Genomic DNA, 72,089 nt, shown 5'->3' on the forward strand with positions numbered 1-72,089 from the left:
AGATGCATAACAGTTAAATCTACAAGAAATAAAGAATAATGTATAAAGCACCCCTAAACTAACCCCTCCAATAGGATCTCCCAAGATCGAGGGCTCCAGAGGATCTCTAAGATTGACAAGACGAAATCACCAATTCCCTCTAAGCATGCCTTCCTTAATGATGATGTACGTCGAATCCTCGACTCACAGGAATCTGTCAAATAGTGAAGAATCTGCATCCCCACCCGCCTGGATCTCCAAAATCACGCACCTCCCTTATTCAGTTAAAGAAACCTTCCTTTCTCATCACATAAACCCTAGGGTATATAGATCGGGTCCATTAGTCGACGGCCCCCACCACGTAGCGCAGTGATGCCTGGGTGGTGAGTTAGGCTGTTGCTTGGGGCCTCAAGTTGTGCCTCACAAGGGCTCCTCCGGCATCAGTACAAGTGGGATCAAGTCAGTGATGGATCCACAATGGCTGCAGTGAGTCATTGTGGCTTTCTGAAGTTGCTTCTAGTTGATTTCACACGCCACGATTAGACAACGTGCAAAGAGCAGAGTAAACCACGGTTGCCAGTGAGATGTCACCAAGGCTGCTGTGAGCCGCTGCGAAGTCTCGATCTCAACAACTTAGTCCATTTCACTTTGAAACATCTCTCGACTTTGCTTCGGGCCCTTAAACATGTATTTCAAAAAGCACCGTGGCCATGGAAATTTTGTACTCATTTGTAAGCAAGACATGTCAAATCTCATGCTAAATGCAGAAAGATAAATAATAAGGAAAAATATGTTCTTTCTAAGATCTTATCAAATATCTACACTTAAGCTGCTCGCTTGTACTCAAGAAAATAAAAACATTATAAATGAAAGGCAGGATATGTGCCTCACCTCGCATAACAAGAGATAGAGTTTCAGATACATGGAATAATCAAATATCAATTAACATGGACATGCTTCTACAAAAAGAGTCTACTTTCTATGGTGAAAAATACTTTCCCAAGTGTCGATCTCTTTTGGTCCACTATTTTAGTTCATGTTGCAAAAACTTTTAGTGTTTTATTCAAATTTTTAACTATATACTTTTTATTCATTAAACTTATATATATATATATATATATATATATTATTTTATTATTTTATTATTATTTTTAATAATCACAAACAAGTAGCTTACACTTCCTAAGAGGCAACCCTCTCTCGAGACCGGCATATTTTTGTATCCGACCTGTCAGAGTGAATATGCACTCACAAAGGAGATAGATCTTTATTCCGTGGGACACATTTTAACTAAAGTGAAAAGAAATAACCTACTACTAGCAATACCCTTAATATAAAACATCACTTTCTAGATATAAGGTGCAAGGTATACTTAAGAGGGACACAATCTAGAGCAAAACTCAGAAAGTAGCCAAACTTGAGAAGTATAGAAAGAAAAATGCTAATGTAACATATATCATGTCCCTAGACTAACGAAATCTCAAACCAATAAGTGTAATGCCTTCAAAGGTCTACGCTAGCATGTATAAAACACAAGCACCAATATTTTTGAAAAAAATTCTCCCCAAATATAATACAAATTTTTACACAAATATAAAAACAATCGATACTCCTCCCTATACTTAAAAATGTACATTGTCCTCAATATATACATGCATGCACAAGTGTAGTAAAATAAAAGTATAAAAGAAAATGAAAGAGTGTATGGACACTAGCACTTCCTGTTTCTTATTGGGCCGACTGAGGGCAATGAAGTTACTCTTTGATCCAAACTCCGATTTGTCCGGGCAAAAACAACACTCGATCACCTCAAACCCTAATGGAAAAATAAATACAAATAATTAAATGCAATAATAAAAAATAAAAACTGTCAGAAAATAAAGTCCACTATGATCAAAATATAAGTACAAAAGCAGTAAGGTAGATGTTCTTTGCTGAAATGAAAAGCAATGTACAACTAAAATGAAAAATACAAAAGTGATAAAAGACACAGGAACTCGAGCTTTGTGTATGAGTGGTGGAGAACTAGTGGTGTCGTTGAAGTAGGCGCTAGAGTGGATAAGGAGTCCCGGGCGCCATGGATGCCCTCAGGGATCTACTCGGAGAAGTCCTCAATCCCTCACATGACCCTCCCTCAAGATGGGTCGCGCTTCTCAATAGCTCAGTGGAATGGATGAAGTCATTGTCATCGCCGAGGGAGGACGAGGAACAACGCACCGGGTGTCTCGGAACCGGAGTTGGGATCCCGAGGAACTATCGTGGTAATAATCTATTGAGAGATTCCTCATCGTCGAAGACTCCTGAGCTAGACCTCATGGGACCATCCGATATCGCATCTTGTGGGTGTGTCTCACCGCTCACATTATGTGTATCTGCTTGAAAGCGTGCAGTGACTTCGAGAGGCTACATGCCTCCTACACATCTCATGCTTGAATAGAGGTCAATCAACCCTAGACCCCATGCAAGCCTGGTAATGTAACTACCAAGGAAAATGGTTGCGTGGGAAAGTGTGAGACTAATTATGTAGCTAGCATGCTAGAGTGTGGCCGATTTGAATTAGCTTCCTTTACTACCACATGCTCCACAAAAGTAGATAGATCTCTGAGGTTCACGACCCTCATTCCTGCCTCGCCCACGGCCAGGTCCGTGATAAGGTGCGTGTGTGGAGATAGAGGAACTACCGGGCATCTTAGGGTAGAGTCCTTTAAGATCCAAACAGAGTACAAGGTCTCACGGCCTCGAAGGGCTATTGCTCACACCTAATCAAGTGCTCAGTGCGTCGTTGCATCAATATACAGCTGTGAGTATGACTCTACATGAGCATAATCTCACGCTCATCACCCCATCCTCACATCATGTAGGATATCATATGTAATACCTCGAACCCGTGGATAACTCAAGTAGGAAAATATACTCGTGGCTATTACTATGTTGGTAGTAAGATTTTCTACAGATTAACTTTGCATGAGAAACCCCAAGAAAAGAATAAGGACCTAAGTGAAAAGTTTTTAAAAAGATTTTGGGTTAAAAGAATAAAATGAAAAGGATGGACATGAAATGTTTATGGAAACCGAGGACCCGAAAGGTAGGATGGAAGTGATCTTTTAAATAAGTTGTTTTATAATCCAGTGACCACCTGGATAATTTGAAAGTGACCTTTGAGAATACTATTTCATAATTCAAGGATCATTTGGGAGTTTTTCAGCGACTGTATGCGTAAGAAATTATGTTTTGAGGGACTAAAAATTGAATTTCGGCTGAAAAACTTAAGTTGGAGAAAACTCTAGATTTTGATGGTTCATCTTCTTCTCCCTTCATCCGCTACTGAAGAACCCGAGAAGAATGAGAGATAGAAATTGGAGGTTTTAAGGAGAGGGACTCGAGATCGTTGGATGTGAGTCCGTGGGAGATGGCTTGGCTTAGTAAGAGCTCTTCCTGTATTGTTTTTCGCATGTATATGTATGCATGTATATATATGTATTTATGGTTGATTTGATGAAAAATGTTGATGAATTTGAAGAAATATTAATGAGAATGATGAGGGTGTTGTTTTTGAGATGAAATTTGTGTCAAAAAACCCTCTGTATCCATGATAAATCAAGGATGAGATTGACGGAATTATCGTAGCACCACTCGTAGCAACGAGATTAGGGTTTGGTTTGGATTAATTAGTTGATGATTATGATGATTAAGGTGTTAATGATGATGGTTGGACTTGAAATTGGTTGGGTTTAGCCAAATTGATTTTGGTTGAGTTGAATCAATTGATTGAGTTGAGTTTGATTTGGTTTAACCAAGTTCATTTAATTGAATTGGAATTGGGTTTGATGAGGAAATTGAAGTGTTGGGTTTAATTGAATTGATCCGTCCTGGGTTTGATCAAATCATAGCTGAGTGTAGTTGGACTTGAATGGCTTTTGGTTGAATTAAATCGTTGTGAAGTTGATTTGGGTTCTGGTTTCGATGTCATCTACGGGTTTCTGGGGCCGAACCAAGTTGGTTCAACGAATTTGTATAAGAATTAAGTTGGTTCAAGGCTGGTTGGTTTAATTAAACCTGGTTCAGATGAATTTTGAGTTTGGTTCAGGTGAATTTGATCTTGGTTCAGCTGGAATTGAGAGTCTGGTTCAGGTTGGTTCATAATAGTCTAGCCCAAATTGAGTTGAGCTTTAATTGTAATTGGAGACCAATTTGGTTATACTAGGTCGAGGTTTGAACCGATTGGAGTGAGTGGGCCAATTGAGAGTCGGGTTATTGATTTCTTGTATTTTTCTATTGGGATAAATTATATTTTTAGTTGTCGTATTTATTTATTTTTATTATGTTATCATGCTAGGTGTTGATTAGGGCTTGGGGAGGAGTTCCGGGTCTAGCAAGGAACTCAAGGACACCAGGGTGGAGTTGGTAGTGGCTATTATTTTTAAATAATTGATTAATTATTATTATTTTGAAATAATTGTTTAATAGCTAGTATTTTGAAAATAAATGTTTAAGTATTTCATTTTATCATGTTTTGATTCCATATATAGTTGAAATATCATAGTATTTGTTTGCCATTGATGTTCATGATAACAGTATTGATACATTCGTTTTGTATAATTATAATGATGTTGTGAATAGTAAAAATACATGTATATGTGATTTAATTATTCGGTTCATGTATTTATTTTTGATGGGTATATATGTCTTTGATTTGGGTGATTTTGCTGAAACCATGTGAGCATATAAGATGTTTTATCGGCATTGTAGTAGAATTGGTTTTCGTTCTGGTATAGGAATGGTATCGTGAATCACGGGCTTTACTGGCATTATCGTTGTTATACTCTTTGGCGTTGAGCTTTTGTGGAAAATAATGTGTTATTTCCATGTGATGCTGAATACTTGTCTGGAAAAGGATCACGTTATGAGTTTATACATGAGTATTATGCTCGTATTTACTTGATGGTTTTTGATGGTGATCGTGCTGGGCGAATCTGCGATGAGTGTGGTCCCCACGGGCCGCCTAGAGGTGGCGTGGTGGACCCGGGTATTGATTACTCGAGGGCCGGTTCGAGTGGGAGTGTAGAGCCACGATCGATATTCATCGGATGGCCGGGTCGCGGCCAGGTGAGCCGATGGGTCAGCGTTAAGGGACATGAGTTCCTTGACGGCTCTGAACCTAGCCTGACCCACTGGCGAGGTTTAGAGAGTTTTCTGAGACCATGTTATCTTTCGGGTGAGTGTTGGGTATTAGCGTAATTTTGAGATTTAGTGTTATTTTTTTGTAGTTGTGATGAGGCGAGTCTCCCATCAAAAATTGTGTTCTCGAGAAAATCAAATTGATGTTGATTTATGTTGAATTTATGTTTCAAGAGTTCTTTAAAGATGTATTTTGCTAGAATTCTAGTATTTTGGAAAAATTGGAAAATTATTTGAGCAGTTGGTATTTATATATTTTATATATACTGTATTTAAGTATTTCGAAATTATTAAGCCACTCTGAGCCAGTGAGATGTCTAGATATGCGTAGCAGGGACCCTTGATCTTTCGATTGAGTATAGCCACTAGTCGGGGGTTGAGTCCAGGATCGCGCGTGGGTCCCCTTCCTTTCTTTCTATTTATTGGTGTCAGTGATCTTATGAGCGGTCGTACTATGCAAATTCGAGTGATAGTATTCGTGGTATTTATGTATTCGAACCTCGTAGTTGGTGTAAAAGTTGTAAATTGTGATTATGAGAGTCGATTTTTGTTTAAAACAGTATGGGTTTCGCTTAAAAGGGAATTTTACTGATGGGTGCTACATTTACCTCGGTAGAAGGGGTGGGTGTGACATCTTTTAGTATCGATATGAGGTTGAGATATCCAGGTTTGGTAGAGATCACGGGTTGTGATCCGAGCCTAAAGCTTAAGTGCAGTGTCTGAACTTAGAGGTTTAGTAGTGATTAGAGCAGCAGTTAAGGGCCCGATAGAAGTATTTAGAGTCTCCAATCGGGGTTAAAACCTAAGTTGCAGTATGTGGGATTGAGGGATCGATGGTAGGTTTTGACATTTGAGACAAAGGTCGAGCAGATGTCATCTGTGACTCGGGATCATGGCTGAGATATTTGCTCGGAATTGTTTTTATCAAAATGAGTTGACTTGAAGATGCACAAAGAAGTGTGTTTTGGCATGTTGTTTGTCGACGATGATACATAGTGATTCTGGGATGTGATTATTTACTATTGAAAGCGTGTACTGTAGAGAAAGCAGTCTTGGAACAAGTAAGGAATTCGATGATATCGATGGATAAATGCTAAGAAATTTCGAGGACGAAATTTTTAAGGGAAGGATTGTAATACCCGAACTCGTGGGATAGATCATAGAAAATATACCTCGGTATTACTATAGTGGTGAGTAAGATTTTTCTATGATTAATCTTGTTGAGAAACCCCAAGTGAAAAGAATAAGGACCTAAGTGTAAAAGTTTTTAAAAGATTTTTGGGTTAAAGAGAATAAATGAAAAGGATGGACATGAAATGTTTATGGAAACCGAGGAGTACGAAAGGTAGGATGGAAGGGATCTTTTTAAAATGTTGTTTTATAATCCAGGACCAGTGGATAATTTGAAAGGACCTTTTGAGAATACTATTTCATAATTCGAGGATCATTTGGGAGTTTTCAGGGACTGTTGTGTAAGAAATTATGTTTTGAGGGACTAAAATTGAATTTCGGTGAAAACTTAAGTTGGAGAAAACTCTAGATTTTTGATGGTTCATCTTCTTCTCCCTTCATGCCTACGGTAACCCGAGAAGAAAATGAAGAAATGGGAAGAAATTGGAGGTTTTAAGGAGAGGGACTTGGAGATCGTTGGAGTGAGCTCACTGGGAGGGATGGTAAGCAGTGAAGAGGCTTCCTTTGTATTGTTTTTGGTATATGTATGCATGTATATATATGTATTTATGGTTGGATTTGATGAAAATGTTGATGAATTTGAAGAAATATTAATGAGAATGATGAGGGTGTTGTTTTGAGATGAAATTTGTGTCAAAAAAAACCTTGTATCCATGATAAATCAAGGATGAGATTGCCGGAATTACTGTAGCAATTACTGTAGCAACGAGATTAGGGTTTGGTTTGATTAATTAAGTTGATGATTATGATGATTAAGGTGTTAATGATGATGGTTGGATTGAAATTGGTTGGGTTTAGCCAAATTGATTTGGTTGAGTTGAATTGAATTGATTGAGTTGAGTTTGATTTGGTTTAACCAAAGTTCGTATTAATTGAATTGGAATTGGGTTTTGGATGAGAATTGAAGTGGTTGGGTTTTGAATTGAATTGATGCAGTCGCGGGTTTGATCAAATCAAGTTGAGTGTAGTTGGACTTGAATGGTTTGGTTGAATTAAATTGGTTGAAGTTGATTTGGGTTTGGTTTGGATGTTGGGCTACGGGTTTTGGGCCGAACCAAGTTGGTTCAACAGAATTTGTATAAGAATTAAGTTGGTTCAAGGCTGGTTGGTTTAATTAAACTTCTGGTTCGGTGAATTTGAGTTTGGTTCAGTGAATTTGATCTTGGTTAGTGGAATTGAGGGTCAGTTCGAGGTTGGTTCATAATAGTCTAGCCCAAATTGAGTTGGCTTTAATTGTAATTGGAGACCAATTTGGTTATCAATGGTCAGGGTTTGAACCGATTGGAGTGAGTGGGCCAATTAAGTCGGGTTATTGATTTCTTGTATTTTCTATTGGGATAAATTATATTTTTAGTTGTCGTATTTATTTATTTTTATTATGTTATCATGCTAGGTGTTGATTAGGCTTGGGAGGAGTTCCAGGTCTAGCAAGGAACTCAAGGACACCAGGTGAGTTGGTAGTGGCTATTATTTTAAATAATTGATTAATTATTATTATTTTGAAATAATTGTTTAATGGCTAGTATTTTGGAAATAAATGTTTAAGTATTTCATTTTATCATGTTTGATTCCATATATAGTTGAAATATACGTATATTTGTTTGCCATTGATGTTCATGATAACCGTATTGATACATCTCGTTTTGTATAATTATCACGTGTTGTGAATAGTAAAAAAATACATGTATATGTGATTTAATTATTCGGTTCATGTATTTATTTTTGATGGGTATATATGCTTTGATTTGGAGTGATTTGCGAAACCATGTGAGCATATTAAAGATGTTTTATCGGCATTATTAGTAGAATTGGTTTCATTCATGGTATAGGAATGGTATCGTGAATCCGAGGCTTTCTTGGCATTATCGTTGTTATACTTTTAGCGTTGGGCTTTGTGGAAAAATAATGGTTATTTCAGTGATGTGAATACTTGTCACGGAAAAAGGATCACGTGTTATGATTTACTCTGAGATGGTATTATTCTTTGTGTACTTGATGGTTTTGATGGTGACGGGCTGAGGCCCGACTCTGCGATGAGTGGGTCCCCAGAGCCCGACCTTTTAGAGGTGGCGTGGTGGACTCGGGTGATGATTACTACGAGGGGCCGGTTCGGGGTGGGAGTGTGAGAGCCACTGTTGGATATTCGTCGGTGGCCGGGGTCATGCGCCAGGGTGAGCAGATGGGTCAGCGTTGAGGGAGCATGAGTTCCTTGACGGCTCTGAACCTAGCTTGGCAGCTGGCGAGGGGTTTAGAGGGTTTTCTAGACACCATGTTATCTTTGGGTGAGTGTTGGGTATTCTTTGTATTTTTGAATTTGAGATTTATGTTATTTTTGAGTGTGATGAGGCGGTCTCTCATAAAAATTGTGTTTCTGAGAAAATCAAATTGATGTTGATTTATGTTGAATTTATGTTTCAAGAGTTAACTTTAAAAGATGTATTTTGCTAGAATTCTAGTATTTTGGAAAAAATTGGAAAATTATTTGAAGCAGGGTTGGTATTTATATATTTTATATATCTATGTATTTAAGTATTTGAAATTATTAAGCCACTACTAGACCATGAATGTCTTTGTAGGCTGAGGAGGCGAGGACCCTTGATTGCACGATTGAGTATAGCGCTAGTCGGGGGTTGAGTCGAGGATGCGGTGGGTCCTTCCTTTCTTTCTATTTATTGGTGTACGTGATCTTGTAGCGAGTTGTAGCATGAAATTGAGGTATGTATTCATGGTATTTATGTATTTGAACACGTAGTTGGTGTAAAGTTGTAAATTGTGATTTTGTAGGTCGATTTTTGTTTAAAAGCAGTTATCGGGTTCAGGTTAAAAGGGAATTTTTAAGCGATGGGTCTAGCATTTCACCTGGTAGAAGGGGTGGGTGTGACACTCTGACTCTATATGTGATAAATATTCAACCATTGATTTTTGGGCACGCGTAAAGTACTGATGTATTTAAATGTTTCTCTTTGACAAAAGAAACATTTTTGTTTTTCATTTAACCCAAAACTTTGTTTCTCAAATATACCATTATTATATTTGTAGGTGCGTTAATATTTTTTTGAAAAATTTATTATATAAAACAAACTTGAAAAAGAGAAGTATAATGACAAAAAAAAATTGATATTCAAAAGGTAGGTTAGAGATAATTATGAACTTTAAGCTTTTATGAAATAAATATTTATTATGATGGGAATAAATATCGCCGAAAATATCTGAATCTTGGCCAAGTGTTAAGGATAGAAAAAGAAAAAGCAAAGGCAATGGGACTTTTGGCCACGTCAGCAAGAACGCCACGTGTTGAGAAACAAGAAAAGGAGATAATTAAAAAAAATAAAAGAAAAGAAAAAAAAAGTTGCTTCTGAACCACTAGAAGAGGCATTTAAAAGGGATTTTTTTATTTAAAAAAAAGCAAAAAAAGAGGGCCACATGGTTGGGATCGATCGTTGAAATGGGGACACGTGGCAAAGTTGATGGATTGCAATTTGATAGGAAGATATGGGGACTTGAAGGAGAACACGTGGCGGTATTGTAGTGGGCAATCTTGGAGGTCGTTGAGGAGGAGTTGGAGCCGCTGGATTTGAAGGTGGTGTGGTGGAGTGGTGACACGTGGGAGGATTTGTGTGGTTTGGGTTTGGATCAAAACCTAATTTTTAGATTAATTGATAGCGACCAACGTGGTGGCTGGCGTTGGCTCAGAATTAAATTAAGAAGATAAGAATTTGAATTAAAGTTATTTTTTTAATAATTTTTTTTTAAGTCTGTTTAATTGATTGATAATAAGAGATGAATAATTGTATCAAATTAAATTTTTTTAATGTTTATAACCATTTGTGTATGTGGGTGTTTAATATTTATAATAGATGTGTATATATATATATATATATATATATATATAGAGAGAGAGAGAGAGAGAGAGTGTGTGTTTTATCTAACCTTATATAATTATAATTTAGTAAAATTAATCTTATAAAATAAATCCAAAATTTAATTACATAGGTAGGCCTAAGACCATGATTTTGGCATATACTCTTTCAAAGGTGTATACATAAATGCGTGTATAAATGATGAGAACCGTCCTATGTGGATGTTAATAGGATGTAGATGGCAATAAACATCCATATAAAACAAAAAATAATGAATAGAAACTAAAAACAGCAGAAAAAATGAGTAAAAGTTAAAGAAAATAAGGGCCCGTTTGGATTGCGGAATAGGAATGGAAAGAGGGGAATGAGAAGAAGGGAGAAATGAGAATAAGAATAGGAGGAAAGAGGAGGATAATGATGAAAGTGTTTGGTTTGAGGGAATAATGATTAGGAATAGGAAAAGTAAAAGAGAGATAGGATCAAAATTACATTTATACCCTTTTATATAAATAAAATCATTTGTATAAAATAATGAATTATGTTTAATAATAAATATTTACCATTATTTATTATTAAATATTTAGAATATAATTATTTATTTTAATTTAATATGATCAAATAATTAAAATTAATATAATTAATTCATATATTTAATTAATATTTAATTATAATAATTAATAATAAAAATTAATAATAATAATAATAGTTAAAAAATAATGATATTTAAATTAATTTATTATGTTAATCAATATATATATATATATTATAACAATTTAAATTTTTAATTTAAATTATTATAATTAATTATTTAAAGTAATAATTTTTATTAACATATAATTAATTAATAAAAAAAATCACTTATAAAAATAATTTAAATATGATTATTTTTAATAATTATTTATTTAAATTGTAATAATTAAATTTATTAATTAATTATATTAATTTTTAAATATTAATTAAATATAAATAAAGGGGTAATATAGACATTTCCATGCTATGGAGGCCAAAGCACCCGATTTTCGGTCTTGCAAACTCGTAGCGTCGTTAGTCATTCTGGTGAAAGAGACCTATTTATGTCTTTCTACAGTTCTGCAACGTGGGTTAAGATTACGTAGGGTGCGTGTGATTACAGCTCTCGATGAGGGACAATCAGTAATCGAGCGGCTCACAAAGAGTGTTTGGTTCACTAAAGTGGGGATGCTTCTTGAGTGTTAAAAGCAGACCCTAACTAACTAAGAGTTAAAATTAAAGTTGGATGAAAATGAGAAAAAGTTTCAAAGAGAATTTCAGAAAAAAATCTTATTTCAAGTTTCGGTTATACAAGCTAAGACGTAAGTCTCCTTATATAGACCAAGGAGAAGGAATATCTTTTTACATGATAAGACATGACATGATTAAAAGAAAACAATTAAAGAAAATCATGTGTTCTGTCCATGTTTGGTTTAAGTTTTATATATCACTGTTTTAAAAACCATGGAAGCCCTTAATTCCAAATTGGCATACCCATCCAAATGTGGCCCAAAAAATAACATAATGGAAAAAGACATAGAACAAATATTGTTATGAGACAAATAGAAATAGATAATTACTTAAAACAACAAAAGCCCCTAACTTGTCCATTTGCGATGATAAGAATGAGGCTGCACAACCAGCAGGATCTGCTGTATTCTTATTACTGTGGGAGTCATGCAACCTGAATCTTACCCGATAGTTTGTCCATATGTACTAAGAAAAACTGTGACTACTGATGCTACCGAGGGCTCATACGTGTTTTCGTAATTGTGGAAACTATATATGTAAACAAGTCCCTATAATAATAAGGGACAAAAGTTTGTTCATCCATATAATAAGAGCTGTGGCTATGAAACTAGTAGGTCCATACGAGCCTCTTATTATGGTGAAAGACTACAGTTATCTTGACCCATATATGAAAAAAATTAGTATAATTTAAAAGACTAATGATCTTTTATTTCATACAGAAATGGCTAGAAAGAACCTTTACTTTCCTGAGAATCTTTATCAAGAGAATGCCTTTCCTATGTTTGGTTGGTTTTTTTTTCACTGCAAAGTTGCATTGCTATGGGAAAATCATTGCTATTAATTAATTGAATGAAATTCTCTTAATTTATGGATGGATAGTCAGTTTCCCATGGCAAAGGAATGTGATTTTATAGTGTAATAACAAAAATAACCTTGACATTAGTCCCAATTTTTTAAACAAAGATTTTTTTAATCAAATATTTTTTTATTAATTATATAATATCCTGCTTAAAAATTATTTTAACCTTAAATAAAAAAATAATTTTTTTACTATAACTAGGATAATATTATTTTTAGATAAAATTATAATCACCACATTGCATGAAAAAAACATATAAAAAAATTAAAAATAAATAAAAATCAAAGGGAGCTTACTAATCGGGTTATAAAAAGTTTTTACTAGGGTCTGAGGGGTTAATAAAGGCGGCATCGGAGTTAGTAACCACGATGCAAGTGGTTTCTATCTCCTATTTAAAAAAATGTATTATTTAATTATTTTATTAATTATAATATAATAGTTTATTATTATTCATATATTTTTTTATTATTTTAAATATTTATTTATAAAATATAATTTTTTTAAAAATATATTATTTAATTATTTTTATTAATTATATTTAAGATTTTTATTAAATAAATATTTTTTTAATGAAATATATAATGTAAATAGTAAAACATTTATATATTTAAAAAAATTATTACTATTATTATTTTAATATCCAAAACATTTATTATTTATTATTTAAAATTTTTTATTTAAATATTTAATATTAAATATATTTTATACATTTAAAACCATATTATTTAATATTAAAAATTGATTAAGAAATTGTGAATAACTAAATAACATAAGGGCATTTCTGTCATTATGTTAATAGATTCCCAAGAATATCTTCCAGTGCCAAACACAGAAATATTACTTTCTCATCAATTTAATCAAACTTTCCAATGCATACCAAACAAAAAAATATTATTTTCCCAATAATTATTTTTCCATTAATTACTTTCCCATCAATTTAATCAAACTTTCCAATGCATACCAAACAAAAAAAATATTATTTTCCCAATAATTATTTTTCCATTAATTACTTTCCCATCAATTAAATTCTATCAAAGCATTCCCATGGTAAAGCACCAAATGCCACCTTAGGTTTAGAACTCAAGCAAACCTGAATCTATAACAACATGACATTATTGGTAACCTTTGGGCCAATAGACATGATCCCGAAAGCTTGATCCCTTTGCTCCATACCCTAGCTAAAATCTTCCACCAAACAAATGAAGAATTCAAGCACACTTCATTACTACATTCTCTAGAAAACTCAACATCAAATTTTCCTAAGACCACAAACTCTTGACTATATGGTGTATCAAGAACGGAAAATCAAAACACTAGAAACAGAATTAACTCTAAAAACTGAAGAAACAATGAAGATCATATCACAACTCAAAGAAGCCACTAAAAAGTAGAAGAGCTAAGTAGACCAAAATAAAATAATGGAAAAATTGGAATTATTTCCAGAGCCTATTTCAGAAGTCAAACAAACATATACAAAGAAAATGATTCTATCTTAGTACCCACAATTCATCTTTGAACAAGATGTATTGAGGCAATTAACAAAAGAAGAACTACTTCTACCAAGATTTTGCGATAGTAGGGGAATGTATTCAAAGAAGCTGGTACATAAAGATGTAAAATGCAATTGTGAGGAAGGATTTACAGGTTTTAAAAATGTTCATTAGATATGTCTCAATGGAGAGATCGGGAAATTAGAGTATCGGATGAAGGCTATAAAAACCTCTTGAGACATGGATATTTGGCTAGAATTATTTTGACCCGAGTCTAGAAAGCAAAGCCAACTTTTTAAATGATTATTGCCAATTGATCCATCTCCTTCACAAATTTTTCAAAGTGCTTGGGCCACATTTGGATGGGTATGTCAATTTGGAATTAAATTCTATCTTTCTTTGTTACAATGAAGGTTATCCTAATGAGGCATGACATCATATCAAAGTAACTCTTCTTTGCCATTATAAGCCTGGTCAAAAAAGGGTCACTCCTGCAGCTTGGAAGATGTAATCATCCCAAGAAATGTTAAAAAACAGATGAAACTATGGAGAGCATTTGCAACTCTACTAACTGAAAGAGATTTGACCCTAATATGATTGACAATCAAAGATGCAATATGGTATTAGAAACAAAAATAGTCAATGTCACATACACCAGTATATGTTTCCTATATATTATCCATTTCCAAACTTAATTGCATAGATTCCAACTACTAAATATCACATGAAGAAGATATATCCAAGGCAAGAGAATACAAATTTGGAGACTTTTCTAGAGTAAGCATACTCTCTGAAGAATTAATGGTACATCAACAAGCCCAGGAGGTTCTCCAGAAGGCCAAGATGACATAGTTTAATAGAATCTAGACAACATGATGGAAGGATAAGGCTAAGGAAGTAGCTCAATATTGTCAATAGTAGTAGCACTATGTAAAAACCATGGGCTCTATCCATATTTGGCTTAAAGTCTTATCTATTACTATTTTAAAACCATAGGAGCCCTGTATTTTAGCCTATAGTTTTTTTTAGTTGTTTTCTTTTAGTCATGTCATGTCATATCATGTAAAAGGAGCTTCTTTCTCCTTGATATATATAAGTAGACTTACTCCTTAGTTTGTATAATTGAAACTTGAAATAAGAATCCAGTTTTGTGAAATTCTCTCTTAATTTTTTTCTTATTTCCTCTCAATTTTAATTTTAACACTTAGTTCGTTAAGCTTTTGGCTTTAACAACTTGAAGAGGTGGACCCCAAAGTGATGGAAGTAAGGGCTGATATAACACTTTCATTTGTTTGGTTTGCAGAAGTAAAAGCCAAAGTGGTGAAGTGACCACTTCACTCTTTGATTTCAAAAAATTTTTGCCAAAGTGGAGCTTTAGTGCCCCACTTCAGCCACGTGAGTGAGTTATACTCACCACATTTATTATTTTTTACTTTTATTTTTATTTTTCTTTATCTTCTATTAGTTTTTTTTTCTTTTGTTATCTTTTATAATTTTTAATTTAAAAGCTGTTTTTATTTTTAATTTTTAATTTTTTTCCTCTTTTATTGTTTTATAATAAAAATTAACATTCAAATTTTAAAAATGTACATAACATCAAATATAATAATATTTAAAAATAACTTGTTATTTTTGGATAACAAAATTTTTGAAAAAAACTTAACCTATAAAATTACAAATAGTTTTTTACTAATAATATAAAAATTTGATTAAAATGAAGCATAATTTTAACTTTGAATATATTTTAATAAAATAAGTAAATATCTTTTAAAAATATTTTTAAAATTGTGTAAAAAAATATTTAGGGGAAAAATACTTAGACATGAACTAAAATCTGTAAATTAGTAGGTTAATTAAAAAAAAATTAATATGTTAATAATTATAAACTCAACCCAACATATATAAGGAGGTAACCTCACCTCATCATAAAGTGATGAGTGAAACCTCACATCTATATATATATATATATATTTTATTTTTTTACTTCTACGAACAAAACAGCTAAAATGGTTGATATTTGATAATGTGACACTTCCCCCATCATCTAAACACATAATTAAAGACTTCAACTAAAATTTTCACTTCAACTAAAGTGGTACTTCAATACTTTCATCACTTCGATGAACTACTTCTAAACTAAACAAACCCTTAGTATAGGTTGGAATTGGGGGGTGGGTTTAGCAAGAGAGAGAGACAGGGACTGTTGAATGGGACGTGCCTTAAGAAACTGTCCCCCATATATATATATATATATATATATAATTTCTTTATATACAAAATTATATATGAAAATATTGTGGGTATGTATTTTTATAAATGATGTTTGGTGATATGCACCTACAAACGCGTGTATAAAACCCTTTAAAATCTATGGGAAAGTGCATACAGTAAACAAAATTATTGTTAAGAACATTATAAATTTTTAGCGACAAACATATTATTGAATTTTTTTTAAAAAAATTCTAAATAATTTGTTATTTATTTTAAATATTAATTATTAATATTTTAGTTACCACTATTATAATAAAAAACATCTTATTCCATTCTCTCTCTTAACTCAAAAGCTGAAATTACAATCATGCAGTTTATCCATGTTTATGAATAAGTAAATAAATATTTTAATTAAATTTATTCAATTTTTTAAATAATTACGTATTATAATATTGATCATTTATAATTGAATAAATTAAATGGATAGAAGTTTTTCAAATTTAAAAAAATTTAAACAAAGATTTGACATCTTTTTGTTTTTGTTTTTGTTCAATCAATCATATATTTGCAATAATAATAACAACTTCGTTTGTTTTTTTGTTCAATCATTACATCTTGCATTATGAATAAAGGACGAGACATCAAAAATCTTTTTGGAGTACGAAGAAATTTAAAATGTATAAACAGAGAGAGTGAGAAATGGAACTAACATGTAATGAAAGGCATGGAATTGCAATTCTTGTTGAAGAGGTTGGCAGTGTTGGATTTAAGATAGAATAGCTGATGTAATTTGGCAGAAAGATAAACACAAGGTTTAAACTGGAATAAAATTTAAATATCATGGTCAAACTAACAAAATTAGAATTTGAGATAACAGTAATCTTTCTTAAAATAAATCTCATGGCCCAAATAATGCTAAAATGTCACCTCAATTTATGACTAATTGAGTCAATTCCATGGGCGTCCAAAACAAGTTTTGACCGAATTAATTTCATTGGATTATAAACAAATGGAGGATGCTGGTATAACCCTATAGTTAGATATTAGAGTTCCATGTGAGAGGTTGGGAGATTAAATCCCTCTTCATGTATGATAAATAATGTAAATAATAATTTATCCACTCTGCTGAGTGGACAGTGGAGGCAAATGGTTAAAGCGGCAAAGAGACGCTCTTCCAGTAACTAGTATTTTTAGTTAAGAAAAATGATGAATTTTAACTATTTTCATGGAAATAGAAAACGTCTAAAAACAAATAAAAGATTATTTAAATAATTTATTTATAAATAAAAGAGGTAAAATGATATAAGTTGTTTGTTGTGAAATGTAGGACTGGATATAGCAGTACCGCAGCAAAATAAATAAGAATAATGCTGAAAAATAAAGGACACAAAGATATTACGTGGAAAACCCCTAAATAATTAGGGTAAAAACCACGGGCAAGGATAGAAGAAATTCACTAAGTGGGAAAATTTCAGAAGCTACAAACTCTCTCTAATAATAAGGAGAAAACCAGTATCCTCTCTTATACTAGGAGAATAGACTAACTCTCAAACTATTTTCTCACACTTCTCACCCTTCTTCTCTCTCTCTAACTTCCTCACTCTCACTTGTGTGTCTTAACAAATGTCATGGGGGGTTTATATAGCCCTTCACCAAACAAACCAAGGGCTAGGATCATTTTGATCCAAGGGCTCACAATGATGGGGTAGGTGGCACCTACCCCCAAATAATAAAATATTCCCCCACTAACTCTCTTCACCTACCACCAAGTCATGACAAAGAAGGAGAAATGACATCCTTGCCCTTCCATGTTGATGAAGAACATAATTGGCATGGGCCAATCAACAATTGGTATGGGCCAATCAACAGTTTAGATGACTAAAGAGATGTAAGAAAATATGATGTGTGATAATCACCAAATTTATCTATAATTTTAAAAAATATGTAAACATTTATAGAAATACATGTATATACCGACAAAAAAATTATATTTATATGTATCCAAATCCACAGCATAATTATGCGCATATTCTACAAAATTTAAAAATAAAAATAAAAATCATCAAACATGACTAAACTAAAGAACAAATGAGGAGAAATCAAATTCAGTTGAATATGTTTAAAAAGTTCAATTAACAATTAGATTAGATGAGAATGACAGAAGTGGCATTAGATTTTTTTTTTAATTTTTTTCATAAATAAATAAATAAATAAATAAGAGTGATGTTATTTTTACCGGATAGATTTAACGAATAGGTTTTCCAAATGACGTGGATGCCCAATTTGTCATCCACATCTTCATCCATGTCATTATTTTTTTTATATAAAATTCAAATTTAAACCTTAAAAATCCTTAAAATTTTAAAATTAAAAAAATTATAAAATTATATTTAAAATCTTAAACCCAAATACTACAAAATCTATACCCTAAAAATCTAAAAACTTAACCCTAAATAATAAATACTAAATACTAAATCCTAAACCCTAAATCCTTTGCCCTAAACCCTAAACTAGAAAACACAAACCCCCTGCGGGGGTTTGTGATTTCCAGTTTAGGGTTTTGGGCAGGGTTTTCGGTTTATCAATAACAAGTTTTTATCTTTTATGAATAAATGTTTAAATTTAGGATTTAAATAATAAAAAAATTATTTTTTTTTAAAAAAAAAAAGAGATAAAGAAGGAATGACGTGGATGCATGGATGCCAACTTGGCATCCACGTCATTCGAGAAACCTATTCAGAAAATCTATTCGGTAAAAATATCATTACTCAATAAATAAATATAGAGACTATAAAAGGTTGTATTTGAATACATATCCATATAAATCAAACAATTGCACAATTTTTGAATTTTCTAAGGATATATATATATATATATATATGATATTTTTTATAAAAAAAAAAAATTAATTGCAACCAAGGTTTTAATTTGCTGTCAAGTTGGCCATCAGTATTTTAGCTAAAATAGACCAAAGTTTCATTTAGTAAAATATTTCACAGAAGTCAAATTATTAAAAAGAGACTTTTCCAAAGTCCACTGCTGACTTCAACAACCCAATTTGGTGAAACAAACGCCATAAAAGTCTACGGAAATGAATTACTTCCACAAAACAAACATCCCCAACCAAAAAAAACTAATTACAAGGCTCAATAAAAGTTTGGTTAAACATTCATTGAGTTGCAAATGTAATTCAATGATATTTTAAAAATGTTTATTTTTATTAATGATGTATAGATGATTTATTAAAAATAGTTATTAATAAATTTTAACAAACCAAGCAAGATCTTTTCCGCATACGAGAAAAAAGAAATCATATTATGAATTTACTTTCAGAAGGGATTCGGTCGGTGTGGCTTAAAGAATTTTTTAAAACAACTTAGTTTGAGCTTAAACTTGAGCTCAGCTCATTTAACAACTCAAGTTCAACACTTCTATCTTCATATAAGCTTGAGCTTTTGATCGTATTTGATTGAGTTAATTTTGAACAAAACCCAATTCAGCTCATTTACACCTCTATTAAATTCCATTCACATTAAACTAGTATAAATTTTAAATGCAGCACTAACGAGCATATTTTTTTTCTTATAAATGTTTAATGTTTCTCGTCCAAATTATTTATCACATTTAAGATTTACACAAAAATTGAGAGTTACATTAAAACTCCTAAATTTTTTTTAAAAAATAGTATAATAAGATAATGTTATTTTTGTATTGAGATTATTTACTCCCACTCATATACACTCTTTTTAAAATAAATTTTATTAAATAAAATGAGAAATTGAAAAATTATAATTAATACTAGCAGAATTCTTGAAAGTGACAGTAAAATTGTTTAAATAACAAATAATTAGAACAAAAGGGAGTATTTTATAAGCAAGCTTGAACTTGGTATATCCAGTAAAAACCTTTCTGGAGTTAAAATACGTTATGGTATTAATATTTGACAGGATGTAGTTTTAAATATAGTAGACATCATAATACAATATATTTAAGACCCCTGCATTTAAAAATACAAAAGAGTTAAATGAATATATCCAAAGTTCATACTTATAAAAGAGCCGTATATTTGATCTTAAAATACAAGTGTTTGATTATATGTATTTGGGCCATAACGCATACTTGTAAAATTTTCTATTTAGTTGAAAAGAGCCATAAATTTGAGCTTAAAATACATGTGTTTGATTATATATATTTGACCCATATAATCATCCAAGGTGAGATTCAAATCAAGCCAACCAAACAAGAATTTCTCGAGATCATGTAACTTGAGTTACATGGAGTTCCAAATCCCAAAAACAAATATTCCCTCTGTTCTTTTTTATCTGCCACAAATTTATATTTCTATTTATTAATTATTTTCTAACATCAAAAAGCATTTATTATCTTTTTTTCAAAATTACCCCTAACATTAATATTTAACTCTTTTATTGAAATTAAATAAAAGAGAAATATAAACATATAAATTAGGGGTAATTTTAAAAAAATAACTATTTTTTTATAAAATTTTGTGAAATAACTAAGTTTCTTAGTATGTGAGATTCGGTTTTTATAAAATTTTGTGAAATAACTAAATTTCTTAGTATGTGAGATTCGGTTAACCACGACAAATAAAAAGAAACGGAGGGAGTACACTCTAACTGGAAAAGTTGCTTAAGAAAACATTAATTGGAGAAAAAAAAACACACACACACACAAACAAAACAGGTGTTTTTAACCCCAACAACAAAATATTCAACACACATAAACTAGGTTCATTGACTAATTAAATGACCAAAAACCCTTAGATGAAGGACTGAAAATGGACTTTCTTCTAAAAAAAAATGCAAAATTGAAAAACACAAATTGGCGTTTCAACAATGACTATTCTCAATATCAAGGGAAAATTGCTAATTACATAACTAATAATCAATTTAATGACTCATATTTAACATGAGATTCAAAACCTCACTAACAAATAACACGGTTTTAATGCATAAAACTTCTCTAAATAGATGATTATATTGAGAGAGCTTCATGATGAAAAGAAGAGAGAAAGCTTACACAAAATCTATTTGAACAGTCAAATTTTGTATCCCCAAATCGTGATACAATCCATGCACATATTGTAGAATGCGGTAATCATCAGCTCCCGTCTTTATCTGCAAGGAAAACACAGAAAAAATAAGTCAAACCACTTGATTTAAAGGGCATAACATTGCCTGTACATAACTAGTAATCTTACCATTCAGATCAAAGAACAAAATAAGAACATAGACAATAGGAAGTGGAAGAGAAAAAAATTGGTCATCGCAATTATATCAAAATAATTTAGAGATAAGTACATTTTTTTTGTTTTTGTTTTTGTTTTTTTTGTTTAATTTTTAACAAGATGACTTGAATTAGTACATACGAGATTCAAATACCATGTATAACAGTTCATATCTCATACAATCAAAATCTTGAATGCATCCTAAAAAATGTAATCTGAGGGTGCATCTAATTGTATCAATATGGTGAACTAGAAATTAATTCAGAGCACCAGAAATTCAGAAAACTTTTAACTGATGAAGAAATGTTTATCAAGCGAACAAACTAAGGGAATTCATTTGACTTAGTTGCCCAAATGGTTCAATCATTGTGCTTTAGACTATACCTGTATTGACAATGAACCGATGGCATGACCAGGTACTAGTTCCCAGAAGCGGGCTTGTGAGACCTCAGAAACATCCTCGAGGGCAGTGATCTAAACAAAGTGGACAAGGGTAACAAAATGAAATACGCACACTATGAATACCATAAGAAATTAGTAATGTCACTATATACATGCCTGTCTCAAGCATTTACTGAAGGCAGAAGGGTGTATGTTGCCCGGAGCCATTTGAAGCAAGATGCTTCCAGTTGCTTGAAAAAGAGGCAGGACAACCATGAAAACAGTAACTGAGACCAGCCCCAAGCACAATACCTCGGCATTCTCAACACTTGAAGTGATATAAGATGGAATCAGAATCACATTAAAGAGAGATCGAAACTGAAGGAATTTATGATAAGGAAAAAGAAATAATTACCCTAAAGTTAAAAACCATGATGCCAGAATCAAGCCTGCACTGATAAGAAAATTATAAAAACCAACTCAGAATTGATCCTTCCGCGTCAAGATAAAATTACCGAGAGAAGCACCACGAATTAAATAAAAAACATTCAGAAGATAATGACTGCTTATTCCAGAGTGATTCTATACCTCCGTATTGAATCTGCAAGAACGTGTAAGCAGATGGAGTGATTGTTCATATCCTCAGCATTCCTGTAAACTAGCCCAAAAAAAAAGAGGGGCATATCAGGAAAGAAGAGCTGAGTTGAATACCTTTTATGAAATTAATGTAACCAGCATGATCTATTGTTATTCAATTATTAGGATCAGATATTATGAATCCATTGGAAACTCACCAATATTAACACGTGCATAGCTCCTGAAGAACCAAACACCAATCAAATTCACTAAAAGATTGGTAACAGCTGAAACAATCAGGTAATGCCTGATAATAGCAGTAGCAAGTAAGCATGCAGAGGGCATTTTAGACATGTCAGAAAGGGCCACAATAGCTGCACATGATATTATCCAAAACAAGAAAATTTGGTATAGCAAGTTTCAAAACTTACTTGTGCTCAGATTCATCTTGTATGAATGCATGGAGTGCTTCCACCGCCAAGGAGAATGACATAAATAAAAGAAAAATCTGTCTACATAGACAATTAAGCAAAATGGCTACACATTAGTACTGATGGAATATTTAAATATGAAGAAAATACAGAACGACATCACTTCCAATATAACCAAAAACAAAAAACTCGCAGAAGTAAAAGTATAAGCGGATTCTGAGATAACAAGGTTACTTCTGACCACTTTCTTCGCAACAGACTATTATTACATGAAATAACTTGAATTTTAAACAAAATATCAAGCAATGGTTCTTTAGATGTTCATTAGGCAAGTACAGTTTCTGCCAGCAGATGTTTATGTAGACGATCAAAGAAAAGCTCCACCTCTTTATCCTTATATAACTCAGTAGACTAACAATAATCTTCTTCAAAATCCTAAGTTTCTTTTCATCCATCCATCTCGCTTATTTACTTCGCTTTCCCTTGACAAGAAAATGTTTATATATGCACGGGTTTGAATTTTATTCCAATGCAAGGAAAAATGTATTTGTATGATAAGAAAATACCAAGAGAACTTGAGGACATTGTGAGAAGAAAATAATTTTCCCCATGTCAACTGGACTTTTGCCGAATAATAGGCAGTAATTTGGACATTAGGGCCACATATGGTAAACTCATTGATAAACTAAAGATCCAAAATTAATGAAGCCCAAAGAAATAATGTTGCTCAAGGCCACATTAAACTTGCAGCCACAGAATGTCGCATGTATATGGATAGATTGAACAAAAACAGCTACCCACATTAAAACAACATTGAAGATGGAGATTAAAGATTTACAACAAGATCAGGTGTATCCATAAAAAACAAATTCACAGAAAACAAAAGGCACTAGTTCAACTATCATCACCAAGAAAAGAGAAGCAAGTACTTACAGCATTTGTGAAAGCAGCCAATACTTCTAATCGTTTGTATCTGAAAAGATAAGGAGAAACAAAAATTAGAGGACAAAAGGGATAGGAAGTAGAAAAACCATGAGTTAGTGAGGAAAACAGCCTTCTCAACATCAACCTTTTATAAAAGCCAGATGTTCCTTAACCAATAGTTACATTACATAATTCTCATGAGATGACTATAAAATATTTCCTCAACAATTTATATAAACTCATTATCAGAAGTGCATAAATGCATGTTTGTGAGAAAAGATTCACAGATCCAAATGGTGTTATATATCTGATCAAATTATCTTCACTATTGATGCTATTAAAGAAACTGCACAAGATTAGTTCTACTACATCAAAACTTGCATTAGCTCCCCATAGCTATTACCTTTTTTTTAATTTTATTTTTAGAAAAATCTTACCAACAAGTGCTCCAATGAACAATTGAGCATAAACTCACCCATATGTATATATTCCATCAGGCTTCTTTCTAGCAGCCGCCATCGCAAATAAGGAAAATGTCAAAAGCCCACAACCAAATGTCAAATGAAAGGCATCTGACACCAAACCTGAAAAAATAGCAATCATATCAAGTTATCCTAATGAAAAGTGTAAAAGAACAAGATTAGCAAAGAATGTCACACATCTTAGTTGACAACAAATAGGCACCATACATATATATATATATATATTTTTATGATTCACATGAACAATAGCAGCTTATAAATATGCGATGTCTTAGCTTCTGCTCAACGAAATGCAATAAATTGTTAAGAGTAGTATCACTAAATACTATGGTCATTTATTTGTCTGTCTTCTATTATCTATTTATCCTAATTTAATTTAAAAAGGTGACAATGCCTTTTAGGGTTATGTTGATAATCCTAATTCTCCTGTTCACTTTGTAAGTGTATGGGGACTTTAGTTTGTGATTGAGAAGACTACTTTTAAATTTGGAGATCTATGAATAAATTCTTGGATTACAAAGTTTGCACCTAATATGATGCTAAGAGCCAAGTCGCGAAGAAAGAAAGTTTCTGCTGTGCTACTGTAGCGGCAGTGGCAATTTTTCCCATTCAATATGATTTACTGTAAGTGTTAGGGACCTGTTGCATGTCAAGATCTTTAGCAAGGGAACTCACTTTGCCAATGTATTCAAATGATATAAATATCAATCAGTATTGATTTTAACTCTGATAAACTATATAAATCTCAATTACAATCTTCTTTTAAGCAGTCACATGGACGCCGCAGAGAAGGACAAGGTTTTTCTTTGAGAATCTAATTTGATATATCCGTTGCCAAGTTGTGAAGAAAGAAAAAAAGGTTTTTGCTGTGCTACTGTAGCGTCAGTATTTTTCCCATTCAGCGTGATTTACTGTAAGTGTTAGGACCTGTAGCATGTCCGGATCTTTAGCAAGGAAACTCACTTTTCCAATGTATTCAAATGTTATAAATACATCAATCAGTATTGATTTTGATTCTAATAATCTATATAAATCTCAATTACAATCTTCTTTTAAGCAGTCACATGGATGCTGTGGAGAAGGACGAGGTTTTTCTTTAAGAATCTCATTTGATATATCCATTGAGCATCGTGTGTCCTATTATCTGATGGGATATTTGAAGAAGAAATACAATTTTTTTGGCTAATCAATTATTTTAGTTTGCCTTATCTAAAGGTTTACATCCTTTCAAATCCAAACAAAATATCAATTTAGTCCACATAATCCTTCACGTGAAATTCGTACAACTTGGTTGATAAACTCAGGTGCTATCTGCCCGAAACAAAGTTGCAAGAACAAATCTGTTGAAGATTTATTCTGAAAGGCATTAACAGCTGGATCCATATGAAAACTCGATGAGTTGATCAGTATAAAAAATATCCCATTTTCACTGATTTTGCATGCTCTAAACCAAAGTGGGTAATAGCACATAATGGAGGTAGATCATGTCACCGCTATAGCACCAACTTATCACAAAGTTTCAACTCAGTTCTTCAAATTGCCTGTGGCATACCACCTAAAGCTTTTGTATCCACTATTTTCCATCATATTGTGGTGCATTTTTCAATAATTGTGCTCATGGACTTGGTATGGATCAGACTTTTGACAATGCCACAAGAAACAAGGCTTTGTGATAATGTTAAGAAGGGCAAATGCTTGAGTGCAAGGCATTTCAATCATAATGAGATATAGGTTCCAGAATGTGTCAATGACAGTATGACTATGATGCAATCATCGACAAAATTTCTTTCACATGTACACGCGGGTTTATGGCCGCCCATCAATTACAATGCATACATATCTGAAGGGTGAGCAGTCTTCTATTGCAAACATTAAACCTACTGACTCAAACAGGTAGACCTATGATCCTTGCTTTCGTCTAGTGACAAGTTCATGGTCCTGGCAATCACATGCTAAGACTAAAGATGGCCTCACTTGTGGGGTGAAACACAGCCAAGTGACCCAAGGTCAGACATAGGCACATGCCCAAGGATAGTAGCCTTGATTCCGAAGGCATAACAGATGTTCTTTGTGTAAACAACTTAAACAATAAATAACCACTTACTATACACAAAATACAAATATGTAAGAAAGGAGGTGGATATACTTTTTATTTGTATGTGAATATAACTATTGTTATTAAAAATAAAAAGAAGTTATTCAAGTATTTTATGCTTTCAAATATTTTAAGGGATCTAAGCTAATGATTTCAAACCATTTCTACAAACGAAATGTCCCTAGGCCATATAAGACAATAAAAAAAAAGAACCAATTTAACACACACACACACACAGCTATTGCCAATTAGCACAAGGTGCTCACTTGGCGCCATCCAAATGTAATGGCCCTAAGACCATATAACTATTTTTTAAAAAAAAAAAGAAAAAAAAAACCCACAATTTGATGGCCCAAGGCCGTTTTGGCAAATAAAATAGTCTTCGGGTCATATAGGTTAATTTTTTTTTTAAAATCAGCTTTAAAAAACATATATTCTAAATCTCTGCCTAGTCTGTGCTTTGACAAATATCATGCCCACAGTGCTAGATAGGTCACTATATTGCAAACAATTCTTCTTTAGCCCTTAAAGCAATCGATGATGATGCCAACTTACGCCATCTTATTGTTGATGATATTTTACATGTCCCTAAACTCACCAATATTTGTTATTTGCTGGTCAATTAGCTGATTTAAGATATTATCACAATCATTGCTACTTCTTGTATAATGCAGGATTTAGAAACAGGCTTGGAGATTGGTACATGGTGTGAGTTGTTAGCATCTATGAATCAGATCACCTTCACATTCCACATATTGATGCTACTTCTAAATTTCATGCACTTTGTTTTTGCCTTTTGGTTAAACTCTTAGTCTCCATCATGTTATTTATGGCATTCTGGATCAAGTCATATTTCTCGGTCCACGTGACAATATTTGGTTTCTTTTTGTATGTTAGGACAAGTAACCTTTGGTAATATTTCAAACTGTCTTGGATGTAAGTTGACTAAATTCTCCTCCTTACAATTTAATACTATTCCACTATATCTTCTCCTTTTGATTTGGTTCATTGGGATATTTGGGGGCTTGCACGTATAAGTTCAAAAGGAGGTTCACATTATTATGTATTTTTTTATTGATGATCACACACATTATACATGGACTCATTTGATTCATAAACGCTCTAACTTTTACAATCTTTATATCAACTTTGTTTCGATGGTTCACACAAACTTTGGTAAGTCCAACAAGTATTTCATTCTGATTCTAACAGAGAATATCTATCTACTAAATTCAGCCCTTTTCAGTCTCTAAAGGAACAATTTATCAAACCTCTTATCCTTACTCTCCCAAACAAAATCAAGTTGTAGAAAGTAAAAAAATCGTATAATATAGAAACTCTAGATCATTATTGTTCTCTGCAAATACACCCCTGCATTTAAGGGTGAACGGGTGTTTATCATTGTATATTTTATCAATCATATTCTTTCTGCTCCTACTTCTAGGCTTACTCTTTCTCACACACTGGATGGTTTTCCACTTAATTATTACCTTGAATGTACTTGTTTATGAACACACAAAATTATTTGCTAAGTCAAACATATGTATTTTTCTTGGTTATAAGATTAAACAAAAGAGATATTATCCTAGTACAAATGGTTATATGCTTCCCAACATGTAGATTTTCAAGAAACAATTTTATTTTGTTCTTCAACTAGTAATTATTCTTCATCCAGTAATTCTTCTTGTTCGTAATCTCCTAGTTTACTCTTCATTGATCTATTTTTGAGGGAAAAAGCAATTATGTCTCTTTAGATCTCAACTCTTTGTCAACATTCCTCACTTTCACAGGTTAACACTGCTCATCCCAAGGCACCAACACAAGGCCCTAAAGATGATCTTTTTTCATCTTGTTAAGATAACTCTACAAGTTTGTCATTTCCTTCTATGTCTATTAATCCTACTCTACTTCTCTCCCGTCCATTGCATGTCCAACCACCTTGTACTAGTTGATATCCCTATAGGTACACTTCATTGACTCACTTGCCTTCTATTTGATCATATGAATATTGCTCATTTATTTCTTCTATACACTCTCCTCCTGAACCTCCATCTTTCAAAGATGCCTCTTCTTAATCCCTTTGGTAGAAAACACTTTATGTTTACACAAAACCAACACATGTATATTGTTTCATCAGTTGTAAGTGGATATAAAAGATCAAGACAAAGGTAGATGGATCTCTTGAACAATGCAAATCTCTTAAGAGTACAGTATTGATTTTGGTGACACATTAGCTCCTTTAGCAAAAAAATGACATCCATAAGTGTTCTAATTGGCATTGCCTCTTCTAATCAATAGCTTCTTTTTTAAATGGGTATCAAAATGTCTTCCTATATGAAGATTTGCATGAAGAGGTACATACGTGTCATCTCTTCTCATAAAAAATTTTTTTGACTGCTATATGTAGATGATATGATTATGACAAAAATTGCTCAGGTATTATTTTTCTTAACGATCTTTTCACTAGGGTGTTTGAGATGAAAAATTTGCTTTGTCTAGCATTGAAGTAACTTAATCATCCAATTGTTATATATTGTCTCAAATGAAATATGCATTGGTTGTACTTGACAAAGTTAGACTTCTAGATCGAAAAATAGTCACTACTCATTTTGAGAGCAATGTTACACTTTCTCTAGATTATTGCAAACTTATGGAGGATCCCACTAAATACTGATAAGGTGCCAGCTCTTTAGTACATATTATAGTTACTCGTCATGATATATAGTTTATTGTGAATGTTTTTAGTCAATTCAACTCTACTCCATAAACTTCTTATGAGTCTGATGTCACTCAAATTCTTTGATAATTGTGAGGCACATCACCATGGACTATTATTTCTTTCATCTTCATCTTCAGTCTTGCAAGCTTTTTGTGATACCAACAATTGGGTGAGAAATTTCATATATTATTGTTCCACTATTGGTTAGTGTATTTATTTAGAGGATACTTTGATATCTTGGAAAAGCAAGAAACAAGAGGTTGTCACTAACTCTTTCTTCTACTGATGTTGAGTAACTTTGGATGACATCTGCCACAGCTACAGTTATTTGGCTTCATAAGCTTTTAGATGCTTTAGGTCTTCCCCCAGTCTGAGCCTACCCACCTTCATTGTGATAATAAAAGTGCTAAAGTAACTGCACACAACTCAATTTTTCAAGAGCAACAGAACAATTCAAGTAGGGGCCGTCGGGCACTATCACTATTCCCCACATTCAGGTATCTCTCCATATTGCTGATATGTTCACAACAGCACAATTTTGCTCAATTCAAGTTTCTTTTAGGCAAACTCTTAAAGTTCACCACAACCATAGTTTGAGGAAGGCTAGTAAAGTAGTATTATTTGATACCATGATTATTTATGTATTTGTATTTTGCTAGATGTTTATCCTAATTTATTTTACAATGTCTTTAGGGTTGTGGTGATAACCTTAATTCTCCAATTCTCTTTACAAGAATATGGAAACCTTCAGTTTGCATTTAAAAAGACTACTTCTGAGTTTGGAGATGTATGAATAAATTTTTTTGATACCCATCTTTTTCGATTTCCTTAATTTGGTTTACATCTACCACAAGTATCATGTGATCATCAAATTCCCAAACAATACAATCTACAGCATTCTACTAATACACTAAAAAGAATCCACTCCGCTGATAAGAAACTTACAATAGAAGAATACATAAAAATCAAACTTTTAATCTTTATCAATGACAAAGCCAAAAACAAGGAAGTTCAAGTCAAGTTTGAGCAATCATCAATGGATTAGCACATGATGCATTACTCTATATTAACAAAATTGTTAATATTCCCAGCATTAAGTTTCATAATTTAACACAGGGGTATCTCCTCAAGTATGCACATCAAATTTCTTGATATATACCTTCATTTAATGACTACATAATTTATAAAAAGTTAAAAACCAAAAGTTATGGGCATATTGAAATTCCATCAAAACTAAACGAATCGAAGTTAAAAGTGCATAATAAAGACAAAGACTCATACCTACACGCCCGGTGAGAAGACCAATCATCAGTTCAGCAGACGAATAAGCCACATTAAGCGATATCAGCAAAGTCAATCGCTTCATCGGCCGATTCCCCGACCTAACAGCCCTGACCACAGCCAACAGCAAACCAAGGACCCCCAGCTTCTTCTTCCCAGCATCCACATCCTCTCCAATAACAACCTTCCCAGATCCAAACCCTAAACCATCGCTCTCAGGTGGCAAGATACTGATCGACGAATCAGACCGAGAAAGATAGGGACGAAGAGAATCACTCCTCTGGAGCGCATTAGGCGTGCGAGGATCGGATTGGCGGAAAGATGGCTGGCGAGAGAAGGCAAGCCTCCGATCACTGCTGCTTAAGCTGTAGTTCAGGCCCCAAGGGTGCTGTGAGTCGCCATCGGTGATGGGATTGCTGAAGGACGAGCTCTTGGGAGGAGGGAACCTAGGCAACGCGTCAGCCGCACGGGAATCCATGGGAGAAGCGATCTGGTTCTCCATGAGGCGGAGATGGAAACCCTAATTTGGGGTCATGCTCTGATGGATCGAGGAAGCATGGTACGGTGAACGTTCTTAGTTTCTTCGCGTTCTTTGGCTGTTGTGAGAGATTTTGTCAATAAACCCCCTTTGTTTTTTCTTAATTTTTTTTCTTAAACGTATGAATAAATTGCCAAAAACACCCCATAAGTTTGCAATATCCACAAAAATACCCTCTTAATTTGACTATCCCTAAAAATCCCTTTATTTTAAATATAATGATTTATAAACCCCCAAGCATGTAACGGTGGTTAACATAGTTACATTTGAATTTTATGGATGAATTTGCCCCTTGTATGGGGAGTCATGGCAGTGCAATCATGTTCCCGGTTTGAGAGGAAGTGGGGGGTTACTTTTTTGGTTAATCCCTAAAGACTCTTACTGCGGCCGGTTTAACTTTTTTCTCTCTTCGCCTCTTCAGCTTTTCATTTCCAAAGTTGTCTCCACTTGGGCATCATTGTATCAAAGAAGAACCTCGCTTTCCACCATTCTCTCGAAGAAGAATTCCCGCTCAAGTATTTGGCATTCCATCAGTGTGCAATCTAAGGTATTGAGCTGAGACGGACGTCGTTGAAGAAGTTGTTTTTAGGGTTTTTTTTTATAAACTATTCTGTTAAAGAAAGAGATTCTCGGTTTTGTTTTGTGCACCTGTTTTTATTGGATGATATTGAAATCTGCAGGGAGATTTATCAGCTAGGGTTTTGTTTTTGTTTTCAACTTCGTCTGTGTACGAAAAAGAGATTTTTCGATAGTTATGTTGTGTAATGTTTACAATGTAGGTTTCCGTTTAAGTTAATATGGTTGCAATTTTAAAAATGTGGTTTCCGTTTAAGTATTGGGATTTTATTTAAACATTTGAGGTTTCCTTGTAAGATTTATTGTTTCTGTTTAAATAATGAGGTTACCGTTTAACTATTTATGTCTTCGTTTAAGAATTTAGATTAACATTTAAAAACCTTTACTTTTCACTTAAATTTATCTGAATACTATTTAATGTGTGGTTATTGTCGCAGGCTTGTGATTATGGCTGTCAACCTAGTTAATGGGTGATGCTACTTGACACCGGTAGTGGAGACTTTGGTTGAGTTTGTAGCATTCACCGAAATTGAAGTTGTGTTCCAAGAGAGGGCCCTCTTTGATTCTTTGCTACATAGATATGATGGCCGCACCAACAAATTCAGGATCGGGGGAAGCTTGGTAAATTTCAGGCCCGAAGATGTGGCACTCGTTCTTGGACTGCATTGCGATGGAGACGTAGTCGTATTTCAGAAGAAGAAGAAAGCACATTCCGTTTTTTAAGATAGATATTTTTCGAAAGCCTACGAGAGACACAGAGACTCCATCAAGAGAACACTTGACCAGCTTGTTTGGCAGAGGGGAGAAGAAGAAAGTTTTGTCAAACTCCTGATGGTGTACCTCATGGGTACAATCCTCTTCCCAAACACCTCATGCTCAATTCTGAATTGGATCATAGATTACGTCGATGATCTACCTGGCATGGGGCGATATGTATGGGCACAAGCAACGCACAAGTAGCTGATGGAGGACGTCCCACGGGGTACGTCAAAGGTTGCTCGGTTGCACTGAATATCTGGTTTTATGAGCTGACTGGTATTAGAAAGAAGGTGCGATTTGGCAAGATCCCGAGGATGCTATGCTACGGTGAAAGTAGTTACCAGAAGCAAGCTATGATAGAAGCAATATTGTCATCTCTCGAGGGAAATGAGGTAATAAATCATGAGTTTCCGTTTAAATATCAAGCTTTTCTGTTTAAAAATATGAATTTGTGTTTAAATTTTCGGATTGGTGTTTAACTATTGGGGATATCGGTTAAAAAAATAACTACACTGTTTAAATAATTGGATTACCTGTTTAAAACCATTTGCTATTGTTTAAATTGAATGCTCTTCACTGACATTGTGTTGTTTAACTATGTTAGTTTCCTGAGCTGGTCACGGTGAATACGGATGAACAAATATTCGTTCGGACTATCCGCCGGGGGATGCTATTGCTCCCGAACCACTGGCGTGAAGGCAGGATGACAGGCCATCCTCTTCAAGGTGCCTCCGACGTCGTTCACCTAATGACAGCCCAACCCGCACTAGAATACCTCGGCATCGGAGGATCCCCGCACTACCCCGCCGCCCAGCCGATACACCCCCTCTCCCGAAGGCAACATCCCTCCTACCTACTCACCCCCCCCAGAAATCGTTAATTTACCATGTTTCCTATTTAATTTATCACGTTTCCTAGTTTAAATATCAATGTTACCGTTTAAATATCAGTGTGCACATTTGAATACCAAGCTACCATGAAACTTATCAAAGAAATATATATTTTTATTGATAAAAATTAATCTAAAATTTACAAGAATGCTTCTAAATCAAAATTGCCGGATAAACAATCGAGCCACATTTTTTTTTAGATCAACTCCGTCTTAAAGGATGTGTCATGGTCATCCTCCTCTGGAGAATCCTCCGCAATCAACCAATAAGTGAAAACTTTCTTTTCCTGACCAAGTTAAAATGGCCGCTTAATTGCTTGCCCGTCATTGCTTACCCGTCAGGCAATTACGCTGGCATTCTGACTTGAACATGAAAAGATAGTTTAACTTGTTGCATGATTGCGACTGATTGATTCTCTTGAAGAAGATGGCCATGACACACCCTTTAAGATAGAGTTGATCTAAAAAATGTGGTTTGACTAAAGCGAATATCTTGGATACCCTCTCGCCGATTCGCAGGATCTCCACATGTGGTCCAGTATAAGCCCTCCATAACTCTTCAAATAAACCCATCGCAAAAATTTCGCTTACAGCAATCCAATCCTATCAACCCATCGTATGAAGAAGAAACTCATCCGAGAAGAAGCAGAGGAGGAGGAGGAGGATGAGGAGGGGGTGTCCAGGGGAAAGGGTCTTCCTTTTCATTTATGGTGTGAAGTCCACAAGCCGGTTGATGCTTCGAATCTAAGAAAAAAAAGAAATGCACGAGGGACCGAGCTTGACTGATAACTAGGAAAAATATATATGCTTTTGTTATTTATGTCAAATTTTAGAAAATTTAATGGTGTTATTAATTCGCGTACGACATCCTTAAACAACATCCTTAATTCAGTTTAAACAAAAACGATCAATAGTTTAAGGAGAAACGTAAAAGTTTTAAACGATAACTAGCAAATTAACCCTTAAAACCAATATTTAAATAGAAACCTAAAATGTTAAACGGAGAAGACCCTTTTTCAATGGTCTTTGATATATTTAAAGAGAAACTTGAACTATTAAATAATAATTAACTTATACATGTAGATAAACATAGAAGAGAAGAACTTTATAACGAGAAAAAATATTTGTTTATTTACAATGCCTAGTCGGCGACAGTTTCGTGATTCTCGTCCGTAGGCTTCTCATTGTCGGGTATGGGGAATATAGCTTCCTTATACGCCAGTTTGTAATTTTCGACAGTGAAGTAGCTGCTAATAAATCGATGAATGTTAGGTCACAACACTTCAGATTGATCTGACGAGGAAGGAAGCCATCCCACACCGTCAGGGTCGCCATGGGGTGGGACCAGAGCGCTCGCAGAATCCGAATTTCTGCCAACACTTCAGTTTAAATGAAAACGATCAATATTTTAAGCAGAGACATAAAATGTTTAAATGATAAATTAAAAATTTAAACGTTAAGTCAAATATTTAAATAGATACAGAATAAATTAAACAGAGAAGACAATGTTTTAATGGAAATGAAATATATTTAAACAGAGACTGGCATAGTTAAACAATAATTAACTTATACAACTAGATAAATATAAAAGAGAAGAACTTTACAACGAAAGGAACTTGTTTTCAGTAGGATTCGACAATGGCACATCGTCTGTCTCGACAACAAGATCGACTACAACACATTTGAAGATGGAGTACATGTGACACACCCGTTGGAAGTCAACCTCGTTTTCTATTGGACAAATTGTTTTATATCCATCGGGTGTGATAAACTTCACCCTGACACGGGAAACATCGAGACCTATCGCTCACATATCTCAGCTAACACTGATTCCCAAGAAGTCAACACTGTGAATATTAGCACTCGTCCCTCCCGTTGTATCTAGCAATACCACAAAAACTCTCCATAATAAACTTGTTTTTTTTATAAATTGTGTTACTCCCTCCCTCCCGCAGAATGATCAAAGTGAGAGCAACAAAGAAATTCTCACCTTATCAAGAAACCGGCAGAACTCAAATCGAACAAACCAAATGAGGAGAAAAATAAGAAGATGTGATGAGTCTTCTAAACTTTGTTTGACAAAAAACAAGCAGAAAGGAAAAAAAAATATGCAAAATTGTATGTATAAAGGTCGAACATGATGTGATTGGACGGTTTTTTTCCCCACCATTTTCAAGGGCAAAAATGAGATTTCATAACATGGACCCATTTGAAGTGAACGGTAGGGGGTAAAAGGGAACTTAAAGAATAATAGAAGGGTTGTCCAGGGTTTGCCAAAGTTGGAGGGGATGTTTAGGAATATTTGAAATTCACGAGGGTAAACGTAATTTTCCCATAAATTTATAAAACTCTATATTATTATTATTATATTACGTCTGAAATAAAAAAATATTTATTTATTTTAATACTTGAATTTTATAAATTTAATTATTACGGTTTATATTATATAAAAATTTAAAAAAAATATTTAATACTACAGTTAATGTAATAATAAAATGGCATATATTTGTGAATCTTTAAAAAAAAGAGATAAATAAAATATTAAAAATTTTAATAGTGGTTTTTTTTAATTATTTGTTTTTTTAAACCCATGATATACCCCCAAAAATGTGTTATATTTACCACATTTCTTGGGGGTTAATGATTTATATTTATTGGCTTTTAATGTTGTTTTGTTAGGAAAAGGAAGGCATCATCGATCATTTATTATTATTATTTTTTTTAATTATTAGAATTGTTTTGAATTGCTTTGATATTCAAATTACTAGCATATTAGTGGATTATGAAAATTTTAAAAATTGTCACGCCCTAGACTAGGGGTGTAAATGAGCCAAGCTACTCATGAGCTATTCGAGATGGGCTTGGTCAGTTCTCGAATTTGATTCGTTTTTTTACTAACCGAGCCGAGCTCGAGCTGCTCGTTTATATTGTCGAGCCGAGTTCGAGCCCAAACATACTCAGCTCGTGAGCTCGCGAGCCTAAACGAGCTTATATATATAATATTAAATTATTTATATATTAATTACAAAAATATATAATTATATAACTGTATTAAATTATTTACATTATATATATATATTATGCTAACACGAGTTTAAACGAGCCGAGCTCGAGCTACTTAAGATTTTCAGCGAGCCGAGTTCTAGCACAAATAAAATGGCTCGAATGAGCTCGAATAATATACTCGAGCCGAGTTCAAGCCTGGTGATACTTGGCTCGGCTCGGCTCGTTTACAGCCCTACCATAGACTTGGTGGAAGCAAGGACAAATGGCCACAAGCCTATAAAGTGAAAATTCACTATGCATGCAAAGCCTTGGAACTTATTTAAAACAAAAATAAAATTTTAATATAACCATAATTTCATATTCAAAATGAATGTAATAGGGTTCAAAATACAAAAAAAAATTCAATTAAATAGTTTAAGGTCTACACTAATGACATATACAAAGATTCGATCTACACCAATAAGATATCTATTAAAAAATATTAAGATTATAGTGTTTAAATTTTTTATTTAAGTATCACATAGTACCAAAAACTGTTTATGTGTGTTTATATAGGTTTTTTTTATCTGGATAAGCTTGAACTCCTAAAAAATAAAAATAATAATTTTATTCCTCACAGGAATAAAAAAAGAAAGGGTAAGTTAACATATATATATATATATATATATTATATGAATAGATAAAATAAAATTTGATTCGTATCTCCAGCATGAATTAAAAAAAAAGATAAGTTCGGAAATAAAAAATTATTATAAAAAAGAATTAAAAAAATACGAAAAAACAAAGATAAACGTTAAAAAAAAAGAGAATTCAAAAGAAAAAAATCAAATGAAAAAAAATAATGATCTGGAAAAAAATAATAAAAGGATAAAAAGATGAAATAGAAAAAAAATTAAAAAAGTTAAAAAAAAAGAAGGAAATCGCGAAGTTAAATAAAAAATTAAAAACACAAAAAAAAATAATGATAAAATTTGTAAATTCATAATGAAAAAAAAATTCAGAACAAAATATTTCCAAAAAAAATCAAATCGAGGAAGTCGGGAAAAAAAAAAGGAGAGATGAAGGCAAAGATTGAAGGGGCAGGTATTTGAGAGAAAAAAAACAGAGAGAGATTGAAGGTGAACGGAAAAATACTATTGATGGAAATTCCCCTATCCTCTCTCGGCGCTGGGGTGAGAAATCCCCTTCCGATTTATTTTCCCACAACATACCCATTATATATGAAATAAAAAATTCACAAAATATTTTTCTTAATAAATCATAATTTACTGCTAACTTCAGGCGGGAATCCTGCCCCAAAATTCCCAATAGGGGAGAAATTCACCCACTCACTTTGCCCCGAGTGTGAATCTCTGCCATCGATTTTTTCCCTTACTTCTTATCCAGGCGTTTAATAAGGGTTGACCAGTTAAAAATAATGGAATCACAAATTAAATTTTAATTTTTAGAAAATTGCAGGCTCATGACTTCCATTAGTGGCAAGCCCTGATGTTAATTACCGAGTAAGAATATAAAACTATTAAGAGAATTATTTTTTATTATGTTCTTCAAACTCTTTTTCATTTGCATGACTTGGCTAATGCTGTTGACTCTTTTGCTAAAAGCATATTGGAAGACCCTTTTATCTTGGTTATTGTAGCCTTTTTCGATTTTTTTATGGGTTTTGCATCTTGATATATTACAAAGCTCTCAAGTTGCGGTCACTCTACATTTATGAGTTGTCTACTTGATCTTCTTTGATTTTCTATTACTGAAGACTTGGGCGCTTTGTGCTTGTGAAATCTTTAGTTCTCTGACTTGTGTAAATTCTTAGGTCTTTGACTTCTTTGGGACTTCAAAGTTGTATTTGTCATTTATATGAATTGTTTAGGTCTGGACTCTTCCATGCTTTTGAGCCTTGACCATCATATCATCATGTTGTGGCCTCCACATAATCAGGTCATTAACTTGACTATTTTGACTTACTTTTAGAATGGATCTCAAGCTGTAATAATAACCTTGATTTTCATTAACTGAGTCATCAAAAGATTTCTCCAATCCATCAACATAAATGTCTAGCATCTGACCTCATAGAAAATTTTCATAGATTTTTATGAAAGTTCTCATCACCCCTGGGAGAGTTAAACATAGGACCTCGAAGTAGGCTTGATGAGAAAACTTTGAGTGGTTTTCATCATCCCTGTGAGCGCTGAGAATTAGATCTCACAATAGGTTTGAAAGGATCATTTCAAAAATTTTCATTACTCTTGTGATTGTCGAACATGAGACCTCACAATGAGTATAAAATTTTCATCAACTCAACCCCACTAGTGTCAAAACCCCATGGTAGGCTTCAAAGAAATTTTTTATAATTTTTTTTACTTCTATGAGTGTTAAGACCTTATCAGTTGGTTTCAAAAAATTTCCATAAATTTTTTCATCCACTCCCATGAGTGTCAAGACCTCATGGTAGGCTTCAAAGAACTTTTATAATTTTTTTTTATCTAGCCCATGAGTGTCAAGATCTCATAGTAGGCTTCAAAGAAAATTTTCATAATTTTTTATCCTTCCCCATGAGTGTGAAGACCTCATGGTAGGTTTCAAAGAACTTCCATAAATTTTTATCCACCCCCATGAGTGTCAAGACCCCATGGTAGACTTCAAAAAAAATTTCATAAATATTTTATCACCCCCATGAATATCAAGACCTCATGGTAGGCTTCAAAGAAAATTTCATAATTTTTTATCCTTCTCCATGAGTGCCAAGACCCATGGTAGGCTTCAAAGAAATTTTTTATAAATTTTTCCTCCACTCGATGAGTGTCAAGACCTTATGGTAGGCTTTAAAGAAAATTTTTATAAATTTTTTCCTCCACCCCCATGAGTGTCAAGAACCCATGGTAGGCTTCACAGAAATTTTTATAAATTTTTTCTCCACCCCCATGAGTGTCAAAACACCATGGTAGGCTTCAAGAAAAAATTTTATAAATTTTTTCCCTCCACCTCCACGAGTGTCAAGACCTCATGGTAGGCTTTAAGGAAGTGCTCATAATTTTTTTCAAGAGGAGGGTCTTACAAAATTACAAAAATACCCCCACACCAATAACTCATCCTTCATAAAATTTTTTTATAATATTTTTTTGGCCTCATTGATAATAGCCACATTGTTACTTTGGACTGCAACTATATATGGCTTCACAAGATGCAAGTGGTTAGTCTTTCTCATTATGTCCACAACAGGTGTATGGTCCATGCAAAGAGCAAGAACATTAAGAAGATCATTGATAAGATCAGGATGCTCCAACAAATAGAAATGCATTGCCTTTTAATAAAGTTCTACATTTGTAACTTTGATGGCAACATCTTTGAACTGTATATGATCCCATATATCCGGAGAATGGTTCATAATTGTGGTGGCAGCATTATCAAATCCATCATACTGAATATACAAATAGGTGAGTTCATTCTAGTGTTGTTGTTCATCACAGACATGAATAAGCTTGGGAATGTTGAGACAAATAGAGAAAAGTTTGATATACTCCATAAGCTTCTCTGGCCGATGTCTGGCATACAGGACTCCCAACTTTGTCAAGATGCCTATATGAGCATGCTCCAGACCTAGCCTACTCTCCAGAAAAGACATTAGTTCATTAAAGCATCATCTGTTCTGGTAATATTCACTGACCTCTTCCAAGTCATCCACCTGCATGATGATGTTCAACCCACAGATTTGTGTCAAATAGAACTCTTCAGCGTCAACACAAGCAAAATAGACTTCCTCCCATGTCTTTGAGATTTTTGCTTTATGAGCAATATCAACTGTACCACGGAACTGTCTTAGCTTAACGAGCATGCTAGCAAGCTTCGCCCAGTTGAAAATGAAGGCCAATATAATCTTAGCAGCTTCATATAGTTCATCATCATATGATCGATCACCGACATTTTGGAGATTAACAACATTGGGCATCAAAATGAACTCTTCAATGTCACTTAACATGTCTGTCTTTGCATATGCAAAGATGAGTTCACCATCAACCTTTGGCTCCTTTGTCTTTTGTCTTACAATCAGTAAATATTTCACTAGGTCATAATACACATTAGCATATTTGTTCATCCTCTCTTCCTATCTTTCTCACAAAGACCTAATAGGAGATGATGATCTCTAAAGAAGCCCCAGATCACCTATCCCAATGAGACATGGAATCTCCAACTCCAATCTCCTCTGTTTTTTCTTCTCTCATCACCAAATCTCTCATTCGTGTCTCAAGAACCAAATCCTGCTCTCCAAGCATCCTCTCAGTTTGTTCCCTCTCCAACCGGATCCTATCTTTTCTCCTCTATGCAAACCCAAGCTCCTCCGCCAGTGACGTATTCGATCAGCCAAACAATGCCGGGTGGTTCTCCTTGCCTATGTCGCCATCGATCTAATTCAAGACTTGATCGACATTTTATTTTTAAGCAAATGATTCACTGAAAAGCTGAGAGGTCATAGAGGTCTCCTATGAGGTCGCAGAGTTTCAACCACCTGAGAATCCATTTCCTAGCGAGGGATAGAGAGAGAGATGTATAGGTTATGAGAAGCATACATGCATAGTATGCACTTAGTTTTAAAAGAAATATCATGAGCAGCATAGTGCATGGTATGCATTTAGTTTTAAAGGAAACATCATGAGCAGGTGGGACCCATGTAAATCATGGCATGAATGTATTCAATAGACATATGCTTATCATACATAAAAGCTTTCTCTTACTATATATATCATTTTTTATTGTGTATTTCTTGCATGGAGATGGATGGTATGCCTTGTTGTTGAACACCAGTGGAGGGATCTTGTATCTCGATGTCAAACTATGATGGCTTTCCGACGACCACGACCGCTTCTTCCTCTCCTCCTCTTCGTCCTCCTCTTTCTTTCTTTTTAAAATAAAACCTCTACCTTTTTTTCTCCTTTTCTCCCCACGTTTTTTATGTTCCACTGTATCGCCAACTCCCTATCTTGTGAGAGATTTTATTTTCAAAATTTCAATTCTTTTTTTAAAAATTTTAAACTCTTCTTGTTTTTTCAATTTTGAATTTCAAACCCATTTTTTAAATTTATTTTAAATCAATACATCTTTATATACATATATTCTCTCTCTTTTTTTAAATATATATTTTTTTATTATTTTATTTTATTTTATTTTTCACTTATTCCTCTACTCCTATTTGGAATAGGATAATTAATAGCCCACTTTCTTTCTTACTTATCCCTTCCCCTTCTCCTACTCTTATTTGATTTTATTACTATTACTATTACTATTACTATTATTATTATTATTATTATTATTTATTTTACTTATCTCTCTTTTATTGTTTTCCTTTAATTCGAAATAGAATAATAAGTTCCTAATAGAACTAGGAATTAGAAAATCCTATATAAACAAATGCCCCCCTTGTAGCTTCCTCACAAACAATAGTTGAGTGAAGAAGGTACAAGTACTTTCAAACTTCAGAAGCTTTCAATCTAGTTGAAGTAATTATTTGATTTTTTTCTCCCTTCTTATTCCAATCTCCCGTTTAATTTTATCTTCATCCTGCATGATATTTTGCTTACTTTGCACAATTCAAAAGTTTTTTTTTCCTTTTTCATGCAACCAAAACTCTTGACTCCATATGCAGCTTCTCCTTTTTCTTTTATAATTGTTCTTGTTTGTCCTCTTCTTGAAAATCATGACCCTATGCTAGCCCTTCCCATGAATAGCTTGTCACCTTTTCCTTGACTAACTTTTGTTTGTTTGCAATGAAAACCCGTCCCCGTTGGTTTTTTTTTTAATCCATGGGTAGCTTGTTCTGATTACATAAGTCTTCCCACGGATTGTCACTGCCCTTTTCATGCTAGCACAAAAATTTATTATTATTATTATTATTATTATTATTATTATTATTATTATTATTATTTTACAGAAATAATTTTGTAACAAATTTCTTTACCAATACTTACCATTAATAATTTTCCTTTTTTTTAAGTTTTTTTTTAATGGCTCCCACCATCAAAGGGAAACTAATATAGCCTCTTTATGGGCCATATGACGATCATGACAAAGCTCCCAATAGACTACCAATTCCATGATATTATCCCATCAGCTCTAGGAACTCTGGAAAACCAATTCAGTACCATGGAAGTGATATCAACGAGTGGACTAGTGTACCAAGTGCTTTCTATGACCTCGGTAGACTCACGCCAACCAGCTTCTAGAGAAAAAGGACAAAATAAGGTAATATTATTAAATCTGTGCGAAGCCATTGTAACAAGTCTTGACTTAGACACTCTTGGCTGTCGGGTCAATATTGATCCTATGGCTGTTAGTTGACTAACTGAATCCCGTTCTAGAAGTATACCCTTTACCTAGTAGACTATGAAAAGTAGGTACTTGAAGTCATAAGAAAGTCATCTGATGTACTTAAACAAGCGGGTATCCTTGGAGCAATCGTAGTATCAGCAAGATCATACAATTTTGATTTGTCAATCATTAATGGAGTTATTGAAATGTGGTGCTCGAAGACCAACACATTTGTTACCCCATTTGGTGAAATTGGAATTTTTTATGGGATCTAAGGCTTTGCTTGGATGAGGTGAAGGAAGTCATAACGGAAGGTAGAGTAGGGTAAAGTAAGGGAAATGGAGTTTTTAAAGTATACCTTATTTGGGGCTAAGGTAAGGTTAATAGAGGTTATCAAACCTTCTAGTGTTTGGATTGAAGTTAATAGAAGGTAAGGCTTTACACTAATGTTATTGAAATACCCTTGAAGTATGTATGGTCTTTAATTTTCATTATTAATTTTCATCCAAGTATTTAGTATGAAATAAAGGAAGGTATTTAGAAATAGGACTACTAATTCTGTTACTAATATGGTCCATATTGGCTAATTGGCATTCATAAATTAATTGTTTTATTAAACTTGTAAGCGTTAGCTGCTATATTGTCTTTCAGCAAAATTGTTGTTGCAGCGGTAGTTAGTAATAAATTGATTGTAATTACATAGTAATGTTAGCAGTTATGATTGTGTTCACACTGGTTTTCTCTATTAAAATGGCATCATAATATTAATGGCTATGTAACAACAACTGTAGTAAGGTATGATAATGTTCTAGAAGTGGTATTTGTCATTATAGAGATATGATAATGGTCTAAACCTTCAATCCATTCCACATCACTCAAAGAAAAGTAAAAAAAAAAATAATAATAATAAAAAACAAGAAGCACATGAAAATAATAACAACAACAACAACAAAATCATCATGGTCATGATGATGATGATGATGATCATCATCATCAAAAGTTTATCCATCTCAAGACATCCAAAAATTTTACCAAAGTAGCAAGAAACAAACCATCACCAAGAACAGTCAACTAGTCAGACAATTAAATTAGTCAATGCTCCATCTTGCTAAATCTAAAGCAACAGGAACCTGGCAAAAACTAAAACAGAAGTGTTATCTCTAAATCAAGAAGAACACACATCTCAAACTGTTCTTTCAATATCACCAAAAACACAATAGAAAAATTCAGTACTAGTAGATCACATCCCACAGTTCAGATAAACTACCAAAACCTGGCCTAAATACAAGCATTGAACCTTCAATCACTTCTCCTGCAATAACATTCATAGAGACATGAAAACCAATCCAATCAAAACTTGTGGCCTCACACCCAATTCGGACAATGAAAGCATGAACTAAACAATGGGAAATTCAACAAATAGCCTACATAATGAATTGAGTGATAAAGATCTACACAATTATGAAAACCAAATAAGAATTCAATGCCATAATTCTACATTTGATGGCAAAGCATCAAAAAGAATAGTAAAAAAACCAAGTTTTTCATATATCAAAACCACAAAAAGTCAATGAGTACAGTCTAAACTCCTCATTACAAATTCCAAGGTCAAACATTATCACAACAAGTTTAAAAACTTGAAAAAAATTAAACTGCTTGTTGCTTTTGGGTAGCCTTCTATAGCTTGAACACCATGTTTAGTACCCTATGTGCAAAAAAAACCATGTTTATAAGATTTATTTAATTCTGAAGAAAAAAATTACCATATAAAACACCAAACCTTATAGGATGCAAATGCCAAGCCAAAACACATGCCTCCAATCTTTTGATTAACATGCAAAATAACCAATAGGAAATATAACCTTACATAAATATGCCCCAAATTAATCAATGTTTGTAATGAAGAGATGTTAACCTTTCACTTCACTCATGTGGGTCATTACAGTAACCCAACCAAATCAACAACTTTTTTGGGTCGGCCATCTAAAAAAAATTAATTATCAATATTTCCCAAAAAAAAAGTAGAAGGAATAAAGATAATAGCAAATATCAAGAGAAGTTATTTTAAATTCACAAGTATAAGTGTATAACATAGTTTCCTGGTTGCGTACACCATGTGGCAAAAAACTTATTAAACATGTAAATAAAAGATAATAGAAAATGAGCAGTCCAGGTCCATGTGAAGGAAGTGTTGTGTGAGAAACACCATGTTCAGTGAAAATCAGGTTAATAGACATGTTAGCCTACTATGGTATTGTGAACTTAAACATTTAGACTAACTAAAGAAAGGGTTGCTCTGTAGGTTGTATGAATGGAATGATTATTTTGAGATATCTAATAATGTTTCACACTACCAATCATAATTAGAATAAATATATTATTTCAAAGCTCAAAAGGTATTATTGATTTTCAAATGCAATGAGATAGTAATAGAAACAAATTTATTAAAACATGAACCCACCATCAAAAATCATTTTGCAACAATTTCAGTTAAAGATAATAAGAGAGTCATCGTACTATAAAATTATAAGTAATCAATACATCTCTAAACCTATTTTATAGTAATGGATATTTTGGTAAATACAGAATTTCTAATTTCAACTCAACCAAACCAAATAAACCTGAGGGTGAGAGAGAAAGAGGTGAAATTATGCAAAACAAAAACATAGCACCATAACACAATGAATGTACCCACCGATCGGTACCAATGTAAGTTATGATCATGCTATAAACTTAATCTTCCAAATTAAGAATTCTTGTAAAGCAAAAGTCTAAATGGAGAAGCCTTTGGAAATATGCATGAAATAACTTTACCATCCAATAAAAACATAGTTATGAGAAACAACCCTAAAGATATTAAATTTATTTAAATTAAGATCAAAAGAATGCCTAGAGTGATCTAGAGTTTGCACTATGGAGGTTGATAGCTTTTCTTCTTCATTTGTTCAACTCTAGATTTGAAATGGTCAAGTGCTAATTATGTATATACATTTAATGTTAAATAATTTTATCTACCAAATCAGAACAAGGACATGAAGTCAAAGCACTCATACTAAATCAAATTTAAAGAAAACGTGTGCATATGCTCAAGTTAACTCATACTTTACTGAATGACCACAATAGATGATCCATTCAAACCATGGAAAAAAATAAGCACGATGAATCCAATTGAACCAAATTTCAGAGCGATCCACAGAAAAAGAAACACACACACACACACACACACACACATACACACACACACACACATCAAAGAAAACCATGAAAGGATCAAGGAAAACAAAGGAGAAAATGATCATCATACCTCTATTCCTCTTGATCGAATTGAAGAACCAAAACCCTAATCCTTTTTTCTCTGGATGTCGTTGGATGCTGCTCTGATCCACAAGGGCTTTCATTCTCTATTATGTTTCATTTTTCTTTAAATTTCAGCTTGAGGGAATTTTGGTCATAAAAAAAACCTTGCCAACCCCCCGATTTGGAGGATTGAAAAAGGGGGTTAAATGGAGGATTTTCAACCTTTCATTTAACCCTCTCGACTTTTATGAAGAATTCATACCTCCTAATAATGAGCTTTATGTAGAGAAGGCTTATCCTACTACTTTGAGGGATTTACTCAACATTTACTAGTGGATCCACTACTATGCTTCAGGGAAAACCAATAAATTTAACTATTTTCAGTGGAAAACTTCTTCTTCAGGGATTTGCATGTGGACAAGAAATCTGTGGATATTGACAATCACCCCGCCCCTCTCGTGTCAGATAATCCAGGCTCGCTGCCTTTTTGTCCTTATGGTTGTGTTGCTTCGTCATGCCACACAAAGGGTATCTTATCCGCCCAGAGACCTTCTTAATGGCAACCAAGTTGGCTAGGGGAACGAGAGTCACTTAAGCTTCGGCAGTATTGGGCTACATCTACACCAATTTAGATGCAATGGCCTTGCATCCCAAAGGACTATGCCACTCCTCAGTTTCTTTATTGTACCATTTTCTTTATGGTTGGATTGACACACACTTTGAGGGGGCCTATGCTTGACATAATACGCCAAGTTAAAATATCAACAATATAAATGGATTGTGAAATATCCCAAACTTGGCTTACATATCAAGTGTAAGAGCTAGCACTTTTACTCTTAAGAAATCTCGTAACATACTAATGAAAGAAGAGTATTTAAAATGGCACCCACTTACTTGCACTGACTTCAAAAGTGAGGGTTGGTTTGAAGATCACAAAGAGCCAAACAACAATAATAGGTTGGGGACAACCCTAGTAGAATATCTCATCACTCTTCTGCAAAGTATCATTCCCCTATGTCTTGGAAATGACCTTCATGCACAACAATACAATCCCCACCAGTTTGCTCGACAGTTTGGCTATAACCAAGGGTTTCCTAGAGATTTAAGTATCGAAACATCCTCAATCTACAGGCCTCTTGGTAGGCTACTGGCATCACTTTAGTCAAAGAATAACAGGGAAAAAATTTTACATCCCATCTCACAAGCGCGAAGGACAAGCTCTATACATATATGCACACTATTGGTTAATTAGGTTGCATATAACATTGAAATTCATCTATGACATTCTTAATGAAAAAGACCAATCTGTACAAAGTCTCAAGGATAAAGCTCCAATTGAAAAGGAAATCCCTCCTCAAAAGTGAAAACGAATAGCCATGAAATTCAACTTGGAAAAAGCCAAGTAGGACCTTTTGTGCCACATGTATCTTCACTAGTAGAATCAAGGATTTCTCCCAAAAGGATTCGAACTAGTACATCACCACGAACTCACTCTGTGTCCTTGCATAATCATCATCAATCACCTTCTTAAGGTCCGCACTTTATATATTATTTTGTTTTATTTTATTATTTTTTATTATTTCCTTTTGAATACATCTCAAACCCCTTTTTTTTTAACGTATCTCAAACTATTTCTTTTTGGGAAAATTGCTTGCATACCCTTGCAAAACCATGAAATTGCTTAAATACCCCCATAAAAATACTATTTGCTTGCATACCCCCATAAAACTAACTTTTTTTACTTATATGTCAATGCCGTTAGTTACCGTTAGCCATCGTTAGGGTTTATGGAATTCACTATAGTTCCCACTTAACCCAACTTAACAAAATTACCCAATTTCCCTTAACACCATCCAACCTAAGCCATATGAGAAAAATTCCCAAACTTCTCAACCACTCAGCCACCTTCTTTTGAGCTTCCCTTCTCACCAATCCCTTCAAGCCATGCCATCTCACTTGCCGGCTATTTCAAATCAGCGCTAGAGACGTCTACACAGTTCCTGAAGGTTTCAACCTAACCCTATTGGACCATCTCAACGTCAGCTACGCCCTACACAGTGGCATCTGCGCATGTGTCATTACCTTCACCGTCAATCTTAGGTCTTAGCATGATTAACGCCATCGCCGGAGCTTACTTGGAGAACCTCCCAATTTTAAAGAATTTTATGGGGAACTTGATTGCTCAAAAAATTTGATGCCCTTTAGAGAACTTGATGGTAAAAAACTTAATATTGGATGGATGTTCAAAAAAAATTATTGGACTTCTTTCTTATAAATCTCATATGTGATTATATTTTGAGTAGGTGTATGAAATTATTTGTTATATATTGTTACATGTCATAATTTTTACCTATTTTTAGGTTGTGTTTGTAAAAATCATGTGATAATGTAAAATTTTTTAGATATGTTTCTAAAAACCTTAAAAATATGAATTTGCTCAAAAATTCATGATTTTTAATAATTCTTAAAAATAATTAAAGCTTATATAAAAAAAATTACATTGGTTATTTATAATTTAAATAATTTAAAGTCTATAAAATATAATAAAAAACTTTGATGGGTATTTTAACAAACCCATAATGGTTAGTTGTTGAATGAAATGAGTAATGCCTACCAAATAAGAAAAAAAAAAATTAGAAGGGTATATAAGCAAACCCATTTTCGTATTTTAGCCTTATTCCATCCATTGATTTAACACCGTTAAAAGTCAACTTAACCATAGTGGCATATAAGCAAATATAATTGATTTGTAGGGTTATACAAGTAAATATCATTTTTATGAAGCTATTTAAGCAAATTCATGATTTTACAGGGGTATGCAAGTAAAAATCCTTTTCTTTTTTCTTGTTTAATAAATCTCAAACTTTATTTTTGAGTAGATCTCAAACTTTCTTTTTGAGTAGGTCTCAAACATTTGAAAAGATCTCAATTTTTATTTTTGAATAGATCTCAAAGTTTATTTTTGAATAAGCCCCAAATTCTTTATCATTTTAAAATTTTTTTTTTTAATAGATCTCAAAGTTTATTTTTGAATAGATCTCAAACTTATAGATCTCAAATTCCTCCATTTTTCATTGAATAGATCTCGAGCTTATTAAATATGTGGCTTTCCTTCTATTTAGGTGATATTCCTAACATAAGTGAACATGAGGAAGATCAAGCTAGCGTCTTCAAATCGGGATCCGACCCAATAGGTATGCTACTTAACAAATATTTCTCACCCTATTTCTTCTTGATTGTCAATCTTATTTATTTTTAACCTTTTTTCTTTCTATTGTATGTCCTCATGAAACTCCTTCCCCAAAAGTGGGCCTCTCTGCACATGACTCTTTGTTTTCAGATTTTGCACATGATGATGACTACACACCCATCCATGATACCAATCCTTCCATTAAAGTCCTTTTTCAAAAGAAGCTTCAAAGTCATCACAAGTCATCCCTTCTCCTCAACATGCAAAAGAAGATTCTACTCCAAAATCTATAGGAGTTGCGTCTATGAGCCCATCTCATCCTTAACTTGTTAGAAAAGACACTGGCTTAGAATCTTCTTGGGTAAATAAGCTCATTGAAAAGGTGAAATCATTACTTCCTCATGAGCATAAATCTTTGAGGGAGGAAACTACAAAATTGCACAAAAACTTGATGATTCATGGAGCTGACATTTCAGTCATAAGGGACAAGATATATTAAGTACTAGATATGGCTAAGATTGCCCATGACACAAAGAAGGGAGGAAACGACCTAAACTAGGCGGAAAAGGAGGAATTGATGGTGGAAGAAAAAAAATAAAGAAAACTAAATTGTCTCTCACAGCAATGTCCCAACATATAGATGAGGTTAATATGGAGCTTATGCAAATAAGAGAGAAATCGAAAGAATTGAGAGCCCAAGAGGAAGAATTAAGAGCACAAGAAAAAGAAAAAGAACAACTCATCTCCTTAAGAATGGGGCTATTATCTAATGCTCCTCCCATTGAAGAAGTGAACAAGTCCCTCGTTGATATTTATCAAAAGATTGAAACACTTGCAGGTGGCGACAACTAATTACAACCCCCATTATCATCTAAAGAGGCCCTTGCCAACTTTGAGAGTGAAAGCTCTACTTTAGGTTTAGCTCATTTTATCTTGGAGTTTAGCTTAGTTTATTTCCATTGCTTAGTTTTAGGCTCTAGCTATTTTATTCATTCGTCTTTAGCTTAATGTAATAAATGGCCTAAAAGTCCATGCCGTTCTAACTTTTCTATTTAGTAATAAAATTTCTTCTGGCCTCTTTTATAATTATTTTTTTATGAGTGTGACAAACTCCAAATGTGATCTCTACAGTCCATCGTAAAGAAAAATAAGCTATGAGTTTAGATAAAAATTTCATTAAGATCAGGAAAGATTCCACCATTTGATCATCAACTTGAAAATCAACAATGGAGACCACAATAATTAACAAAATTTGTCTTAAATTTATGAAATTTTTGTGAGAGGTAAATGAACCTCAAGCTTAATCTCCACCACCCATATTGAAGATGGAAATGTCATAAGCATGTAACAATATTTCCAAAAAGATCCTAGAATGTTTAATCATTTGATCATCAACTTTATGACAAGTAGTTGTCAAGATGGATATCAATGAATTTCACTACTGAGTTGCAAATTTATTTTGAAATTTATGAACTTAAAACATGATCATAACCGTTCATACAAAATATCATGATGTTTTAAAGCTTCACTAAAATTTTCAGGTTTATCAGAGAAAGTATCATGATTTGATTAATGCTTTGATGGATGCTAGTCATTGGAGGACAAATTTCCTGAATCTTAGTTTGAAGTTTAAATTTCTTTGAAAATCATCATAAAACCAAATTTAATTTCAACCATTCAGATTAGCTATTGTTGTGTGTTTGTACTTCAGTTAAAATTCCATGAAGATCAAGGCTGATTTAGACACCCGATGAGCTACTTGATCGAAACAACAATTATATGGAAAATTCCAGATTTTGTCTTCAAAATTCACCATTTCCATGATTTTCTTTATGTTTTGTTTTTTTTACTTAATCTTATAGTTTCTTATAAGATTTGCATGTAGTCCCTTAGATCAAAACTCACACGAGCCATTTCAAAATTTATGGAATCATGTCTTTATTCAATTTGAAAAAGGAAACAACATGATAGAACTAGTGTTTCGCCTCAAGAAGCATACGTCATACTTGACCAAATTGCTCAAACAAGAGCACTGGACGTTCTGTCATAGACAAACACAAATTTTTCTTCTTCTTTTTTTTTGTCCAATATGTTTTTATTCAGAAAGAAACAACATAATGGAACTCGTGTTTTGTCTAGAGAAGCATATGCAATACTTGACCAAATTAAGCAAACACAAGCATTGGACGTTCTGTCATAGACAAACACAAGTTCTTCATGTACATCATGGTTAATATCTTTTCAAGAAACACGCATTGATGGGTAGCATAGGTCTTCTTCCATCGGCATCGACTAGCTGAGAAGCTCATCCTTCGTAGACGACCTCTATAATGTACGGGCCTTCCCAATTTGGCTTGAACTTGCCCTCAACATATTTGTTAGTGATGATTGGTCTTCTAAACACCAAAACCATCTCTCCTTTCTAGAAAGTTCAAATGCGAGCCATTTTATTGTAAGCTCATGCCATCCGTGTTTTATAGACTTTAAGATTTTGTTGGGCCTCTAGTCTCCTTTCATCTATAGAATCAATCTCATCCAAACACAAGCTAACTTTGTCTTCATTTGTGAGTTCATTCTATAAGGAAATTCTTAATGATGGGATTTGAGCTTCAAGTGGCAGGACAACTTCTGTACCAAAAAACAACGAGTATGGTGCTGATTGAGTTGCCGTCGATACCTTGTCCGGTATGTCCATAAAACTTCAGGGAGTCTTTCGTGCCAATCCTGCTGAATTTTTGAAACTATTTTTTTCAACAACTTGGATAGTGTTTTATTGAATGCTTCCATGAGACCATTTGCTCTAGTGTTATAGATAGAGAAATACCTCTAATCTATTTTGTGATGCTGAGCAAACCTTTCAACCTTGAAACTTCTGAACGCTCGCCCATTATCAGAAATGATCCTTATGGGAGTTCCAAATTATATAGCAGATGGTCTTTGAAGAACTTGATGATGTTCTCCGCTTTTACCTCCCTTAAAGGAACAACTTCCACCATCATGAAAAATAGTTAGTGGCAGGTAATATAAAACGATTCCCTTTTATTGATGGAGGCTCAGTAGGGCCTTTCACATCAGTCCCCCACATCTGGAAAGTCCATGAAGATACTGTAGGGTGTAAAGGGTTGGGATGTTGATGAATTAAATCCCCATCAGCTTGGTATAGCTTGCATTATCTCGCATACTCTATGCAATCTTTAATCAAGCTTGGTTAATATTACCCAATATGCTTGATCTTTCGTCGCATCTTTGGTCCTGATTGGTGAGCACTACAAATTCCAGAATGGAGTACATGCATAACTTCTTCAAACTCATCCTTTGGGAGACATCTTAGTAGGAGTTGATCATATAATCTTTGATAAAGGATGCCATTAACAAGGGTGAACCTCATTGCCCTTTTCTTTAGCTATACTGCCAAAGGCTTTTCTTCTGGGAGTTCACCATAGTTAAAGTATTTAATAAAAAGCTCCCTTTAATCATCTTCAGCCAATGTTAGAACTTTTTCTTCTTTGAGGTGTTTGTTTGCAAACTCTTCATCAAAGTAGGAACTCAAGACTCTCCTATTTCTAATGGTGACTTGGATTTCCTCCTGATCTGGATCGTCTAGCTCTTTCGCTAGTTTGGCAAAGCTATCTGCCTTTCCATTAACAGATCTTGAAACGCTCTCTGGCTTAACATCAAAAATTTGCTTAAATAATTCTATAACTCTCTAATGATATTAAAGAAGTTTTTGCTTATAAGTCTTTAAACTTCCTTCAACTTGATTTATAATAAGTTGAGTCACCATATGTATGCAAACTTTGAATCCTCATCTTGATTGCTATCTCCAATCTAGAAATAAGAGCTTCATATTGGGCCTTATTATTAGTACATGGCTTTCACAATGAAAGAGAGTATCTCAGGATCTCATCCTTAGGAGAAATGAAGATGAGTCCAATACCAGCTTTGATCTGAGGAATTTTGGGTCTAACAACTGGTTGGATCAAAAAAGCTCCATCAAAGTACATCTTCCAACATTGTTCCTCTTCTTTTATTGCCAAAGTCTCTTCATCAGGAAAATCACATGTCAATGGAGATTTGTTGGGCAAAGGATGCGCCACGAGAAAATCTGCCAATGTTTGTCCTTTGATTGCTTTTTGTAGAGATAAGTTATGTTAAACTCCATAAGTATCAATGCCCATGTTACTAATCTTCTAGTGAGCAGTGGCCTGGTCATCAAGTAGTTGAGTGGGTCTGCCCTTGAGATAAGAATGACCTTATATGAAAGCAGATAATGTCGAAGCTTTTTTACTGCAAACACTAAGGAAGGACGGTGATTCTCGATAGGAGTATATTAGTTTTCAGTGCCGATTAACATCTTTCTAAGGTAGTATAGGGCATTCTCCTTGCCCTCTTCATTATCTTGAGCTTGGAGAGCCCCAAGGGATCTATCTAAAGTAGTTTTATATAAGATTAATGGCTTTCTTGCAATTGGCACTACTAACACTGGGGATTCAATAAGTAGTGCTTGATTTCTTCAACAGCATTTTGGCATTCAACATCCCACTTGAAAGGAGCATTCTTCTTTACCAACTTCAAAAATATCTTGTACTTGCCTAAAAGATTGGCAATGAACCTTTGGATATATGCAAGACGTCCTTGAAGAGACCTCAGCTACTTTAATGTTTTTAGAGGTAGCATTTCTATTATTGCTTTCATTTCGGAGGGGTCAATCTCTATTCCTTAGTGCCTTATGATGAATCCAAGGAATTTTCCAAATAATACTCCAAATGCACATTTCATAGGATTCATTTTTAAGTTGTATTTTCTAATAAGATCAAACACCGTTCTCAAGTTATTAAGGTGTTGATCTCTTGATTGTATTTTCCCACCAAGTCATCTACATAACATTCCATAACTTGGTGAATTAATTCATCAAATATTTTGGTCATAGCTCTTTGATATATTGTCCCCGCATTCTTTAGTCCAAATGACATAACCTTGTAGCAATAGATGCCTATCGGTGTTTAGAACGTAATATGCTTTTCATCCTCTGGGTCCATCTTGATTTGGTTGTACCCAGAGAAACCATCCATGAAAGAAAACGTCTCATAAGAGGAAGTGTTATCAATTATGATCTCCATGACAGGTAGTGGAAAATCATCTTTCAGACATGCATTGTTTAAGTTCCTATAGTCCACACGTTATCAATTATGATCTCCATGACAGGTAGTGGAAAATCATCTTTCAGACATGCATTGTTTAAGTTCCTAAAGTCCACACATATTCTGATTTGCCCATTTTTCTAGGTTCTCTTCCAGGTCAAACTTTTCATCTTTCTTGGTGTTTGTTTCACTGGTGGAAAATTTGGGTCAATGGCAAGCTTGTACACTGCTACCTCTGTATCGAGACCTGGCATCTCCTTATAGCTCCATGCAAAATAGTCAATATACTATATAAGAATACTTTGGATACCTTGCTTCTCTTCCTGAGTTAATTGTGAACTTAAGAAAGTGGGTTTAGGATCATCCTCACTTCCTAAGTTAATCTCCACTGACTCATCAATTGTCACTTGCCCTGCATCTTCTAACTCAGGGGGTGGGTCTTTCAATTTATATCTTTATAAGATGATCTTCTGATGATTCTTCAACTAGATAATCATCCTTAGTATCCGTCACTTCTACATTTGACACCATGCAACATTCATATGCTTGTTCATCTTGAAATCCCAGTCCCTTCTTGCTTAAGCCTTGACCATGTATAGAAATTTTGAAAGGATGCCAAAGTGTCTCAAAGAGAATATGTCTATCCTTGGAATGCTTCAAAATGATTCCAGCTTATTTTATTAATTTTCTCAGCTGAGGAGAGTAATAATATGGAATTCTCAAGGGCCAAGGTTCTTCATCTTCCAATGCTTTGATTATCAAAATATCTTCGTCATTGAACTTATTGGGATCAAATTTATAAAAAAGGATCCCTCTCTCCTCCTGATGATGAGAAGGCACATAGAATGTGATGAGTCATTCTACAGATTTAATATCCAACTCATTAAGAGCTTTGTAAAGACCCTACGATATTCTTGTAACATGAAGAGAACTTTTTGCTAGACTTTCATAATCATCTTCTTTTTTAATTTGTGGGAGTGAAGCTACTTCTTCATTAGAATCATCACTTCCAAAATGCCAGTTTCTCTTATTAAGGCATGAAGATGGATAATTGGCATGTACGTCTTCATCATCAGCTTCTTCTTCTAAAGGGTCTCACTTCCAAAGTGCGGTTTCAAAGGCAAGAATTAAATCTTCTTCTAAGTGAGCTTGGTAGTCTTAGTCACTTTCATGAGAGCATTATCTTTGGTTGCGGAAAGCTTGCCCTCTTTTTGTGTACCCTCAAAATGCCGTGCATCATCATAATGGATTTCATCACACCAAATAGTTGAATCTCTCCATCTATGTGGTATACATCATCATCCTTCATATACTTCAAACATTGATGTAAAGTGGAAGGAACCACATAGTTTTCATATAACCATGGTCTCCCTAATAATTGATCTATAAGAAGCATCAATGTTGATGACATGAAACCTCACTTATGATGTCAGCTTCCCAATCTTGAAAGGGAGAGTAATTGGCCCGGGGGCCTTTTGACTATGCTAGTTGAAGCCTTGGACAATGATCTTTTCAGCTGATAGGTGACATGTCTCCAAAGGAAAGGCATGTAAAGTCTTTAGTGTTATCAGATATACTGATGAGCTAGGATCAATGAAGATTCGGTTGACTCTCATCTTGTTACAAGGCCCAATAATATATAAGGGTTTATTGTGCTCCCTTGTCCCCAACAACAAGTCTTTCTCCGAGAACTTAATCGTCGGAGAACCAAAAGCTTAGAGAGCTTCAATCATATAAGTTTCAGCAAAATAAGCTTTGTATTCTTCAGGGTTTTGCAAGACATGGATCAAGGCGTTTTTGAGCTCTTACAACATCATCAAAGCATCAAAGACACATAGTTGAGCTAGAATTTTCTTCAAATGACCAGTGATAATTGCTAGAAAGTTCATATTTTATATATCATTTACATTGCATTCAGCATGGAATTTGACATTTTTAGCACCTAATTAGTACTAAATTTTATTCTTTTCTTCACAGCTACCTTTATTTTTATTTTAGAAAAAAAGAAATGAATTCAAGGGTGTTTTGCAGCAAAATGGACTGAGTTGTGGAATCAGAGCTTAACTACGGCCGTTGTCCATGCCCAACACTGCCGTTATCAAGCCATGGCAACATGGAACCACGGGAAGCAACACAAAATCCACAACGGCATCACAACGGCCATTTTAAAAACCCATCATGCCCATGATCTCACCACACAATACCCAGAGAGCCGTGCCAAGACGCGACTTAGAGCCCAAGTAATAACGCCCTTTATGAGGCCAATGCGGACTCAATCCTATAAATACCCTAAGTTTCTCTAAATTCGGTAGATTCTTTTGTCGAATAATGTAGGGCGTCCAGAGTTATGGAAATCTAAATAGCTCAAGATGACTTTCAAGCATATTTCAGCAAATTCCAGTAAGTTTCTCAAGGGTAATTCAACGATTATTGTTAGAGGACGGCGCGTGAAGAGATTCGGCGCTATCTTGTCAATCATGGGATCATCTTGACCTCAACCATTGGAAATCCATTGGAGGGAGTTAGTCTAGGATTTTTTGATATATTTTCTTATGGATGATTGCTATTAATTGGTTTATATTCTTTTACATCCATTAGAGGACCCCAATTCGAGGAGAATTGTACGTCTAGGTATTCTAATATTGTTTGGGAACCTTGATTGATATATTCAATAAATCTTTCTAGTTTTCATGAATCATTGCATTCTTTCTTAATGATAATTTGCTGATGTGGATGAGAAAGATATGCTCCCACGTTAGAAGACCCATGCCATGATAGATCTATGCATGCTCTAAGAGGTTAGGTTTTGCTAGATCTCTGGATTAGAGATTGATTGCCCCTTAGGCTTCGGATTTTATTTGTCCCTTCTAGAGGAATTCTCGTACTTAAGACAAACATAGAAGGCTTGGGTAGGAAGAGATTTCACCTTAAGTTCAAAGTGATATAGACCTAGTTGCCAAGAGATTGGAACTAGTAGGCCTTCGAAATCCCTCAGTCCAATTCTAGAATATGATTGTTGTACTCTATGCCTATCATAAATATTAATCAAGATAACTATCATACAACCACCTGAGCTCCTACCAATTGTGCTTGATGATTCTCCATTTGTATTATCTAATAAAATTATAGAAGTAGGATAAAGAAATAACGTAAACGTTTAGGCTATTGAGTAAGTGAAAAGAAAGTAATAGGAGCCTCTCACTATTCCTAGGGAAATACGACCCTCGTGTTCACCCACGAGGTATTACTTGGTGATCTTTACACTTGCTGTATTCATGACTTTAGTTTGATATTATTTGCATATTTAACTCACACACATCACATGTATATTAGGCAGTAATATTGTAGTCTTGTGGCTTCGAAGTAGAGGTCCTACGTGGTTACATAATGTCTTCATTAATGTAAATCTCTTTCTCCTTTCCTTTATCTTTTGTCTTGCACGCTTGTTCTAGAAGCCTTCACATGTTATTGATTATCCGAGGCTCTGCTTCCTCATCTTGGTGGATGCACCCATTATCATATCTTTCTTTGATGGTTAAGGCATAGCATATACTTGATGTCTTAAAATACTTCCCAGGTAGGTTTATGGTGCCTGAATTGAGTACTTTATATATCCAGCTCTTGAAACCATGACAATCTTCTAGTGCATGTCCTACTAAATGATGAAAAGGACAATATTTAGGATGATTATTCATATTTATTGTAGCATACCCTCTATTTTTTAGAAGCAACATCCCTTCCTCCACCATCTTCTGAAACAATTCTTGAATTTCGTCTCTTCTTATGGCAAAGCTCCCATCTTTTACATTGCTTAAAAGTTAAGGTGCTCTTTCTTCCTCCATGTCAATTCTTCGATCTTCACTATGTTGAGGATGTATTTCCTTTTGGAGGAAAGAAGCACTCACAGGTTCTATGATTTCAGACTCGTTCCAAGGAACATCATTATTTGGAACATGTGGTTTTCAATGAGTGAGGTCATATGCCAGCTTTTGAATGAAGGCTAGAATCTCCTCATATGGCATTACTTTTATGAGTATTTTATATTTAGGTGCTCTTCTTAGTTTCTCCTTCAGATAATGATGGCTTGCTTGAGAAGATTATGTTGAAGCTTCTTGTAACCTCGCATTTGTCATCCGAATTGATGTGTTATCCGCAAGTATACGGGTCGCACACGAGTAGTACAGTGGTACCCCGTGAGGGGTAGGGTTATCGAACCACAGGGACTGGACCCAAAGTACTAATTGATCTTCTAATCTCTAACCGGTAAATAATTGTTGGTAACTAGATCTTAAAGGAAAGAAGGATGACAGGTAAGGGCTGAAACTGAACTACGTGATAGACGCAGAGATAGAGCAGGTGAAATTATAAAATCTAATATTTTAACAACAAGAGAGCAATGCCCCGGGATGATTCCTATGAGCTATCGTATGCCGATTGACCTCTAATGCATACTAGGTACATTCTAAGGTTCTTGCGTGTGCTCAAAAGCAATGTTGCATCAATGGTTCTCAAATACACCAAGGTCTGCTAGGGTAACTGTGCATCTCAAACACATCAAGTTTTGCAATCACAATAAGCAATCACAACTATGGTTATCCATACACCAAGTTTTACCAAAGCATCTGTGCATATCAAACACATCAAGTTATGCAAACACATCATTAAACACAAAAAACCAAAAGAACTCTGTAGATCATCAGAATAAAGCATTTAAAACATACAAAGCATCAAATTTCAACATCCTGGGGCACCATAGATGGTTAGCCCCTGAGGGATGGGTACAACATGGAGAAATCAACTACAGATCTAAAGAAAGAAGATAAGACTCCCTTTTCTTCAAGATCACCTCCAATATTGAGCTTCATTGCTAGCCCCACTTCTCTTGTGCCTCCACTACTCGCGCTCGAGCACCAAAGTTCAATCCGGCCCCAGAAATGTGTAGGGGAAGACCATGGCAACCCCCCTCACAAGAAGAAGAAGGATGGAGAGAAGAGTGCCCCAAGAATGCCTTATATTTGACTTAAAATGTGGATTCCAGGCACGACACGCTCTGGACACTGGGGGTGTCAATCCCCCCCAAAATCAATGAAAAATAGAATCACCGAAAAGCAGATTTTCAGGCCTGACACACCGCGACACGAGGGTGTCAGGCTCGACACGATTGTGCTAGGAGCACACAAACCATGTCCCTTTTCCAAAATTATGCTACAATGATTTTGCTATAGTAAAATACTATCATACTCAGTTATAGTGATTTTGTTGCAATACTCATTTTCATAAATCGCCTGGAATAATCACTGGAACACGCACAGTCGTGTCGAGACCATGTCAGGCTTGAGAGCACTATAGATTCTCATCTTTTCGCATTGTAATTGCGCTGAATCCTACTATTTTACACATGAACTATTTTCCTGTACAGATACGCTATAATACGCAAAGTAGCACCAAATCACAATAAATAAATGCTTGAAGACACGATAAATCCATGAAAAGGTTATGAAAATGTATATATGAAATGCACTCATCACGAACCATTTCCTGGAAAGCTTGTTTCTTTCTCTATTTCTTACTAACATAGGGTTTCCCATGTCAGTTATACAGCTGCTCAGATAAAGAATCATCTTTATCCAGGTAGTAGAGTTCAAGCTCATCTTTATCGTCAACATTATATGATGTATCTTCATTTAAGGTAATGACTCTACAAGTCTCAATCATGGGCTCCTCTTCTTGAGACTTGTCCAAATCTGAGAGCAGCTCCTTAACCTCATTAAGGAAGTAATCCCCTAATGTAATTCGAGCTCTCTCCTTTAGCTAATAATCTTTTAGGAATCAATAGATTCTTCAATAATTATCTTCTTATGATGGAATTCAGCGGGCTTTATTTTCTTCTACTTCTTTTTCTTGTTCTTGATCTTTTTATTCTTCTTGGCTTTTTTGCTTAGGCTTCTCATCAGGGTCTTGAGCTCTCCGCCACTTGATACCAAGGAGCTCTCCGAATTTCTTCAACATCTTTCTTGACTTTTTTGAAATAAAAATTTCCCATAAGCCTTCTAGAACTCTAAGAGGAGCAGGCTCCTTGAGAACTTGAGGACCTCCCTCAGCTAGCATGCCTTCTGATGTGTCCCCTGCATTTTAGCCCCACAAATCTTCTTCTTACAGTGCAATCGACCCATAGTTGGTGTGCTCTATTGGTTGATTGAGCAGTACACTTTTAGATAAAGTGATCTTCCTTTCCTAATACTACTACTCAATCCAATCTTTGAAGACATAGAAATTCATGATCGAATAACCTAATATTATGTTTTATGTACAGAAATTTGGGTGATTTTTCTTGTTTGCTTCTTCCAGTCGCCCTCTGGTAGTTGCAAACCCACCTTCAATGCATCTTTGAATATCTTCATCACTTTATCCCTTCTAAAAGAATAGTTTTTGCTTATCCTTTCTTAAAGAGAGCTTAGAGGCTTAGGTGGTCCATTTCCACTGCCAAGTGATGGTGGCTTTGGCTTGTTATAATTTGCTGGTTTTGTGGCCTCCTTTACTTTATCAATTGTAAAAGCCACATGGTTAACACCTTCTGCCTTTCTTGGCTTTTCATGGCTTTTCTTTATCCACTTTGGTGGGTTGCATTATAGATACTACCCTTGGACTAGTTCTTTCTAGTTTTTTAATCAAGTCTTAGAAGGTGTGAATGTCAGATGAACTAAGGAAAGGAGCCATCCAATTATTGATGTTTCCAACCAACAACCCCACTGCTTGCACCTAATCGAGTGGCTGCTCATACTTGATGCTCAAGTTACATCATCTCATCACATAATCTATGACCTTCTTACCCTTGTTCTACATTGCATTGGCCAGATAGCTATATTGATTTTATCAGTAACTCTATTGAATTGGACCCTAAAAGAGTCATTCATTTGTTATCATGTCTGAATGGATTCAGGTTGCAAATTTGCATACCATTTAAAAGCCACACCAGTCAAACTAGCAGCAAATTGTCGTAACAAAAGAGATGGGTTTCTGCTTGTGTCCCCACATGTTGTTATGAAATGAGCCAAATGTTGATCAGGGTTCCCTAAACCATTAAACTGCTTAAACTTAGGAACAATGTATCCCTTAGGATAAGCCACTTGATCATGAAAGCTTGAGTACAGTTTATTACCATCACTTTTTAGTGTGGTACCCTTATTGCTTCAATTGTACAACAACTATTTTTTGTATTTATTCTCTGGATATCATTGACTTAGGCATTTTCGATGTTCTAGCTTGCTCATACAACCTGAGAACTTCTTCTTCATCATCTTCTTTCTCTTTAACAACTTGTGCAGATGGTGGTTGCCTATGAACCCTCAAATTTTTGTGGTGTAGATTTTGGACTTGATTCCTTAAATGAGAAATCACACTAGTCATAGATGCAATAGTCTGCATCACAGATATGTGATCTTTCTCTTGTTGATCCAATTATTTCTTTAGTTTTGCAAACATTGGGTCTTTGTTGGATGTGAAAATAAGATTATCATCTTCTTCCTCACTTGAATCATTATTCCTCCTAGGAGGAGTTTGGAACCAAGCTTGGGATAAGGATTTTGCCCTTTCTTATACTACTTGATTAAAATCTTCTTCTTACACACCACTTGTACTAATTGTTATCTTTTTTCTCAGCCCAGTAAAGGGACACTTTGGCTTAAGTGGGTGTTTAAACCCTTCGGTAATCACCCGTATAGTGTGTATTTCTAGGCCTCCCATTTCTTCATCTACTTTTCTTCTCCATTGAAACTTTGAGCGAGAAACTGAGGGTGTGGTGACTTGTACCCGGTTTAGCTTCTTATGAGCTCATCCCTTTGGTGCAATAAGTCGATCAAATATAGAAGCCCTTGAGTCCAAGAGTAATTTCTTCTTTCTTAAGTAGAACTCCTTTGATGTCATCCTTTTGGTATGCAACTTCTTGTAGGAGGTGTAGTTGTTATAGATTTTCTTACCAAGGCTCTCCTTTTGATAGTGAGACCTTGGTGTCTTGCCCTTTTTCACCTTGTAATTTGACTGGGAATGAAGCTCATCAGTCATGGAGTTCTCTTTTACCATTCTCAATGGTTCGAAAGAATTTGTAAATGAGTCAAATGAGTTAGCTTGGAATGAAACAAAATTTGCCTTCTCTTGGGACGAAGGTATTTTCCTTTTAGATAGTCTTGAGTGCCTTATTGGAAAGTACTTTGTTGGGATAGCTCTGGACTTCTTGAAGATGCCACTCTCCTCCCCTTTGGCAGTGATCATGAATGAAGGCTCTTCCTCATCTTCTCATTCCTTAATGTCCTTAACTCTCTTAGGAAAAATGAGCCGATCAAAAGTAGATGTTCTTATAGTATGAGCATCCTCTTTGATCTCAGCACGTGGTATGACGTTCGGACATTGTCCCCTTGATGGCAAGCGTGGGACATGGACTTTAGTTGGTGATGGTGGCAGGTATGGCACGAAGTTGACATAGTCTGACACTGTCCAAAACTTGATCTCAGCTCTGGTAACACCCATGTAAATGGAAGCGCAGGGCGGTTTCATCTGGGTGCCTTCCCCAAGGAAAATGGTGCATGATGCAACAACATTGTTGGTGTCATTGCGAAAACCTGAAAAGCAAAGTGTCACATGAACAACACTGGTTTATTTATTTATTTATTTATTTTTAATGTCTCATTCATACTTTGTTTCCAAGATGGGAGGAGAAGTGATGTCCCACCGGGCGTGCTAGAATTTTTGGGGTCCTTTATTCTTACCCAGCCTTTAATTATGATTGACCGGTTAAAAATCATGGAATCACAAATTAAATTTTAATTTTTCAGATGATTGCAGGTTCATGACTCCTTTGGTAAAAGCATATTGGAAGACCCTTCTAGCTAGGTGATTGTAGCTTTCTTCAATTTTTTTTTATGGTTGTTTGCATCTTGACATATCACAAAGCTCTCAAGTTGCGGTCACTTTACATTTATGAGTTGCCTACTTGATCTTCTTTGGTTTTCTATTATTGAAGACTTGGGCACTTTGTGCTTGTGAAATCTTCAGTTCTCTAACTTGTGGAACTTCTTAGGTCCTTGGCTTCTTTGGGACTTCAAAGTTGCATTTGTCATTTATATGAATTGTTTAGGTCTGGACTCTTCCATGCATTTAAGCCTTGACCATCATATCAAGTTGTGATTTCCCACATGATCATGTCATTTACTTGATTATTTTTGCCTTACTTTTAGAAAGGATCTCAGGCTATAATAATAACCTTGATTTCCGTTGAGTAAGTCATCAAAAGATTTCTCCAATTCATCCCCATGAATGTCTAACATCTGACCTCATAGAAAATTTTCATAGATTTTTATCAAAAGTTCTCATCACCCCTGGGAGAGTCAAACATAGGACCTTGATGAGGGTTTGATGAGAAAACTTCGAGTGGTTTTCATCATCCCTGTAAGCGCCAAGAATTGGATCTCACAATAGGTTTGAAAGGTTCATTTCAAAAATTTTCATTACTCCTGTGAGCGTCAAACATGAGACCTCACAATGAGTATAAATTTTCATCAACTCACCCCCACGAGTGTCAAGACCTTATGGTAGGCTTCAAAGAACTTTCATAAAATTTTATCCATTCCCCATGAGTGTGAATACCCTATGGCAAACTTCAAAGAAATTTTAGTAAATGTTTGTCATCCCCATGAGTGTCAAGACCTCATGGTAGGCTTCAAAATTTTTTTTTTATATATAAAGTTTTTCCTCCACCCCCATGAGTGTCAAGACCTCATGGTAGGTTTCAAACAAATTTTTTCATAAATTTTTTATCCAACCCCATGAGTGTCAAGACCTCATGGTAGGGTGCAAAGAAAATTTTCATAATTTTTTATTCTTCATCATGAGTGTCAAGACCCATGGTAGGCTTCAAAGAATTTTTAAAAAATTTTTTCCACCACACCCATGAGTGTCAAGACCTCATGAGGTGGCTTCAAAGAAAATTTTTATAGATTTTCCTCCACTCTCACGAGTGTCAAGACCTCATGGTAGGCTTCAAAGAAATTTTTTATAAATTTTTCCACCACCTCCATAAGTGTCAAGACTCCATGGTAGGCTTCAAGGAAAATTTTTATAAATATTTTTCCTCCACATCCATGAGTGTCAAGATCTCATGGTAGGCTTCAAGGAAGTGCTCATAATATTTTTTAAGAGGAAGGTCTTACAAAAATTACAAAAATTACAAAAATACCCCCAGACCAATAAACTCATCCATCATACAATTTTTTCATGATTTTTTTTTGGCCTCATTGATAACAGCCGCATTGTTACTTTGGGCTGCAACCATATATGGCTTCACAAGATACAAGTGCCCAGCCTTTCTCATTATGTCCTCAACACGTGTATTGTCCACACGAAGGGTAATCATATTAAGAAGATCATTGATAAGATCAGGATGCTCCAAGAAATAGAAATGCACTGCCATGTAATAAAGTTCCACTTTTGTAACTTTGACACAATATCTTTGAACTACATATGACCCCATGCATCCAAAGAATGGTTCATAATTGTGGTGGTGGCATTATCAAATTCATTATACTGAATATATAGATAGGTGAGTTCCTTCCAGTGTTGTTCTTTGCAGACATAAATAACCTTGGGAATGTTGAGAGGAATAGAGAAAAGTTTGATATGTTCCATAAGCTTCGTTGCCCAATATCTATCATACAGGACTCCCAACTTTGTGAAGATGCCCATATGAGCATGCTCCAGACCTAGCCCACTCTCTATAAGAGAGAGATTAGTTTATTAAGGCATCCTCTGTTCTGGTAATATCCACTTGCAAGATGATGTTCGGCCCACAGATTTGTGTTAGACGGAACTCTTTAGCATCAACACAAGCAAAATAGACCTTCTCTGATGTCTTTGAGATGTTTGCTTTATGAGCAGCATCAACAATACCCTAGAACTGTTTTAGCTTAATGAGTGTGCTAGCAAGCTTAGCCTAGTTGGAAATGAAGGCCAATATAATCTTAGCAGTTTCATATAGTTCATCATCATATGATCGATCACCAACATTTTGGAGTTTAACAACATTGGGCATCAAAATGAACTATTCAATGTCACTCAACCTATCTATCTTTGCATATGCAAAGATAAGTTCACCATCAACCTTTGGCTCCTTTGTCTTTTGTCTTACCATTAGTTAATATTTCACTTGGTCATGGTACACATTAGCATCCTTGTTCCTCCGCTCTTTCTAACTTTCTAGCAAAGACCTAATAGGAGATGATGATACCGAAAAAAGCCCCAAATCATTGATCCTAATGAGATGTAAAACCTCCAACGCCAATCTCCTATATTCTTCTTCTCTCATCACCAAAACTCTCATCTGTGTCTCAACAACCAAATCCCGCTCTCCAAGCATCCTCTCAGTTCTTTCCTTCTCCAATCGGATCCTATCTCTTTTCCTCTGCGCAAACCCGAGCTCCTCTATAGCCATCGAGCTACTTCAAGAATTGAATCTACATTTTCTCCGTAAGAAAATGATTCACTGAAGAGCTGAGAGGCGGTAGCGGTCTTCGGCGAGGCCACAGAGTTCCGACCACCAGAGAATCCATTTCCCACACAGGGGGAGAGAGAGAGAGAGAGAGAGAGAGAGAGAGAGAGAGAGAGAGAGAGAGAGAAAGAGACGTATAGGTCATGAGCAGCGTACGTGCATGGTATGCATTTAGTATTAAAAGAAATATCATGAACAGTGTAGTGCATGGTATGCATTTAGTTTTAAAAGAAACATCATGAGCAGGTGGGAACTATATAAATCATGGCATGAATATATTCAATAGGCATATGCTTATCATACACAAAAGCTTTCTCTTGCTATATATATAATTTTTTATTGTGCATTTCTTGCATGGACATGAATGGTATACCTTGTTGTTGAACACTAGAGGAGGGATTTTGTATCTTGTTATCAAACTATGATGGCTTTCTAGCAACCATGATCTCTTCTTCCTCTCCTCCTCTTCGTCCTCTTCTTTCTTTCTTTTTTCAAAAAAACCTCTGCCTTTTTTTTCTCTTCGCTCTCTTTTTCTCCTTTTCTCCCCACTTTTTTCTGTTCCACTATATCGCCAACTGCCTGTCTAGTGAGAGATTTTATTTTCAAAATTTCAATTCAATTTTTTAAAATTTTAAACTCTTTTTTTTTTTAATTTTGAATTTCAAACCATCTTTTAAATTTATTTTAAATCAATATATCTTTATATCCATAAATTCTCTCTTTGTTTTAAATATATTTTTTTACTTTTCTATTTTATTTTTTCACTTATTCCCCTACTCCTATTTGGAATATTATAATTATCAGGCCCCTTTCTTTCTTACTTATCCCTTCCCGTTCTCCTACTCTTATTTGAAGTAAGAGGATAGATTTTATTTTTATTTTTGCTATTATTATCATTAATTTTTACTTAACCCTCTTTTTATGTTTTACTTTAATTCAAAATACAATAATAAGTTCCTAATAGAACTAGGAATTAGAAAATTCTATATAAACACCTACAACATACACATCATATATGAAATAAAAAATTCACAAAATATTTCTCTTAATAAACCATAATATAATGTAGGATGAAACAAGTTAATTAATACAAATACCATAAAGTTTGAAACTAAATTAATAAATAAAATCAAAATATATGCTTTTGATTTTGTTGACGAGAAATCCTAGTTGTGAGAGGGGAGTCCTCGCTCCCTGTGGGATCCCCATGGGGAGCGGGGTGGGGAACCTAGTTGGGTGTAGAAAGCAATCCCTGTCTTCACCCCGCTAGATGGGGAAAGGTCTTCCCCCATTCTCTGCTAGGTCTTCTTGTGGAGTGAAGATTCTCCACCCTACTTGCATCCCTAAACAATAGATATTATCGGAATCCGGCGACGAGGGAATAAGGTGTGTTCTCCTCTCCTTCGATAAAAAACAATGTGATTAGATACGTGTTTACAAGATAAATTAAATCTATTAAAACAAAAAACACACATTATGTTTGCATGTTATCAAGTAGATGAGAATTTTTTTAATACACGCCATGAATATTGTCATCTCTAAAGGGGCCCACTTTTCTGTTTTACAATAAATGACATGCAGTATGTGGTCCTTCATCCCTCATGCATCAATAATACTTTTATCTCTTCATAACATAACGTGGATGCATATTTGTTTCTTCTTTCTCTTGAAATCTTTAAGCTCATGTGATCAAATCACCATATTTGTTTCAATCTGACACCCAGAACCTCATAATTAATTCCTTCTTCTCTTTTGGCTAAATTTCATTTTTCCAAAAAGTCTTATTGATGCTTGTTTTCCAACCATCTCCTTGTTTTTTGTTGAGAGATCTACTCTTTAACAGTAATTTTTTTAAGGATGAAGGAAGACAAAAGTAGGAAAAATTAGTCTCTGAAGTTTTCTACATGGAAAAAGTCTCTTATTGAACAATTCTGAGAAGATGTACAAGTGACTAGGGTTACGCAACCCAATCCTTTAAGTGGTTTGTGTTGATCTTCTCCTTTGTAATTTCTTTTGAGCAATTTTACTGTCTAGCCTAACTCCAGATCCTCATTCTTAGCCAATTTCTTTGACTCACCATCTTTATAAGCTGAAGTGCTTTTGTTCAGTCCCTTATCTTTGTCTTCCTTGTTGTTTCCATCATGATATCCACAAAGATTGCTCTTGCCACCTGTCGAGATATTTGCTATTTGGTGACTCTCATAAGGTGTCCTATGAAATTTTTGAGAGGGATTCTTTTTGTATGGTTTAGATATTGTCTATGCATACATTTGTAGAAGATTGTCAATTCAGGTGTCCAGCGTGAATATACTTAGATGCATGGATATTGTTAAGGTTAATATGATAGTGTGATAAAAAAACATGATAGCATGACTAGATAAAAGCTTTAGCTATGATAGGTACTTCATTTGATGTAATGATTTGGAGTTAGTTCATATGTTCTCAAAGCTTGTCCTTTGTTATTTTAAACCTTCATTGTTATTTAACTCCTCATTTAAGACCTTGCCATTTTTATACTCTTTGTTTCCTGGTTACATGCTTTTCTCATCTTATGTCTATATGATTTTTGATATATTTTAGAGTAGTAGCTGGTACCTTTTTTCTATCATGGGATATATAGTAGTCAATGCTTTTATGAAGTTTAGAATTGGTTTTATAGCAGGAAGCAAGGTATAGAAGAGTTATTAAGAGCAATATCTATGATTGCAGTACTACAAATCTTGACCATGTTTTTTGCCATAGAGTGTGAAGGCAAGATAAGCCTTTTAAGCATTTGAAAAGAAAGACAAACAATAAAAAATTAAAAAAAATAATGATAGAAAAGAATGGGCTTCTCAGCATAATTTGATGAAAATGTGAAAAAAAATCTTTTATGGATGGTACATATATTTTAGGACAAGGACGTAAAAAGGGAAATTTCCAAAGGTGGGCTTGCATGAATGTATGTAAAAACAATGAAGAAAAGTTCAAGGGTTATTTGCAAAAATTTGATAAAGAAAATGTGAAAGGTGAAAAGTTAGAGGGCCTAATTGCATGAATTCTTAAATTTGTAAAAAAAATTTCAAGGTTTGATATGCAAAAAAATGTTATAAGAGGGGTTAAAATATGAAAAAAGGTAGAAAATTAGGGAATTTTGTAAAGAGAAAGAGCTTCTTTAAAAATTTTCAGGAATTCTCTTCTTTGACCCACAATGAGGTTCAATGTGAAGGAGACTCTTTTTGAGAGCTTCTTACATGGCCTCTTGAAGCTCACAAGGAGGTCTTGAAAGGCTCTATTCACCTTTTTAACCCACTGATGAGGTTCAATGCGAAGGAGGCCCATTTTGAAAGCTTCTTACTTGGCCTCATGATGCTCACAGGGAGGTCTTTAAAGGCTCTATTCACCTTTTTAACCCACTGATGAGGTCCAATGCAAGGTGAAAATTCTCCTTGAGAATTTTTTCACTCTTGTCTCTTGATGATCATAGGGAAGTCTTGGAAGGCTATATTTATCTCTTTTACCCATTGATGAAATCCAATGTAGGGTGAAAATTCTCTTTGAGAATTTTTCATTCTTGCCTTTTGATGCTCATAGAGAGGTCTATAAAAATTTTAATCTTCTCATGACCCACTGATAAGTGCTAAACTGATCGTATTTTCTATATCATTTACACTACATGTAGCATGAAATTGTACTTGTTTAGCACCTCATTTGTACAAAATTTCATTCTTTTGTTTACATGAACCCTTATTTCTATTTTAGGAAGAAAAAAACGAATTCGAGGATGTTTTGGAGTAAAATGAAGCAAATTCTTGAATTAATGCTGCACCACGACTCACAACTGGCGTTATCAAAGCCCATTGTCTATACTTACCACTGTCGTGATCAAGCTGTGGCAGCATGAGCTCACCGGTAGCAACATAGAAGCCACAACGGCCTTACAACTACCATTGTGAAATCCATAACGGCCATTGACAAGACACATAACGCCCAAAGACCGTGTCAGGACGCAAATTGGAGCCAGCAACAACTTACTCACAACGGGCATCACAGTGGCCGTGGTGAGCCATGGCAGAGCCAATTACTATAAATACCCTAGTTTTCTCTAAATTTGGGAAGACACTTTTGCCGAAGAAGCTAGGGCGACCGAATTTTTTGGAGATCTAAGCGACAGGAGACAGTTTCTTCCATATTCCAACAGATTCCAGCAGATTTCTTAAGAGTACGTCAACAAGCATCATCGGAGAAGATTACGCCTGACAGGCATCTTCAAAGATCATCATCAGAGGGGCGTGAGTGACATACATCATCTAGACAATCTTGGGATCCTCTAATTCTAATCTTTAGAGAACTATTAGAGGAAGTTAGTCTAGAAATACATTAAATGCTTATTTATTGTTTATTTGATCATGTAGTTCTCTTGTGCTTAGATGCTTTGCTTGTTATTATGATCCATAAAAACCTAATTCGAGGGAAATTGTATGTCTAGGTCCCTAAGTTATTATTTATGAATCTTGATTTATTAATATAAATTGTTATAGTTTTTGTAATCATTGCATGTTCTTAATTGCTTATTATTGTTGATTTGGATGAAGGGGATATGCCCCCACATTGATGACGTCCATGCCATGATAGATCTATGCATGTTCTAAGAGGTTAGGCATAGCTAGGTTTCTATATTAGGGACTGATTACCCCTTAGGCTTAGGGTTTAATTGGTCTCTTCTTGTGGGATTCCCGCACTTAGGACAAACATAGGAGGCTGGGGTGGAAGAGATTCCACCTTAAGTTCCTAGTGATTTATACCTAATCGCCATGGATTATTGGAACTAGTAGGCGTTTGAATTACCCCGGTTCGATCCTAAAACATGGTTGGCATTTAACACTTATCATAATTAATAATCAAGATAACTGTAGTACATACTCCCAACTCCTTCTAAGTGTGGTTAATGATGTCTCCAATTGTATTATTTAATAGTATTGTACAAGTAAACAAAAGAAAAAACGTAAATGATTAGGCTATTGATTAAGTAAGAAGGAAGTAATAGGAGCCTCTCACCGTTCCTGGGGAAATACGACCCTTGTACTCACCCACAAGGTATTACTTGATGACCCATACACTTACGGTATAATGGACCAATTGTAGTATTAATTGCATACTTTCATACTTATATATTTGCATAATTTACACACACATAACACGCCCGTCACCCACTAATGAGGCACAATGCAAAGTGTATGCGCCCTTTAGAGAGTTTTTCTCACTTTTGCCTCTTGACACTCACAAGGAGGCCCCTAAAATTTTTACTCTTCATCTGACCTAATGATGAGGTCTAATGTAAAGTGGATGCTTTCTTTCAAGAGTTTTTCTCACTTTTACCTCTTGAAGCTCACAGGGAGGTCTTTGAAGATTCATCTCTTCCTTATGACCCACTGATGAGGCCCAATGCAAAGTGGGTGTTCTCCTTTGAGAGTTTTTTTTTTTCACTTTTGCGTCTTAACACTCACAGAGAGGTCTCTAAAAATTTTACTCTTCTTTTGGCCCACTGATGAGGTCCAATGCAAAGTGGGTGCTCTCTTTTGAGAGTTTTCTCATTTTTTTCCTCTTGACACTCACATGGAGGTTATTGAGGACTCTTCTTTATAGATGTTAATCCAAAATAATGTATAATATAAAACATAACATCCTCTTGGGTAAAGAAGAAAAAGAATGACGTTTTATGAAATGGAAGAAAATTTTTCTCCAAGAAAAGATAAAGAGAATGGGCTTTTTTTTATGTTGATTAAGAGAGAAGGCTTATGTATTAGTCTATAAACTAACTCATGTCCTTTCTAGACATCATGCTTCCGGATTTTGGCGAACCTCCACCGACTCTGTCATGGGCTAAGATTACCCGAGCTTCTAGGCCTTAAGCAAATACAGCTTTCCCAATAGATGGAGCTATCCTGGAGAAATTGAAGGAAACTATTTCAGATGCATTAAAAATTGATGAAGATACCAAAGTGAGGGCAAGGTTGACGTGTCAACATGCCTTGTATGCCAAGCTTTTTGGCAAGGCACCAGCTTTTGAGTATATAAAAACTATTCTGCTTGGATAGTGGAAAGAGTTTGGAAGAATCTCCATATCTGACAAATCAAAAAATAGTTTTTGAAGGATCGTGGAATGTAAATGGACTTACCCTCCAAATCTCACCCTGGCAACCTTTCTTTGAATCAACAACGACCAAGATGAAAAAGGCCATGGTATAGGTGCAACTTCATAACTTACACGTTAAACTTTGGGACGGTGAAACCCCTGATTCCATTACCGAACCTCTTGGAAAACTTCTCAAGGTTGATGAACTCACTTTCTCCCTGTAAAGAGCTCTATTTGTAAGAGTTTGTTTAGAGATTGATCTAACTTCGCCACTGAAAAAAGGCTTCTGGTTGGATGATGAATCTGGTAAGGTCTTTGTCATTGTTCTTTATGAGCGTCTCCCTACCTTTTGTTACCATTGTGGGATGGTTGGACATGGTACCAACTCCTGCAGCCATCACTAAGGATTTGTCCTGACGCACAAACTTGGAATTGGTCACTCTGGCAAATGAATTTGTTTGGCCATCACTAAGGGCTCAAACAAACGTTGGTGCTAATTGTTTGACCTCAACAGTGGAAGAGATCTTGACGAATGAACAGGATTTTGGTTCTTGAATGGTTGTTTCCCATCCCCATA

General features: G+C 34.5%; 1 protein-coding gene across 2 annotated transcripts; it reads right to left on the bottom strand.

Annotated features, from left to right (window-relative positions):
- Nucleotides 1-20,818: 20,818 nt before the first annotated feature.
- On the bottom strand, nucleotides 20,819-30,758 carry LOC120265466 (metal tolerance protein C2). Of its 2 annotated transcripts, XM_039273395.1 has the most exons (10): nucleotides 30,166-30,757; nucleotides 24,064-24,172; nucleotides 23,598-23,637; nucleotides 22,665-22,741; nucleotides 22,452-22,540; nucleotides 22,246-22,315; nucleotides 22,073-22,111; nucleotides 21,835-21,985; nucleotides 21,661-21,750; nucleotides 20,819-21,166 (listed from the first exon to the last, which is right to left on the bottom strand). In XM_039273395.1, exons 1-10 carry the CDS (start codon nucleotides 30,665-30,667, stop codon nucleotides 21,065-21,067), a joined length of 1,269 nt encoding a protein of 422 aa, XP_039129329.1. In that variant the 5' UTR covers nucleotides 30,668-30,757; the 3' UTR covers nucleotides 20,819-21,064. The 2 variants fall into 2 exon arrangements, with proteins under 2 accessions (XP_039129329.1, XP_039129338.1); XM_039273404.1 differs by lacking the exons at nucleotides 20,819-21,166; nucleotides 21,661-21,750 and having other exon boundaries at nucleotides 21,850-21,985; nucleotides 22,073-22,106; nucleotides 30,166-30,758.
- Nucleotides 30,759-72,089: the final 41,331 nt, after the last annotated feature.

Source organism: Dioscorea cayenensis, chromosome 1, assembly GCF_009730915.1.
Source record: "Dioscorea cayenensis subsp. rotundata cultivar TDr96_F1 chromosome 1, TDr96_F1_v2_PseudoChromosome.rev07_lg8_w22 25.fasta, whole genome shotgun sequence".
Taxonomy (NCBI): domain Eukaryota; kingdom Viridiplantae; phylum Streptophyta; class Magnoliopsida; order Dioscoreales; family Dioscoreaceae; genus Dioscorea; species Dioscorea cayenensis.

Bases quoted from the DNA above. Each gene is read 5' to 3' on its own strand.
- LOC120265466 (XM_039273395.1), bottom strand. From the start codon at position 30,667: ATGGAGAACCAGATCGCTTCTCCCATGGATTCCCGTGCGGCTGACGCG. The intron at 22,541-22,664 runs GTAAGTTTTGAA...TGCTATTATCAG, and splicing joins CAAGATGAATCTGAGCACAA to GCATTACCTGATTGTTTCAG. The intron at 22,316-22,451 runs GTGAGTTTCCAA...TTTTTGGGCTAG, and splicing joins CTATGCACGTGTTAATATTG to TTTACAGGAATGCTGAGGAT.